This window comes from Schistocerca americana, chromosome 4, assembly GCF_021461395.2.
Source record: "Schistocerca americana isolate TAMUIC-IGC-003095 chromosome 4, iqSchAmer2.1, whole genome shotgun sequence".
Classification (NCBI taxonomy): Eukaryota; Metazoa; Arthropoda; class Insecta; order Orthoptera; family Acrididae; genus Schistocerca; species Schistocerca americana.
The window spans coordinates 93438447-93510535 of record NC_060122.1 but is presented as its reverse complement, the minus strand read 5'-3'; positions in this window follow the sequence as shown (position 1 = coordinate 93510535).

Below are 72089 nucleotides of genomic sequence, written 5' to 3'. Positions count from 1 at the left end.
AGTCTGTTTCACTTCTTCTTCAACGTCATCGGCCCAGGAAGCTGACGACGTGGACATGTGACGGTCACGTACTTCCGGAACGGGTGTTGTGGATTCTGCAACATGAGTGGCAGGGGGACCGCCTTCATCATTCGTTGACAACGGCGAGGACACGTCCCTGGCTGGGAGAGTGGGCGTCACAGGAGGGGCGCCTGTTGCTGCCACCTCGCGTGACTGGACGCAATGTGGGAGATCACCGTCAGACATCAGGTCGACATCTCGTGGGGCCATCTGAGAAAGGGCGTCATCGGAAGGCGTTCGTCGTCGTTTCCTGTGTTTGCGAGGCGACCGCTGTTTTCTGATGTGGCCTTCTGAATCAGAATGTGGTCGCCCGTCGTCTGACGTCGAACCAGTCTGGACAAAGGCAGACGTCGGCACGACACCGAGGTCGACGTCCATGGTTCCAACAGGAACATCGGTTTCGGTCTGCAAACCGGACGGTCCTGAAGCGAGCACTGGAGGCGACGCCGTGCTTGTGTCCTCGGCACGTTGTGCTACGGCGGGTGGCGTTGACGATGCTGCTGGCGCAATCGAGATTGGTACGACGGGGTCCTGTGCAACCTTGGCGTAGGTGATGGGTAAGGACGTGACCGTCGAAGCCTGGGTCTCTTCACGTAACGGCGTCTGTATTAAACGGCGGTGTAAGCATTCGGAACGTACATGTCCCTCCTGGCCACATCCTGCGCACGTTCGTGGCTGTCCATCATACATGACGATGGCTCTCACACCGCCAATCAGCAGGTACGATGGGACATGTTTCGTCAGCTCAATTTTTATTTGCCGGACGCCATTTAATACAGGGTAGGTCGTAAATGTTTGCCACTTCTCCGCGACGTGACCCAAGACGGTGCCATATGGTTGGAAAGCGGCAATGACCACATCCTGAGGCACCTCGAACGGGAGCTCAAACACCCGCAATGTCCGGAGACCGAATCCAGCATGGGCGACCGTCACAGCACCCATATGTCCATCAGAGTGTTTAAATTTCAGTCCGGTGGCATGACGGTGAATTATGTCATTGCAAATTTCCTCCGTCGACATCTTGATGTAGACAACACTTCCAGTGATGGAAAAATGTATGCCGATTACGTCCTGGGGGTTCAAACGTAGATCCTCACGTAGGAACTGTTCGACTTCGAAAGCTCTGGGTCGTGGATGTTCGGCCTGAAACGTTACTTTGATCGTTGCACGGCGGTACGAGTGCGCCATGGTGTACGTTAGTACTGGACTCTATAGACACAAACACCGCGACGCAGAAGTAAACACCGCCGAGAGCGGAGCGTCACACGGCGCGCGGAGCAGCTCCGCACGCTAGCACGGCTGAGAGCCGACTGTGTTTTTGAACCAAGGACCTTCCGTTCCGCAGCTGCCCACGTTACCACGAGACCATGGCGCTCCTGCGATCCTACTGTCCTTGATATTCTTTATGTTACCATGAACTACTCAGTTTGTATATTTTGCTTATTTTTTCACAGTTCCACATAACTTCTTCCTGTTTTCTCAATTGATCTGTGTTCAGTTTTTCAAGGCCTATCCACTGTGCCAACTTATAACTAAATTTGAGGGGGGTGCGATGGGGAGGTTCCCTTGTGAGCACTATGGGACTCAACTGCTGAGGTCATTAGTCCCCTAGAACTTAGAACTAGTTAAACCTAACTAACCTAAGGACATCACAAACATCCATGCCCGAGGCAGGATTCGAACCTGCGACCGTAGCGGTCTTGCAGCGCCTTTAACCGCACGGCCACTTCCGCCGGCCTTTCAGGTCATCCTGGTTTCATCAACCCCATGTCTCACCGTGGTTTAAAGAAGACAAATGAAATGTTGTCATTAAAGTGTGTAAGACGAGTATATTTCTATTGTCTATTGTCAAACAACAATTTATAAAAGATGTTTAGATTTTATTAATAAGGTTAAGTAGGAATAATTAATATTCATCATGTTGGAAATAATTGTGGTACCAGGGAATGTCTGTACCAAAGTATTGTTGGCAGGAGAGATCGCACATTGATATAATTTTAAAAAGGGCGGGAGAGACCGCGTATGGATACATTTTAAGAAAAGAGAGGGAAAGACTGCGCAATGATACATGTAATAGCAGCAGGGATTGTCTGCACCAGAAAGCATTGTGGGCAGCAGAGACCGCACTTTAGCGTTCGTAGGAAGTCAGTAGTAAGCGAGGTGTGAAGCGAGTCGGTAGCAGGTCTGAAGCGAGAGGTTGAGAGGAGCAGTGTACCTGCCAGCCACCAGCTATGATTTGCAAGAGATTATAAACGGATGTACAGGGGCATCAGCTAACTATTATCATAAGAGGAACTAATATTATTGAATTTTTTGTTTGAGAAACTCAAGACTACTGAAGTTATCTTTGCGCAATGCTAGTTGTAAGATTATTGTAAAAAGTAAGTCCCATTTGAACGTTTGTAAAATTATTTCATTCAGAATATAATTAATTTTTGCTAGCAGAACTGCATTACTAATTATAATCCATCCCAGAAACCATCAAAAAACTTTCCAAAATTTTATTGTTGTCAAAAAAAAGTTTAACTATGAATTACCTAACTTCAGTCAAATTAATTAAAGAATTACGTCAGCTTTGCTATTAGAGAATAACGTCAGCTTTGGTAATAAATACAGTCACTTATTATGATAGCCCACTAGCAGATAATAGAGTATAGTGAAACAGAGTAAGTATATTCATGTCGCAGTAAAAAAAGTAAGGAACAGTTTTGGGTTATTGCAGGTAACGACTGAAGGCCACGACGACGACACATTCTATGTTTCGTCGAAATAATCAGAAAATCCCTTTTAATAAGCAGCATTTAAATTTGTATGCGAAGATTGGGAAAGAGAATTAATTTCAAACGGAAGATATCATTTGTTATTATTAAGCAAGAGATAGAAATCCTAAGGGAAGGTTTCATAGGTTATTGTAGACGGGAAGGGTTGCGTAACAAAAGAGATATAGAGGAGAAGGGAAGGTTTCAAGTGTATACTCAGTATGGTCTCCTATCAATAATGTGTATACTCAATACTGCCCAGCAGGCCAGTACAAGACAAACATTTCATAAATGTACTCAAATAGTACTATACTGATAAAAAAGGACGTTTGTATGAAGTGGCTGAAACAGTACTACATTTACAGTAAAAGTTTAATGACTAAGTAACATAAGAAACGTGCCTGCATAAAATATTAACGCTACGACGATAAACAACAGAACCTATCCTGTGGAATGGCTCAGCACTGTGTCACTGCACTGTATGAAACGCAGAGATAGCTGACGTAGCTTGCCAAACATGCGTGAGCTGCCATCTATCCAATTCCCGTCTTACTTACCAAGAAATAGCCATACTGAGTCACAGGTCTTACAGAGTACAGTTACCTTCTACTGAAATAAACAATAAACTAAGTACTGTCATTCATTAAACTCAAATGTTTGTTTTCGTTGCTTGGGTTACGAACACGGCAGATATCTCATTAGCAGTCACAGAAAAATAAACAAAACAAAATTAGAACAAATGTTATGACGTGATTTCGGGTGCTGAGGCCGACGTGGATTTGTGAGCGACCACCACCATTAACTGCCATTGCTTGACTTCCATGTCGTTTCCATACAGAGATGAATCTGCGGTTTTGTGTATTAAAAAAATTGGCCAAGTGCGAGTAGCATTCGCGCATTGATGGTTCCTTACAAACGTAATTATGTATATAAGCAGTTCATTCATTCGAGAAATCGAGAATCTCGACGATTTTTGCCTGTTATCGACATTGACACTGGCGAGGAATCGGTCCCAGACTTTCGAGAACGTCGTAATTCCAAGCTAGAAATCGGTTATCAGATAACAAATGAGATGTTTTTTCGTGTGATATAACTACAAATTAACAATCTGCCGTTTTTTTCCTTTACTTCTACTATGAAACCTTTCTTCTTGCCAAATTTCATGATCCTACGTCAAGCTTTTATTGAGAGACTTTGCGCGTGTCAAAACATGTGACATAAATTGCCGTATCTTTTGACTGCATTTACTTTGAAGACTGACATTTTTACAGTACCAAAGAACTGTAGACCTTACTATGTGACATAAATCTCTGAGAAATTACCTAAGGGTATGTAGTCAGGGAGAAGTCTAAAAGTGTAAATATCCACACAGGCATAGATACTCGTATTGGTTCAAATGGCTCTGAGCACTATGGGACTTAACATCTACGGTCATCAGTCCCCTAGAACTTAGAACTACTTAAACCTAACTAACCTAAGGACATCACACAACACCCACTCATCACGAGGCAGAGAAAGTCCCTGACCCCGCCGGGAATCGAACCCGGGAACCCGGGCGCGGGAAGCGAGAACGCTACCGCACGACCACGAGCTGCGGACACATACTCGTATTCCGCTAGTCCTACCATCAGGCGAGTACTATCGTCGTCCGAGTCATGGAGCACAGGAATAATCAAAGGAAATTTGTTACTATAGTGATTTTATCTTATTTTGTAGTTATTCGTGTATGTTATGAGATGGACACCGCCCGGGCTTCCTTAATGTTTGTAGTAGCAGCTGTATTTTTCATTGGTTGGATACATGTGTGATGTTTGGAGTAGTGGCTGTATTTATGATTGGGTATGTACATGTATTTGAGACTTCCGCCCGAAAATGAGTGGTAATACTGGAAACTGCAATCGCAGAAAAAAAAATTACAACCGTAAATGGAAGAAACGATGTTTAGTAATGGAAATAACGAAAAACGAGAGATGCTACAATTATAAGTAATAAAGACGTGAGTTTTGAAGATAGCAATGATTTATTTAATTTGGCGGAGAAGAATATTTTAAGGAAAAAACATTTGAATCAGTGGCAGCAAATATTAAACTGTCTGTAAAGATTGTGGATAATTAATGTGGAAACCGGCCACGTAAGAATTTAATTCTAATTTTAATTTAAGAGGAAAAGTGGTCATTAATTTTGTAGCCCGTCTGTGGCAGGGTAATAAGGATTATTAACTTAATCGCCCGACATGAGACGCGGTATGTGCGTGAGAAATTTTTAAAGTAAATGTGTAGCTTAAATACTTTTCAAGTTCCCCACTTCAAGAAGTGTTGATACCATTATTCTCTGCACGTCAGAACTGCAAACTACAGATCGAGTAAACTTGAGGACTGGACTTAATTGCGGTGGGGGGGGGGGGGGGGGGAGGTGCGCTTCTGTTTGGGAAGTTGGTACTGGAGTTAAGATTATTAATTAGGAGTATTGTGCTATTACTTCGCAAAGGGATCAGAGTTACGAACTATATTAAATGCGTCACAGTCACTCTGTACAAGCATGGCGAAGAAACTGTTCTCATACTGTTGAGGAGTACTATACCTACTTTCAGATAATCATCACACTGAACGATACAGCTATGATTTTTAAACTGCACTGACTGAGGGAACGTGCCATTTGCGTCCTTGCAGCAGTATGCAGAGAGATCTTGAGATTTTCAGTGCCACATAATATTAAAAACAAGCTGTTGCCTCCTAGTAGGTTCTGCTGGTAGTGCAATAGACTGAAAGTTGGCTCGTACACTAAACTATGAACGTAAACATTCTATAGAGAATGAATACTGTGACGCTGCTTAAGCGTTTTGTCTCTTGGGTTTACCACTTCATGAGCTGCTATCATGTTCAAAACCTACAGCGTCTTTGGATGTTGTTGTTGTGGTCTTCAGTCCAAACAGCGATCTGACGCTATCCCGTGCAAGCTGAATAACTAATGCGTCACACATCCATCTGAACCTGCTTACTGTATTCATGCCTAGGTTGTCCTCCGTAATTTTTAGCCCGCACACTTCCCTCCATTACAAAAGTGACTATTCGTCAATGCCTCGGGCTGCATCCGATCAGTCGATCCCCTGTTAAAGTCATGCTGCTTAACTTGTGAAGCTCTTCGTCTTGAATAAACAACAGCGAATTTTCCTGAAACTGTGAACAACTGTTCTTGTTTTCACACCTACTTACTTCCGTCCCATTTTTAATGTATTAGATGTTTACAAATACCTGTATTTGAAAAACAATTTTCTTGCTGTTGCCAGTCTGTTTTTCAAATAATATCTACTTTCGATATCGTCAGCTATTTAGCTGCGCAAGTAGTAAAACTCATCTTTTAGTATCTTTTAGTATCTCATTCTCTAGTCTAATTTCCCCAGACTCGGGTGATTACACAAAGGTGACAAAAGTCATTCGATACTTTCCGATATCGTTCAGATGGTTCAAATAGCTCTTAGCACTATGGGACCTAACATCTGAGGTCATCAGTCCCCTATAACTTAGAACTACTTAAACGTAACTAACATAAGGACATCACACACATCCATGCCCGAGGCAGGATTCGAACCTGCGACTGCAGCGGCCACGTGGTTCCAGACTGAAGCGCCTAGAACCGCTCGGCCACGGCTGCCGGCTCCGATATCGTGTCCGGTCTCCTTCTGCACAGCTGCTTGATATGACATAGACTTAACACGTCATTGGAACCCCCTACGGAAATATTTAGTCACGCTGCCTACATATCAGCCCATTATTGCGAAAGTTTTGCCGTTGCTGGAGTTTTCGCACGAAATGACCTCTCGATTAATGCTATCAATGTTCAAGTCGTGCGCTCCGGGTGGCCAAATCTTTTGCTCGAATTCTCCAGAATGTTCTTCCAGCCAATTGCATCCCGGTAATACGGCGCGCTGTCGTCCATAAAAATTCCATCATTGTTTTGAAATGTAAAGTCAGTCAGTGGCTGCAAATGGTCTGGAACTAACCGAACATGACCATTCTCAGTGAATGGTTGGTTCAGTTGGTCCCGAGACCTAATCCTTTGCAAGTAAACACAGCCCACACCATTATGGAACCAGCTTGCATAGTGTACCGTTGAAAACATATGTCCAAGACTTTGTGGGGCCTACACCACGCTCTAACCCTTACATCAGCTCTTACCAACTGAAATCGGCCATGCCACGGTTTTCCGGTCGCCTAGGTCCATCGATATCGCGAGGAGCCCAGGAGAGGCGCTGCGGGTGATGTGCTGTTAGCAAAGACACTCGTATCGATCGTCCGCTGATACAGCCCATTAACGCCAGATTTCGTCGCACTGTCGTAACGGATGCGTTCGTCGTACGCCCGACATTGATGTCTGCATTTATTTCACGCAATATTGTTTGTCTGTTAGTTCCACTACGCAAACGTCGCCCCTCTCGGTCGTTGCGTTGTCCGTGGTGGGAGATAGTGCCTGAAATTTGCTATTCTTGACACTGTCGATCTCGGAAAATGGAATTCCTTAACGATTTCCGAAATGGAACGTCCCATGTGTCTAGCTACAGCTACCATTCGGCGTTCAAATTCTGTTGATCTCCATAGTGCGGACTCAATGATGATGGATACCTTTTCACACGAATCACCTGAGTAGAAATGACTGCTCCGGCTGTGCCCTGCCCTTTTATATTTTGTGTACGTGGTACTATCGCTATCTGTATATGTGCAAACCGCTGTCCCATGAATTTTGTCACGTCAGAGTATAATTCGACTACATTCCACTGCCACTGCTTCACTATTATTTATTTTATTTCTACATGAGATTTTGTTTAATATCCTGACGACCGTCGCTTAGCGTTGTCGTTTGAGTTGACAAAGGCGAATAGTTTCTGAAACAAGGATTTAAAGGAGTTGGCTGGAAACGTTTACAAATAACCACGCAATACACCTTGTGTACAAAATTTGTTTGGGTCATGTCACAATTTTGGCGCATACTGTGGTTTTCCTTATCGCTTGTGCTAATCAGACCTTATAAAGTATGACTGAAATTTGCGTTGCAACACGCTGGTACTGCCACCTGCAGAATGAATCCAGGTACTGTCCAGCAGCTGATAGTAGACTTGACTGGACGAAGACAAAACATCCCAGAATCAAGATAGTGTATGGGCAAGCCAGAGGGGTTACGAGTCTATGGATCATATAAGTGAGAGAACAGTTGCTGTCATTGAGTGAATTGTCGTCGCATACTAATTGCAATCTTCTGTAGCTCTAAGCAAATAAATGTTTACTTCCCAATTCGGAGAAGGTATTGAACGCCATAGGAATTTATGGAAAAATCGACAACGACACAAAGCCATAACAGGCTACAAAGCCTAACACGGTGCGAAAGAAGAAGAAAAATTGGCTCATAAAATTGTTTTTAAGTATTTCAAGTAACTGACGATCAGTGACATGGACGGAGAACACCGGGCTAACTACTTACTGCAGTGCCATTGGCATCCTCTCGTAGCAAAATTCTGGTGCAGGGTCTGATACACCTATCTTGATTCCTTTTGAACTGGATGACATTTGTTGAATGTACTTTTAATGTCTAACATAAAAGTTCTGCGTCATTCGCAAGCCAACATTACAGGGCAAATCCTACTCTAGTGGCTTAGACGGGAACTGCAAACCGAGCTAACAAAATTTTGCAGGTGGCTCGGGGATACTTCCCGAGTGTTTTGCTATACGGGACCTTGTATCTTTAGTTACACAGTAATAATTTAACTGTGATGTTTGCGGTTTGTTGCTCTTGTTTCTGTGAAAGCATTAATAACATATATATCCAGTACACGGAAGAGTGCATTAGTCTTGCTACCAAGCGTGATGAAGTATCTAAGCGGCATGAAGCATGTCAGATGTTGAGTGATCACGGTGAAGGACGTGGAGATCGTGCGTATTCGTATGAGACAGCATTGTCAGCACCTGAAATGAGACCTCATTGTGGGTCTCCGTTTAGAGCGCTGATCTAATCTTGCGATGTACAGATTTGTGGGATTTCTGGGTTATTCGGATGTGGTAGTGGCTGAACATTGGTTGGCATGGAAATGAGAGGACAACGGTTCTCGCTGTCAAGGTTCCAGTTGACCATCACAAGGGAGGATTTCCGTATTGTGCATAAAGCACATTGTAACCTTGTAACCCCTTCACATCTGCGCCTCCCATCCGACGCCATTATTAGTGGACTCCCTGAAACACTCTCTCTTGTCCCGCACCGTTGGTTGAAGACTAGAAGCAGCCAGGCTATGGAATTGCCTCTCCCATGCGTACACTGCTGCTAACACAACGCAATGCGCTGCGTTTCGAGTGGTGTCACGATAGGGAAGGATGGACTGCTGATGAATCCTATCGCATTGTGTTCGCTGACGAATGGCGTTTCTGCGCTATCCCAGATGACCACTGTCGGCCAGTACGGCGGCGTCCTGGGGACAGGTCCCATTCTTCCAGTGTTGCGGAGAGGCACAGCGGTGTTGGTCAGAGATGGCAGTGATCAGGAAATTCTGAAGGCACAGTTGTATATTACGGACATCAAACTGCCTCACATTCTATGATTCATAAGACAATATCGTGACGTCATTTTTCAGTAGGAAAATGCTCTTTTATCCATGGCACACGCCTCTATGAAATGTTTATGTGATGTTGAAACATTCCCGTGTCCTTCAAGATCCCCAGATACGTCTGTGATAGAAAATGTTCAAATGTGTGTGAAATCCTATGGGACTCAGCTGCTAATGTCATCAGTCCCTAAGCTTACACACTACTTAACCTAAATTATCCTAAGGACTAACACACACAATAATGCCCGAGGGAGGACTCGACTGCAGCGCCGCGATAGAACATGTGTTTATCCATCTCGGACATCTTCTCCGTACTAGTGCCAGAATATCAAGGATCAGCTACAGCTATTGCTAGCCAGCTCGCTTCGAGAGAGGATAGAACGGCTTTATGACATCCTTTCCAACCGAATCGTGTTTTAAATGATCCGAATACCATCATATACCCTCTCAACTCCTGAAGTTTCATTTCGTTTCCTCCGCCCCCTCTGCCTACTTGCATTATTTATGTATTTATAATTTTATTGCCAGGCTGTGTAAGTCTTTCTACTTGTTTTAGTTACCCTTTGTTCTTCGGCGGTCGTGTTGCTACAACCATCTCATGGTCACATACGAGCCTATCGTGAAAGAAGTCTGGTGTATTTGCTGCCACCAGATCGAATACATTTACATCATGAGGTAGTTCCAGGTAGTTTACGGAGTAAGCGTTTAGTATTGTTTTGCAGGAGGTCTTGTTCCATTCAACACATACAAAACTTTAATTCTCCCAAATGATTGTTCGACGCTTTAAGTCGTCTCCGATGAACACGGCGTGTTTGAGAACATACCTGCTTCCGAACTGAGGCTTTTCTTTAAAGTTTTGTCTTACATCTGGGTGAGTCTAGTAGACGCCAGAAAGATCTGTTTGAAAGTTTATGCCCACTCTCGATGCCAAGTCTTGCAGAAAGGGCATCACTTGCATATTTTCTCCAAAGATACCACTTCTCTCAAAAGGTTCAAATGGCTCTGAGCACTATGGGACTTGCCATTGAGGTCATCAGTTCCATAGAACTTAGAACCACTTAAACCTAACTAACCTAAGGACATCACACACATCCATGCCCGAGGCAGGATTCGAACCTGCGACCGGAGCAGTCGCGCGGTTCCGGATTGAAGAGCTTAGAACCGCTCGGCCACAGCGGTCGGCCCACTTCTCACAGTTTCGGTTTTTCAGTACGTATTGTTATGTGAGTTGCACTACATTTTAGGAGTGCTTTGGATTGTAATAGTCTGTTGTGAATGCTTCAGCTAATACCTACAATTTCAGTAATGTCTACACGACGTCACCCCGTGGAGTCCCAAATTCCGGGTGTGGATCATCATTTGTTGAAGAACTTGATTGGACACTTTCCAGTGGGGATACTAGCAGTGGCAAACATTTCGATATTTCAGAAATTAACATAATAGATCGTGCAATGATGGAAAATACCGCTTCAGCTGTATGATAAATCTTTATTAATCATACAACCGGTTTCTCGGCGTTAGAGCCACAGCTCCAGGGACATATATCTGTTTTAAAATTTATTTGGAACTCTGTCGGTTGGTCTCCTCCCGCGGCAGTTTGAAATTCACGCCATCGAGGAACCTTGCGTAGTTCCTCTGTATTCTACGGAATGTTTCACAACCTATCTGCTCAATGGCACTTGGCGGCTTCCGCGGTGGCCGCGAGGTACGGTACACGCCTGAGCCGGCTCCCAGTTCCTGATGGCCCGGTGTGTACGAGCAGTGCTTTAGATAGGGACACGACAGCAACAAAGCACAGTTGGTGTTGGCCAGGATTGTGGGTTTCGGTCACTCGGCTGCAGTCTGGTGAAAAGCTCTGCGGTCTGGTGTTACTGGACACGTCGTTGTATGTAGATTCCCAACTTTATTGCTCGCAGTTTCTGATTATTGTGTTGCTCTCAGTCAAGGTAGCGGTCTGCGGAATTTGTAGTCAGCAGTGGTGGTTATTCTGTGGTCTGCCGCTCTCTGCTGTATGTAGTAGCTTCACCGGCGTCGTTAAGGTGGATAACAGCTCCTTGAGGGGAACGACAGGGCGACGGACGAAAACATTGCTCAAATTCATGATTTTTGTCTCCGTACTGGAATGTAGCAGACAAATGGGGTTTGCTGCAATGAATAAAGCACACACTGAAGCTTTTATTGATATTTTTTATTGAAAAATTTTATTGCAGGGTGACAATCATTGAACTGTATGAAAAAACCAAAATTAGTTACAAACTACGGCGTGTACGCACTTTATTCAAATATAAACGTCAATACCGGTATTTAGATTTACGTTATGTCATGTTCGATGTGCCTGCCAACATTGGTGATGACGTGGCGCAGACGAATAGCGGAATTCCGCATGACGCGCTGAAGTGTCGGAACATCGACACTGTCGATGACCTCCTGAAGGGCTGTTTTCAACTCAGTAATGGTTTTGGGGTTTTTTGTACGCCTTGTCTTTAATATAGCCCGAAAAAGAGTCGTGTGTGTTCAGACACGGAGAATATCGCGGCCAATCGAGGCCCATGCCACTAGCATCTAAGTACCCCAGAGCCAGAATGCGGTCGCCAAAGCACTTCTCTAAGACATCAAACATTTCCCTTTATTTATTTATTGTTCCGTGGGACCAAATTAAGGAGAAGTCTCCATGGTCACCGAAGGAGTCAATACATGAAATTATAACACGATAGTAGAAACAGATAAAATGAAATATAAGTGACATATTCAGGTGACAATTAGTAAGTTTAAAGAAAGAAAATCAACAATGTAACACTGGAATTTGCTTAATTTTTGAGCTCTTCTAGGAGCTCCTCGACAGAATAGAATAAGTGAGCCATGAGGAAACTCTTCAGATTGGACTAAAAAGTGTTTGGGCTACTGCTAAGATTTTTGAGTTCTTGTGGTAGCTTGTTGGAAATGGATGCAGCAGAATACTGCACTTCTTTCTGCACAAAAGTCAAGGAAGTGCATTCCACATGCAGATTTGATTTCTGCATAGTGTTAACTGAGTGAAAGCTGCTAACTCTTGGGAATAAGCTAATATTGCAAACAACAAACGACATTAAAGAAAATATATACTGTGAGGGCAATGTCGGAATTCCCAGACTATTGAACAGGGGTCGACAAGAGGTTCTCGAACTTACACCACACATAGCTCGAGCAGCCCGTTTTTGAGCCCAAAATACCCTTTTTGAATTACAAGAATTACCCCAAAAAATAGTACCATATGACATAAGCGTATGAAAAAATGCGAGGTAGTCTACTCTTCGTGTTGAGCTGTCACTTATTTCAGATACTGTTCTAATGGTAAATAAAGCAGCATTTAGTTTCTGATCAAGATCCTGAACATCGGCTTTCCACAACAGCTTACTATCTATACGGGCGCCTAGGAACTTGAACTGTTCCGTCTCGCTTATAATATGCCCATTCTGTCTGATCAAAATATCGGTTCTTGTTGAATTGTGAGTTAGAAACTGTAAAAACTGAGTCTTACTGTGATTTAGCATCAAATTATTGTCCACAAGCCACGAACTCATTACATGAACTACATTATATGATACTGTTTCAGTGTTACACACAAGATCCTTCACTACCAAGCTGGTGTCATCAGCAAACAGAAATATTTTTGAATCACCTATAATACTAAAAGGCACAACATTTATATAAATAAGAAACAGCAGTGGCCCCAGCACCGAACCTTGGGGAACGCCCCACTTAACAGTGCCCCATTGGGACCGAACATCACTACCACTCCCAATATTGCGAAGAATTACAATATTCTTTCTGTTCTTAAGGTAAGAGGCGAACCAATCGTAAGCTACTCGCCTTACTCCATAATGGTCCAACTTCTGCAGTAATATTTTGTGGTCAACACAGTCAAAAGCCTTCGTTTAATCAAAGAAAACACATAGCGTTCGCAACCTTTTATCTAATCCGTCCAAAACCTCACAAAGAAAAGAGAATATAGCGTTTTCAGTTGTTAAACCATTTCTAAAACCAAACTGTACATTTGACAGCAATTTTTGTGAATTTAAATGCTCCAGTAACCTTGTATATACAACTACCTCGATAACTTTAGCAAACACCGATGGTATAGAAATAGGTCTATAATTGTTAACATTACCTCTGTCTCCCTTTTTAGAAAGTGGCTTCACTAACGAGCACTTTAATCGGTCAGGAAACCGACCACTCCTAAAGGAAAAGTTACAGATATGGCTAATTACTGGGCTAACGTACATAGAACAATACTTCAGTATTCTGCGACATACTCCGTCATATCCATGATGGTTCTTGGTCCTTAGCGATTTAATTATTAACTCAGTCTCCTTCTTGTCAGTATCATGGAGGAGCATTTCAGGTAACAGTCTCGGATCATTTTCTTCTACGAGCCCTATATGATTCCTTGTTGCGACTAGGTTTCTATTTAGTTCACCTGCTATATTCAGAAAGTGATTATTAAATGCTGTACATATATGCAACTTATCAGTAACACGGACATTCCCACTACGCACAGATTCTATATCCTCGACCTGTCTCTGCAGACCAGCCACTTCCTTTATGACTGACCGTATGGTTTTAATTTTATCCTGAGACTTAGCTATTCTATATGCATACCACATACTTTTTGCCTTACTAATAACTTTTTAAGCACCTTACAACACTGATTGTAATGGGCTGCTGCATTTAGACTTTGACTATTTCTAACGTTTTGATATAATTCCACTTTGTTCTACAGGATATTCTTATCCTTCTAGTTAGCCACCCATCGTCCCGTTTGAGCTAGTATCCTGTTTTCAACGTTCTAACGGAAAGCAACTTTCAAAGAGCACGAGAAAAGTCTTGAGGAAAGCATTATATTTATCGTCTACTGTACCAGCACTATAAACATCTTGTCACTCTAGTTCCTTGATAAGGTTTACAATGGTCTCTACAGCAACTGGATCGGCTTTCCTAACCTTGATACCTATATTTAACATGTGTTGCAGCACAAAAATCTTTTAGAGTTAAAATTTGTGCATCATGATCTGAAAGGCCATTCACCTTTTTGCCAGCAGAATGCCCTTCTAGTGATGAGGACTGAACAAAAATGTTGTATATGGTTGCTCTACTGTTCCCTTGCATTCTCGTTGGCAAGAATACGGTTTACATAAGATTATATGAGTTAAGGAGGTCTACGAAAATCCTTTTCTTTGCACAATTACTTATACAATTAATACTGGAGTCACCACATATAACTAACTTTTTGTATTTCCTGTAAAGTGTACCAAGAACTTCCTCTAGCTTTAGCAAAAATGTTGTGAAATCGGAGTCTGGGGATCTATAAATAACAACAGTTAGAAGTTTAGCTCCACTAAATTTAACCACACCTGCACAACATTCAAACACCTTTTCAGTGCAGTACTTTTAAACTTCAATTGACTGAAATGGGATACCGTTTTTCACCTACATGGCAACTCCCCCACACTGCAAAGGGCTCCTAGAAAAGCTGCCATCAACCTGTATCCTGGTAAAGGAAGCCTCTGAATTATCTCCTTATTTAAGAAGTGTTGAGATATACCTATAAGTTAAGAGTCAACATCTTTTAGCAGTTCACTAACTTTACCTCTAATACCTTGTATATTTTGATGAAATATACTAATTCCCTCATTAATCGGATACCTAAGCTTTGTAGGAAGTGGTTTCTTTGTTAGATAGACTTCCCTTAAGCAGGAATACATATCAGCTGACTTCAATCTAAAAAAGGTGCAGCTCTAACACCCACCAGTACAGGAATTTTCCCATGAGTGATCCCACTAACCCCACCTATGCTGTCACCTATAAGCTTTGCCAACCTCCCCTTCCCATACCTGTTGAGGTGCAGGCCATGTCTAGCGAAACCCGTCCTGCTGATAGACTCCACCGACACCACTGAAATGTGACCCATGCTTTCTGTCGTCGGCGCACCCCCCAGTCTCATGTTATTACGCCTGACGGCTGTATTAAGATGAGGCCGATCGTGACGCTGAAACAGTTCCATGAAATGCACATTCGTGTTGCCAGTCTGAGTGGCTATCTTTTCCACGTCACCATCTATGTCATACTCCCCATCCCTGTCAATACTATTACCAGCCCCACTCACAATCAGTACCTGAACTTCTTTAGTAAAATCCCTACATATCCCCCTTATTTTAACAGTCACCTGAGCCAATCCTGCATTAGGCTTCACAATGCTGGTGACCTGGTACTAACTCCCCAACGCTTCCTGCAACAGCTGGCCTACACCTCTACCATGAGAACTACCTAACAGCAGAACCTTCTTCTTTCTCTTAGATTTTGCAACTGTCCTAGCCACCGTAATTGCTGAGGTCTGCTGCATTCTTCCTACATCTACAGCTACTAGAGATTCCTCTCCACTAGACTCTGACAGTTGGTCACATCTATTGCAACCACCAATAGTAAAACTATCTTAGCCCGCATCTCGTGGTCGTGCTGTAGCGTTCTCGCTTCCCACGCCAGGGTTCCCGGGTTTGATTCCCGGCGGGGTCAGAGATTTTCTCTGCCTCGTGATGGCTGGTTGTTGTGTGCTGTCCTTAGGTTAGTTAGGTTTAAGTAGTTCTAAGGTCTAGGGGACTGATGACCATAGATGTTAAGTCCCATAGTGCTCAGAGCCATTTGAACCATTTTGAAAACTATCTGAAAATCTCCTTCTCCTAGCAGATCTCTTGCCAACAGCCAGCTCCCATTCCCCAACCCCCTTCTCCTTCCCCATCCTATCTAGCTCCTCCTGTGCGTTTTTAACTGCATCTGAAGGGCACAGATCTTACGCTCCTGCTCCTCTATCAACTTACCCTTGCTACATAACCTGCAGTTCCAGGAGACGATCTCACCAGAATGCCCACTGGCTTCCTCACTGCATTCCCCCGAGTGAAAATACTTCGAACTAGTCTCACACCGCAATCCACTACTCACGACCCTACGGCAAAGCCCACACTTCTCACTCATGGTAAAATTTTACAGTTATTGAAACAAGAAAACTACTTTATCTAAATTCCGCTACTGCAATAGGAAGATGATAAAAAAACTGACTACAATAATCACAAACTTGCTCTACAAGGGAAGTAACTGCTATTATTGACAGTATTAATCAACAAAAAATGAGAATATAACAAAAGACTAACAGAGAAAGAAAATCAAACGTCTAATGACACATTAACGAAACTGAAAGCTGTTTCCAAAAATTTCTTCTGAAATTATTTCACCAGAAAACACCACAAACACCCGTTGAAGACTACTAAAGTTCCTAAATAAACCACTATACACAAACAGTTAATTAGTACTTAGCTGGTGTTGCCGTGCGGTTCTAGGCGCTTCAGTCTGGAACCGCGTGATCGCTACGGTCGCAGGTTCGAATCCTGCCTCTGGCATGGATGTGTGTGATGTCCTTAGGTTGGTTAGGTTTAAGTAGTTCTAAGTTCTAGAGGACTGATGACCACAGATGTTGTTCCATAGTGCTCATAGCCATTTGAACTATTTAGTACTTAGCTTTCAATGCGCCGCTACAGCTGCAACTGGTCAGCGCGGAATGTAAACACAGGCAAGAGGTTAAGTTGCTCGATACGAAACACAAATATCAGGTCACAACACAACAAAGGCAGAGGTGAATGAGGAAACCACTAATAAATCACTTATATAGTAAACATTATCACAAAAACCGCTAAATTATGTATCTGAAACCGAAAAAAAAGGAAAACTGAGAGAGCAATCTCACACACAGTCACGCGCTTATGACGTCACACCAAAGATGAAAGGGTCGAGCTCCGTCTTGCATAAACCACATCTTGTCGATATCAGGGTCACTTTGGACAATGGGGATGAAATCATCTTCTAAAACCTTCATGTACCGTTCGGCAGTCACCGTGCCATCAAGGAATATCACACCGATTATTCCGTGACTGAACACTGCACACCACACAGTCAGCCGTCGAGGGCGAACAGACTTCTCAGTCGTGAAACGCGGATTCTCAGTCCCCCACATGCGCCAATTCTGCTTATTTTCACGTGCAAATGGCCAACTACAACAAAGCGAGTGCGCACGCTTATATTCATTCCCATCATGCCCCGCGGTCAACGGCGCAGTTTGAACGTCCCAACGCAAATCGTTCAGAAGTTATCACAGTTTTGTTAAACATGTTCAATAATTGTCATTCTGTGTCTGCACTGTGTGATCGGGATTCTCCCGAGGCAGCTCTGAAAGGAAGTAGATCGCCGGGTGTCGCTGTAACTCCGGTTGTGGTTAACTGAAACATGAAATTAATTTATCACTCAGAGCCTTAGGGTTGTAACTTTAGTTTATCGTAGGGATTCCCAAAAACCTTCTGGCGAAATTATAGATTTTTGGAAAAATGGCCATTTTTGGACGCGTCTTTTTTGACCAAAAAAATACTAAATATCAACATACAAAAATCGGCTACGATGGACTGTAGAGAATTCACTTTGCTTCAAGAGAAAAACGTGTTAAAGTGTTACAATTACTTATAATATAAAAAAGGTACAAAGCTTGAAACTTACGGGATATAATCGATGCCTGGTCCATAATAACTATCACCGCTGCTAGCGGATGGCCTTTCTGCTACTTTAACTTGATAAGCCCTCATTTTCATCCCCAAAGCCCTTTACGTTACTGAGCACATCGCCGCTGGCATATCTGTCTTCGCAGAATCGGCGCATTTCATCGCCGATTTCAATTCGAAGAGAATCTGCCACGCACATTAATGCAGTATGGCCTACTTTCAAAAGACAAACGGCCAAAATTGAAGAAATGTTGACAATTTCACTTCGTCTGGATGTTATTTTTAGAGCGTATCTCCAAACGAGGCTGTTGAAACTTTGGTTCACTTTTTGAGTAAAACTACCCAACAGCGCTCCAGCAAATCAAGTTTACTCAAATCGGCATAAATAGCGAGCGTGAACCCGGAACCGGTTTTCTAACGCCGAGAGGTGCAATGCACGTTCGGTTTCAAACGCTCACAGAATCGTTACTTTTTAGAATTCGCGCATAACGGTTTGGGGAATAATTCTTCAATGTATATATATTCGAATACCGAAAAAAATTCTAGTTTTTTCGACCGTGACCCTGTTGTTCCGCCTTAAAACGGTGAAAGACGACTCGAAATTTTTTAATTCAAATTATAAGAAGGAAACTCCGATACAGCAAGCCGTCTACATCTACATCTACATCTACATGATTACTCTGCAATTCACATTTAAGTGTTTGGCAGAGGGTTCATCGAACCACAATCATACTATCCCTCTACCATTCCACTCCTGAATAGCGCGCGGGAAAAACGAACACCTAAACCTTTCTGTTCGTGCTCTGATTTCTCTTATTTTATTTTGATGATCATTCCTACCTATGTAGGCTGGGCTCAACAATATATTTTCGCATTCGGAAGAGAAAGTTGGTGACCGAAATTTCGTAAGTAGATCTCGCCGCCACGAAAAACGTCTTTGCTTTAATGAATTCCATCCCAACTCGCGTATCACATCTGCCACACTCTCTCCCCTATTACGTGATAATACAAAACGAATTGCCCTTTTATGCACCCTTTCGATTTCCTCCGTCAGTCCCACCTGGTAAGGATCCCATACCACGCAGCAATATTCTAACAGAGGACGAACGAGTGTAGTGTAAGCTGTCTCTTTAGTGGACTTGTTGCATCTTCTAAGTGTCCTGCCAATGAAACGCAACCTTTGGTTCGCCTTCCCCACAATATTATCTACGTGGTTTTTCCAACTGAAGTTGTAGGTAATTTTAACACCCAGGTACTTAGTTGAATTGACAACCTTGAGAATTGTAGTATTTATCGAGTAATCGAATTCCACCGGATTTCTTTTGGAACTCATGTGGATCACCTCACACTTTTCGTTATTTAGCGTCAACTGCCACCTGTCACACCATACAGCAATCTTTTCTAAATCGCTTTGCAACTGATACTGGTCTTCGGATGACCTTACTAGACGGCAAATTACAGCATCATCTGCGAACAACCTAAGAGAACTGCTCAGATTGTCACCCAAGTCATTTATATAGATCACGAACAGCAGAGGTCCCAGGACGCTTCCATGTGGAACACCTGATATCACTTCAGTTTTACTAGATGATTTGCCGTCTATTACTACGAACTGCGACCTTCCTGACAGGAAATCACGAATCCAGTCGCACAACTGAGACGACACCCCGTAGGCCCGCAGCTTGATTAGAAGTCGCTTGTGAGGAACGGTGTCAAAAGCCCTCCGGAAATCCAGAAATGCGGAATCAACTTGAGATCCCCATTCGATAGTGGCCATTACTTCGTGCGAATAAAGAGCTAGCTGCGTTGCACAAGAACGATGTTTTCTGAAACCATGCAGATTACGTATCAATAGATCGTTCCCTTCGAGGTGATTCATAATGTTTGAATACAATATATGCTCCAAAACCCTACTGCAAACCGACGTCAATGATATAAGTCTGAAGTTCGATGGATTAGTCCTACTACCCTTCTTACACACTGGTGCGACCTGCGCAATTTTCCTATCTGTAGGTACAGATCTATCGGTGAGTGAGCGGTTGTATATGATTGCTAAGTAGGGAGCTATTGTATCAGCGTAATCTGAAAGGAACCTCAAGAAGTTATCTGGTGCTTGCGTGGTGGATTTCTGTAAGAACTGACTACAACAGCAACGTTGCTTGTTTAAGTCTATTGTTTACAAAGGAGTTTTATAAAGCGTACATGCCGTCGTAGAGTATCGAAAACTTCCTTTACTGAGTTTGCAGTCACCTGTCAAGTGTGGTACTCGTAGATTTTCTCTGTCTTCTTGTTGTCATCGAATTTATCAAGAACGGAAGAGCTGATGGGCTGCCACCATGGCATCGTTTCCAAAACGGTGAAACCTGAAGCGTGGAACATTGACGCGTTCCTGTGGGGTCATCGCATGGTCAGACTTTTCCTGGCTGTGCAGCGCATTGTGAAATCAGTTGTCTCGTTTGTAATTAGTACTGGTCTTGTTGAGTTGATTTTAAAGGTTTTTATAGTGTTGTTTTTTCGCCTTCTGTGTCGGTTGTTAGTATGGAGCACGTTTGTGTGAAATAGGAAGTCGCTTGTGTAGAATAGTGAAGTGGTGCACCACAGTAGTCAGTTACGTCAGTTAAGGGTGCTTGACCGTAACTACTAATCTGGGTACGGTCGGACTGTCTCATTAGTTCTGCACAGCACCATAGGGTCAGTTATGTTAAGGCCTGTCCGTGTTTGCTTTTGCCTGAGCGGCCAAGCCCAGTTAGGTTTTTCGTAATCTGTAGCTGATTTTGCGATTCTGTGGCCTTTCTGGACAGCCCATGTACAATAACTTATTTGTATCTGAGCAGACTAGATATGGGCTTGGCCAGCCTTAAGCCTTTTTGAAGTGTACTATGTTTCAAAAGTTTTGGGCGGCCTCTGTGGCCGAGCTGTTCTAGGCGCTTCAGTCCGGAACCGCGCTGTTGCTACGGTCGCAGGTTCGAATCCTGCCTCGGGCATGGACGTGTGTGATGTCCTTAGGTTAGTTGGGTTTAAGTAGTTCTAAGTCTAGGGGACTGATGACCTCAGATGTTATGTCCCATAGTGCTTAGAGCCATTTGAACCATTTTTTAAAAGTTTTGTTGCTAAAACCTTAGCTCTGCTTTTCCTGCCATTTAAGTCGTTTGATTGATAAAATTATGATCTGGTACTGAAGTTGCCTGCCGCGCTTGAGTTCAGTCATACATAAACATATACTACTGTTAAGTTGTTGGATTCCTGGCGCTGTCACCGCACTACAGAGGTCGTAAGGGGCGTGCTCGTTCTGTTTAAAGGAGGGCAGGTTGAATAATATTTATATGTTTATTGAACTTTCGGTCTTTATGTTTATGTTAAAGGAACTTTAAGTTCTGTTGTCATCGTCGTCGACATTCGAGCCAGATATTTAGTCTGTGCTAAGCCATGTGCAGGACATTAGTAGTAACTGAGGTGGCAATTTTAATGTCCTATTGCAGTTTCGGCCAAGGTCAAGTCTCACAAGCCAGCCAAGAGGGGTGCTTTCCTGAAATTCAACCTAGATTCAGGATTCCGCCAGCAGGACAGCGGGGGCGCCTTCCATCTCCCCATCATCCTGCGGGTGTCGGACACGGGCCATCATGGAGAGCTTGATCTTTTTACAATTTGGGACTGCTTAAAGAAGTAAAGAGATTTCATTCGATTCAGCCTTGACTGTTAATACCTGGTCCTCCACTTCGATAAAATTAAGTTCAAAACGATAACCAGTGGATGATCCAACATTGTTTGTCCAATTGTGATAAAAATGTTCAAACGTGAAATTTTCGGTAGTCTAGTTTAAAATGGGACATGATACAGGAAATCAAAGGCGTAACGCCGTCGTGACAACATGAGGTCCGCAGTGGCCGCTTAGACGAACTCACTATTCAAAATTTACTTTAAGAGTTACAGACGAAAGAGAAATAGGAGGGGCATCGACTGCCGACGCGTTCTCAGTTACCGCCTAAAAATTCTCCCATTGAGAGACAGGAACAAGTTAACTCTGATCCTTTCAGAACCGTTTTCAAGTACATTATTCGTGTGAATTCCATTACTTACTCATCATGAACATCAATGATTTGATATCCACTAGTAGGTAAAGGTTACCTCGTCAGTGTTCCATATACTATGTTATTCAGATATTCACGTCCATCTTATGCCTGCACCTTTTTTCAAAGTAATCTATTAGCAATTTATTCACTCAGTCGTCCTCTCTCTTTTTGGTAACTACAAATTGTTACACCTAGGTACTTGTGTGAGTTGACAGATTGCACCTGAAACTCATTAATATTATAACCATAGTCTACTACGTTTTTTTCGTTTCGTAAAGCGTAGAATTTTACATATCTTAACATTTTAAACAATGTGCCAATAATTGCACCACTTTGAAATCTTATCAACATCTGACTGAATATTTTTGCAGCTTCTATCAGACAGGAATTGATTACAGATAACTGCAGCATCTGCCAAAAGTCTAACTGCAAGGTAGTCAGTAAACAACATGAAGAGAAAGGATCTAGACACACCTCCATGGCGCACTTGGGAAGTTACTTCCGGATCTGTCGATGTCTCTCCCTTGGAATACAATATATCACTTCTTTTACCTAAAACAGTCCAGTCGTCTGCCTGCATGTCTCACCTATCCCCATTACATTTTTATTCCAGCTATAATTATGTATTCGATCCTACTGTGTCGCCGGATCAATTAGTCTGTTTCCTTGCCCAACATTCCCTTTTCGCCTCCTCTCTCCGCCCCATAGTCAGAAATTCCTATCAGGCGTGTTTGCAGTGACTATTGACCTACCATCTGGTTTTGATTAGCTTTTGCATTAAAAGAGCCTGTTACATTCTGATAAGTTAATACTCAGAATACATACGGTCTGGAAACCTATGTGTCAGACAAAGTTTTCCAAATGTACTCCAGGAATTTTTCTCTCTTCTGTTTATTTCCTTTGCTGTCCACCCATTTACTGGCTTGTGCTGATGTAAATACATTCAAACCACCGTATAACGATTACGAATACAACGATAAACCCGGGTACAGCGATAATTTTATATGACCCCGGCTGATTTCGTATATGTGCTATGTTAATTACCCCTCAATAAACAATGAAGTAAATTTAGCACTTCCCTGTTATAAAGACGACAAAATATTGAGGAATTTGTTTCCCACTTCTAAGAAGCTCACTATAGTGGCAGGCACTGTTAATTTAGCTACTGGACTTTTGGCGCTTTATTTCCAGAAGCTTCGCTACATACTACAGTACTGTATTTACTCTAGCGGTAAAGAGAATAGCGTACAGTCGCTGGCGAGCTGTGCCGAGCGGCAAACGTCAAAGGGCTCCTTTGTTTGAACGAGTGTTTAGTTTGTCCATTGTTGAGATTCAGTAGCAGACAGAAGTGTTTTGTTGGGCTCAGACGCAGCTTATCTCCGCGATGTTTGTAATCTGTGAATGTTTTTAGTTGATGTAAACGCTTTGGACTTCGCTAAGATTTGAGCAATGGCAGGAACTCGGAAACAAATTAGGTTGGAGACAAAAATGGAGGTTTTCAAAGACATTGATAACGGAATGTAACATGTAGGCGTGGCGAGGAAATATGGACTTGCACAATCAGCATTAGCTACATTCCTTAAAATTGAAAAGAAATTGAAGAACGTTTTGTAGGTGACAAATTTAAGCCATCAAGAAAAAGAATGGAGACACCTGCGGCTGACAATGTGGACAGTCATACGCTGCGGTGGTTTAATGAGATGCGTGCGCAAATGTACCAATTAATGGTCCAATGGTATGTCAAAAAGCCTTATATTTCGCTAAGTTGCTTGTCGATTCTAATTTTAAGGCAAAGATTTAAGGACAAGCATGAGATCATTTTTAAAGCGATTTCAGGAGAAGAAAAATCAGCACCTATATGTGATGCAGAATTTTAGAGGAAAAACACCATGTATAAACTGTTGGAAAAATACAGTCCTGAAAACTTGTACAACGCAGATAAGACGGGATTGTTTTATCAACTGATGCCAGAGAAGACGATTGCCTTTACAGGAGAGAAGTGTAATGGAGTGAAGCAGCCTAAAGTACGCCTAACTGTTCTTCTCTGGAGCAACGCGTCAGGAAGACACAAATTGACACTACCGGTGATCGGACGATCAGCAAATACATGGTGCTTAAAAAATGCAAGAAGCTTACCAGGTAAGAAGGTACATACATTTTATTTTACCTTCCTTAATCCAGTACAGTATAGCTTCAGCTGTAATGTTCTGCTACAGTCGTATTGTAAAGGTGATTTCTTTTATTGCAGTTAATTACAAGGCAAATCGGAAAGCATGGATGACGTCTGCTCTTTTTAGCGAATGGCTGCTTTCGGTTAATAGAGAGATGTCAATGAAGATTAAGAAAATTGCATTGCTGGTGGATAAATTCTACAGCCTATTACAACATGCCAGCGTTGAAGAACGTTAAACTATGTTACCTTCCTCCCCCCCCCCCATCACCTACCCCCCCCCCCCTCAACTGTACATCGATTCCTCAGCCACTACATATGGGGATAATTAAGAACTTTAAGACAAAGTACCGTTCACGTTCAGTTCAAGACGTGATCAGAAACATTGAAAGAAAGGTGAGCAATCCCTACAGTTTTATTGTGAAGCAGGCTTGTGACATGATTGCTGGTTTCTGGAACAGTTTACAGCCGAATGTGATAGTGAACTGTTGGAAAAATGCAAGAATGTCCGAAAGTGAAGATGTTGGTGAGAATGTTGTGCTGGATGAAATAAAGCAGGATGATATTCAAAGTGATCTGGAAATTTATTCAGCAGTTACTGGTAAAACCACATATGCTTCAGCTGTTGAAAATTTATCAGTGGATGATGAGTCGTTGGTGGTATTTGAAGAATATACCGACGAATCTATTGTCGAGGAGAGAAAGGGTAATTGGCCTGTTGAAGATTCTGACGATGACAGTGATATGATAAGTGCGAAACTCCTTCCTCTGACTGAGCAGCATCTTCAATACCCAGTGTGTCAGGGCAGCAATTGATTGCGTTAGAGGAGACAATATTAACAAGAGAATCTTTAAGAAAAAAGAATCAACGGAAAAGTAGTGAATTTTTCTGTACACAAAAGTAATATTTTCTACAAGTACAGTATTAATAAATGAAGTGAACAAAATATGTTTCATTATTTGTCTTTTAATGTTATTTTTCATCAGAATAGTGCTATAGTAATGTATTTCTCAGCCACGAAAACATGACTCCTTGTTGCGAGTCACAATAACAAAAAACCAGTATAACAATAACCCTGGTACAGCAATTTACTTTCATGGGCCCATGAAATTCGTTATATCGAGGTTTGACTATATACAACTCGCCTACTATTTATATGAATTTTTCACTAACTTGGAATATTGTGTTTTCAATATTTGGGTTATTTATTATGTTAGTCTCAATACAACTGATTTTCAGTCTTACTTTACAACTTAATCCACCATTTCCTAGACTTCTTGTTGGAAGAAAGAGTGAAATACAATCAGCAGTAGATAGTTGGTTTACATATGTTTCATTAATACGAACTTCTTTTTTGTTACCGAGGATTAGCGACCTGAAACTTAGTTTCTGAGAATACTTTTGGTGGTGTAGTGCCTTTGCCTCCTCTTTCATTTTTGGATTTCCTATTGTGCTGATAAAGTATAATGGAGGTTCTAGTAATGACGTCTTTACTACTTAGTGTAGTAATGTAGACAAAATCATATTCAGAATTCCTAAAGGCTGTTACTGCAGATCTTCTTGCAGTTGTCATAGGCTTTCTCAAAATCAATTAATCGCAGCGAAAGCCTTAATATATGCTCTATTCTCTGTCTCTGATTTCTTTTCTAGAAACGTTGGGTTTGGTAGAGCTACCTTCTCCTTTTTCTCCATTAAAACAAAATTCTTGTTTTATTCGCGTGATGACAGTTTTAGTGGATATCTTCTACACTGCGGAAAAGACACTTGAATCTCTTAAGTCTTTCGAAACAGTCACATCCTGTACGACTTTTTTACTTTTGGAAAACATGGACTTTCTTTTCAGTTTCATTCCACCCCTAGCAAAACTACTTCCTGTATGTTTTCCTTTGGAAAATGCACTGAGGATAAAGATTTTGCGCTTCTCCGATATTTCTACCGATGTGAGACCTCTATTATGTCTGTTTGCATACCCGTGTCACATACGTAATTCGTGAAAAGTTTCGAACAAGACACTAGTTAGCAGTTTTGTTTGAAAAGTGTACCGGTTCTACTAATGACACAGAATGTGTTATGTCGTCAGATGACACATTTCCCCCTCAGTGAGAACAACTGATCACCCCCCTTCTGACAGTTCTGGACATTCGTGAAGACTTACTTCTTTCCAACATCGCTTCGCGTTGCTGCCTATAGCAATGTAGTTGAGGTATCTGGTTTGTGCTATTTACCCTCGTGTAGAGTTATTACAATATTTTCATGATCTTGTCGTATATTTGTCTTAGAATATAGCCCACTTTAAGTTTAGTATTATTTTATTGTGGTCTATTATGAGAGACAGCGAGCCAGAGATACGAGTACCAGACTTGGTAGCATTAATGCCGGGGAACAGAAACAGTGCACAATCAACTCAACTGAAATACTTTTAATGTGCTGCTACGGTACGATTACTGCTACAAAAGGGGCTGAAAATGGCGCCCATCAGTGTCCAGAAGAGTCTGAAAGCGCAGGATTGCATTCTGCACAGCAGAACGTATCATGTCCGTAGATATGATGGCTACCTCTCTTGATATGCTGCGCGTCAGATCAGCATATGTGTGAATGGTCCCCTGGTAAGCCCTGTCCTTCAGGTAGCCCCACAACCAGAAATCGCAGGAAGTGAGATCAGGTGATCGTGCTGGCCAGGGATTTGGAAACCATCGCTTGATAATTCTGTTGTTTCCAAATGTGTTTCGGAGAAGCAGATGAACTTTACAAGCGATGTTGGGTGGGGCCCCATCTTGCATGAAAACTGTTCAGTTCAATGCGTCTCTAGCCGGCCGGGGTGGCAGAGCGGTTATAGGCGCTACAGTCTGGAACCGCGTGACCATTACGGTAACAGTTTCGAACCCTGTCCCAGGCATGGATGTGTGTGATGTCCTTAGGTTGGTTAGGTTTAAGTAGTTTTAAGTTCTAGGGGACTGATGACCTCAGAAGTTAAGTCCCATTATGCTCAGAGCCATTTTTTTCAATGCGTCTCTCTCCTGTAGGGCGGGTATGACATGGAGGCGAAGCATATCGCAGTAACGCTGGTCAGTCATATTGCACGTCTTTTGTGCCTGAGCGCCGGTCTGTTCAAAAAAGAATGGGCCAATGATCAAAGTAGCCGTGAAGCTACATCATACAGTGACACTTTCGCTATACAGAGGAACTTCATGCACAGTGACTGGAGGTGAAGATCCCCACACTTGGCAGTTTTTTGTGTTCACCTCACCCGCCAGAGAAAAGTGAGCTTCTTCTGTCCATATGAAGGCCCAGGGCCAGCCCTCGTCAACTTCAATCCTCGCGAAGTCAACACGTCGTTGTGCGTCCAATAGTGCAAGCTGCCGAACAATATGGATCTTGTACGGATACCATTTGAGAATAGTTCAAAGCACCTTCCGTACAGTGGACCACGGGACTGCCTGATGATCAGGAATTGCGCGCAGCGTTGTCTGCCATAGGAACAACGATTTGATCAACCACATGTGGTACAAACGGTCGTCGAGTTCCCCAATTGATTAGAACTTCTTTATCATGCTCCACAGAGCAGGTGGAGAAAGAGGACCCTTCCGTAATCCTTTCAGCCAGCGATATTTTCGAAGTGCAGCTGCAGCATTACTGTTGTTTTGATAATAGAGCTTCACCAATAATGCGCTGCTCCTTTTGTCCTAGCTCTTGTTGACATGTCAAAAAGTGCACTGCGACTGGTCAAGTGGGCGAGATTATGAATCAGATGACTTATCATGGTACCTAGTGGCCATAGTTGGAACTGGACGGTGCTGCTGTGACACATGGCACGCCCAGGGTCCCGGGTTCGATTCCCTGCAGGGTCAGCGATTTTCTCTGCCTCGTGATGACTGGGTGTTGTGTGATGTCCTTAGGTTAGTTGGGTTTAAGTAGTTCTAAGTTCTAGGGGACTGATGACCATAGATGTTAAGTCCCATAGTGCTCAGAGCCATTTGAACCATTTTTTTTTTTGTGACACATGGGAATCATACACCACACACACACACACACACACACACACACACACACACACAAACACACACACGCACACACACACACATATATATATATATATATACATATATATATATATATATATATATATATATATATATATATATATATATATAATTCTCCCCATGTTTGGCCATCTCCTCCTCCACACTCTCTCACCTTATCTCCCCCCCCCTCTCTCTCTCTCTGCTCCATCTCCTCTCCACCATTCTGTTTGTCCAGATCCTCTATGCCCTCCCCTCCCTCTGTCCATTCCTTGGTCCCCCTCCTATTCTCTGTATCATCTCCCCCATCTCCCCATATGCCTGTCCATTTGTTCCTCCATTTCAAGCTAGCTCTCTACACCTTCCACTTTCCTCCTGCATGTCCACCATCCTCTAAACATTTTATGCTCCCCATCTCTCTACACATATCCTCCTCCACCCACATTACACCCACATCATGCTACCCCCCTCTGTGTGCCCATCACCACCGCCCCCATTTCTCTGTTCAACTCATCCTCCCCCTCTTTCACTATCCATCTCCTCCATCAACCTCTCTCAATGTTCATTTCCTCCCTCCCTCCTGTCTATGCTTACCCATACCCATCCACAATTGTGTCCCCTGCAAGGCATGCCAATGCCACAAGCACGTTTCCTCTCTTCTCTTCCTATTCATCTCCTCCTCCACACTATTTCTGCCTGTTCTATCCTTCTCTCTCTTTCCATCATCTCCACCCCCTCTCTCTGTCCATTACCTTCTTTCCTTCTCTACCCATCTTCTCCTCCGCCTTTTTTTCTGTCCATGGGCTCATAGCTTTGAAGGTGCATACTCTAGAGCACATGTTTACACAATAGTTTTTTCTTGTCTCAGTCCCTACTTCCTCCTCCTAAATATTGTAAAGCAAAGAGCTTGCAGTAGAAAATATTGAATTCGTAGTATGAAAGACGAAAATGTGCTGATAGCTATAAAGGTATGCACTTTAGAGCCCCTGTTTACGAGACTTCTTTTCCAACCAATGATCCTTTGGCATGTCACGGAATATTGATCATTCCTCCTGGGACAACTTGTATATATTTATTTCTTTTTTAAAATCGAGCTCTCCTGTATCTCGACTGAAATGTAGGAAGTGAGGCCGGAAAAAAAACTGTGTCCACGCGTTTCGTTCTTACCCGGACGCTACGCGCAGCACAGTGCTGTTAACGCGGCCCCCCGTGCCGCTCGCAGATAGCGATACGGATGGAGCGGCGGCGGCTCGTCGCGCCGTACTCCCCAGTTCACAGTTCGGTCACGACCGCCGCGGCGGCCCGCCCACCTGTATGCGAAATAAAAGCCCGGCCGATGCCCCCCTGGGGACGGCTCTGCGCGCGCCGCGAGCTAGCTGCCTGCCGGCTGGCGGCGGCGGCGGCGGCGGTGGACAGCGGAGCCGCGCCCGGCCGCTGTTTGCATTCAGAAATAACTGTTTGCCGGCCCGGGGATCGCCAAGTCCCAAGTAAACAGCGCGCTCCGAGCCCGGCCGCTGCCGCTGCGCGCCGCGAATCTTAATGACGTTTCGGGGACAGCGCCCGTCCTCTGCGGCGTGGTCGCCGCGGCCCCGCGAGGGCCTAACCGGGCGCCGCCGTCTGCAAACAGCGGTGCTCCTCTGCCGCGTTCATAACTCGTTACTGGGCTCACACACTTACGCCCACGTATTCGAAAATAAAAACCACGTAAACGGCAATAGCTAGACGAAATAGAATGTAGTAAACATTAACGTCGAATATTTTGTTGACATAGTAACTTGCAAAAGCTACCTCACACGAGTGAATGAAGCTTCAATTTGCGACCGTCGTCTGTTCATACACTAGCTGATAAAAAGGATCCAAATATCCCTATGTTCTGCGGAATAGATCGCACAATGTCCCAGTTATATTTTACAAAGAGTACTCTAGAACATTGACCCTATACCTAGCTTGCATTTGTCGTGAATTTCTCACCTGGCACAAAGTCCCAAGTGACTGCAAAAAGGTGCAGGTTACTTCAATATACAGGGTGTATCAAAAAGTACCATCCAATTTGGGAGGTCTACATTTCTGAAACTAATAAACATTCACATTGAAATTTTTTTAAATTGGTAAATGGGAAACTCAAAAAGGCTTTTTTATACCTTCTCATAGTTATTCAATATGCAACTCTTAAGATGCACAGCACATCTCAATGCCATATGTATTCAAATTGTTCCTGTAAGGTGTCGCCAGCACTCTGGTCGGCAAAGACCTAGTGTGAATATTGATAGCAGGAAATGAATCAAGTGCACCTGTCACAAGAGAGGCCAGAGACACACTGCCAAGCAACACGCCGCCAACACCCTCTCGACAGCAAATATTTAAGCAGCTGCCACTGAATGGAGGGCCTCAGTTATTAGTTCACTGCCGTGCGGGATTAGGCGAGCGGTGTAAGGCACTACAGTCATGGCCTGTGCAGCTGGTCCCGGCGGAGGTTCGAGTCCTCCCTCGAACATTGGTGCGGGTGTTTGTCCTTAAGATAATTTAGGTTAAGTAGTGTGTAAGCTTAGGGACTGATGCCCTTAGCAGTTAAGTCCCGTAAGATTTCACACACATTTGTACATTTTTGTTATTAGCTCACTGACTCACTCAGGCTACGGCAGTAGATAGCGGCCAGGTTAGTCACATATCAGGACCATCAGAGATTTTAATAGTATGATTACCTCTATTGACTGCAAGATTAGCTTGTACCACGAACATGGACTCCTCTCCAGTTAAGTACATATCCCCAGTTCATGTAAGTAAAGAACCGTATTATCCACATGTCCAGTATTGTTGTAGAAAGAGGATACTGGCCAACTACAGTAACATCCTCTTCCTTGCTTCCTAAGGTACAAAGACACTACAGTGGCAACTAGGATACTACAGTTCCCACATTGCAGCGAGCATGTCTTGAGTTACAGCTTCCACAGCTGCTGTTCTGCGACGTCTCAGTTCATTCATTGTTGTTGGTAACGGAGGCACATAAACAGAGTCTTTTGAAAACCCCCACAATAAGTTATCACATCAGTCACGTCCGATTACCTTGGAAGCCAGTAATGTAAGGCTGAATCATTTGGTCCAGTGCGACCGTTCCAGCGTTCAGTAATCCTTTGATTTAAAAAGACCTGCACTTCCAGAAGCCAATGTGACGGTGCCCCATCCTGTTGTTAAACAAAGTCATTGGAATCGGTCTCCGATTGTGGGAAAACGAAGCATGTCTAGTTATATGCTTCTTGTAGCAGTGTTCTCGACAATGAAAAATGGACCGTACACCTTTTCCCATGAAACTGCACAATACACATTAAATTTTCGAGATCCCCTCTTATGCTGTACAACATCACGTGGCTGTTCCATAACCCATATTCTCACATTATGACGATTCGCCTTTCCATTGAAATGGAATGTTGCCTCGTGACTAAATACACTCCTGGAAATTGAAATAAGAACACCGTGAATTCATTGTCCCAGGAAGGGGAAACTTTATTGACACATTCCTGGGGTCAGATACATCACATGATCACACTGACAGAACCACAGGCACATAGACACAGGCAACAGAGCATGCACAATGTCGGCACTAGTACAGTGTATATCCACCTTTCGCAGCAATGCAGGCTGCTATTCTCCCATGGACACGATCGTAGAGATGCTGGATGTAGTCCTGTGGAACGGCTTGCCATGCCATTTCCACCTGGCGCCTCAGTTGGACCAGCGTTCGTGCTGGACGTGCAGACCGCGTGAGACGACGCTTCATCCAGTCCCAAACATGCTCAATGGGGGACAGATCCGGAGATCTTGCTGGCCTGGGTAGTTGACTTACACCTTCTAGAGCACGTTGGGTGGCACGGGACACATGCGGACGTGCATTGTCCTGTTGGAACAGCAAGTACCCTTGCCGGTCTAGGAATGGTAGAACGATGGGTTCGATGACGGTTTGGATGTACCGTGCACTATTCAGTGTCCCCTCGACGATCACCAGTGGTGTACGGCCAGTGTAGGAGATCGCTCCCCACACCATGATGCCGGGTGTTGGCCCTGTGTGCCTCGGTCGTATGCAGTCCTGATTGTGGCGCTCACCTGCACGGCGCCAAACACGCATACGACCATCATTGGCACCAAGGCAGAAGCGACTCTCATCGCTGAAGACGACACGTCTCCATTCGTCCCTCCATTCACGCCTGTCGCGACACCACTGGAGGCGGGCTGCACGATGTTGGGGCGTGAGCGGAAGACGGCCTAACGGTGTGCGGGACCGTAGCCCAGCTTCATGGAGACGGTTGCGAATGGTCCTCGCCGATACCCCAGGAGCAACAGCGTCCCTAATTTGCTGGAAAGTGGCGGTGCGGTCCCCTACGGCACTGCGTAGGATCCTACGGTCTTGGCGTGCATCCGTGCGTCGCTGCGGTCCGGTCCCAGGTCGACGGGCACGTGCACCTTCCGCCGACCACTGGCGACAACATCGATGTACTGTGGAGACCTCACGCCCCACGTGTTGAGCAATTCGGTGGTACGTCCACCCGGCCTCCCGCATGCCCACTATACGCCCTCGCTCAAAGTCCGTCAACTGCACATACGGTTCACGTCCACGCTGTCGTGGCATGCTACCAGTGTTAAAGACTGCGATGGAGCTCCGCATGCCACGGCAAACTGGCTGACACTGACGGCGGCTGTGCACAAATGCTGCGCAGCTAGCGCCATTCGACGGCCAACACCGCGGTTCCTGGTGTGTCCGCTGTGCCGTGAGTGTGATCATTGCTTGTACAGCCCTCTCGCAGTGTCCGGAGCAAGTATGGTGGGTCTGACACACCGGTGTCAATGTGTTCTTTTTTCCATTTCCAGGAGTGTACTAAGCGTTGAATAAAACATCCTCCATCTTGCCAAGAACGAAATTACAGAACTCCACAAGTTGTTGTTTGTCACCTTTACCAAGACCTTGCAGTAGCTAAATTTTGTATGGTTTCATATGTAAACGTCGACGCAAAACACGCCAGACGGACACCGGGGACATGTTGAGCTGTCGGGCTGCACGACGAGCAGATTTCTGCGGATTCCTTGTCAAACTATAACGGATGCGTTCGACGTCTGCGGCAGACACTCGGGGATGGCCCGGGGATTTGCCTTTACATGAACAACCTGTTCCTTGGAATTGCCGGCCGCTGTGACCGAGCGGATCTAGGTGCTTCAGTCCGGAACCGTGCGACTGCTATGGTCGTAGGTTCGAATCCTGCCTCGGGCATGGATGTGTGTAATTTTCTTGGATTAGTTAGGTTTAAGTAGTTCTAAGTTCTAGGGGACTGATAACCTCAGATGTTAAGTCCCATAGTACTCAGGGCCATTTGAATCATTTTGAATCTTGGAATTGTTTATCTCACCGCCTAATGCTCTGCGTTGTAGGAGGATCCACACCATATCTAGCACGAAAGTCACGCTGAACAGTTATTACTGATCCGCACTGGGCAAAACGTAGAACACAAAACGGTTTCTGGCGTCCCAGCGCCATGTTTTTACTAGAACTGAAGTCGGCGCACACTGCTGCTACCTAGTGGGAACAATGTAGAACTCGAGAGTTTGCTCTTTCCAACAGTGCGTAGTTGAAGCACATGTCTCAAATAAGATAACAGTTATGATTTCTTTCAATCGGATGGATCTTTTGATTCACCCTGTATAAGAAGAGTAAAAGAACGGTCCAGCAAAATTACAGACCGATAACCATAACTTCTGTTTGCTGCAGAATCCTTGAACATTTTCTCAGTTCGAATATGATAAATTTTCTGGAGATTGAGACGCTTATGTCCACCAATCAGCATGGTTCTAGAAACCATCGCTCGTGCAAAACTTGGCTTGCCGTTTTCTCACTTGATATACTGCGAACTATGGATGAAGGGCAACAGGCAGATTCCATATTTCTAGATTTTTGGAAAGCGGTGCCCCATTACAGGCTTTTAAATAAGGTGTAAGTTCACAGATAAGTGAGTGGCTCGAGGACTTCTTATATAATAGATTGCTCTAAGCACTATGGGACTTAAGACCTGAGGTCATGAGTCCCCTCATACATAATAGAACCCAGCATGTGCTCATCACAGTCAAGGGTACTGTCAGGAGTGCCCCAGGGAAGTGTAGTGGGACCACTGTTGTTCACTATATATGTTACAACCAGGAATAACACAATAAGCTCGTCAGTCTGGTTTATTAAATCACAAATCACTTTTTAACAACTATGTTAGCCAAGCGTCTACCCAGGCTCACACTCAGAAGTAATGCATAATTAAAGTTGGGTTATACCAATGTCCAAATGTGCATAGTGGGGTGCACGTGCCGTAATTATTCCCAAGTCCAGTGAAGTTCAGTCACTCCAAGTGAAGTCGCTAGATTTCCGTCGAGCAGCCAGGTAACCTCGAGTGGTGCGGGGAGTCATCCACAAGCAGCTGGAACACGGCGTACTGCACTTCCCGATGAGAACTGTCGTTTGCGGCGGCGGCCGGGTTTATATAAGGCTTGCTAGTTAATGGAGCCGTCGGCTGGGGTCGCTGTTTTCCAGGGAAAACCAATCGCAATGTTTCCTGGCGTAGCCAATTGCTGTGTGCTGACAAACGCGCGCGCGCGAAGGCGGCCAGCGATGGTAGCCGCGAGCCGCCCGGAGAAGTGCGGCCAGCGATGTATTTCTCGGCCACGTAAGGGAGCGTGCGTGTGAAGACGGCCAGCGATGGAAGCAACGGGCCGCCCAGAGAAGTGCGGCCATGGATGTATTTGGCGGCCGCGCACTGGAGCGCGTTGTTCGGTGTTTCTTAGAAGTGGTGTATACCACAATATACATAAATGATTTGGCGGACAGGGTGCGCAGCAATCTGCGGTTGTTTGCTGATGATGCCGTAGTGTACTGTAAGGTGTCGAAGTTGAGTGACTGTGGGAAGATTCAAGACGACAGACAAAATTTCTAGTTGGCGTGATGAATGGTAGCTAGGCTTAAATGTGTAAAAATGTGAGTTAATGCAGATGAGTAGGAAGAACAAGCCTGTAATGTTCGGATACGGTATTACTAGTGTCCAGATTGCACAGTCAAGTCAAGTCAAATCAATTCTGGGCTTACCATTGCAAAATGATATGAGGTGGAACGGGCATGTCAAAACTGTCGTAGAGAAGGCAAATTGTCGACTTCGCTTTATTGGGAGAATTTTAGGAAACAATGAGTGGTTCACCTGTAAAGGAGACCGCATATAGGACGCTAGTGTGACCTATTCTTGAGTACTGCTCGAGTGTTTGGGATCCGTACCACTTCCGATTGAAGGAAGACATCGAAGCAATTCAGAGGCGAGCTGCTAGATTTGTTATCGGTGGGTTCGAACAACAAGTAAGTGCTACGGAGATGCTTCAGGAACTCAAATAGGAATCCCTGGAGGGAAGGTGAGGTTCTTTCCGAGAAACACTTTTGAGAAAATTTAGAGAACCAGCATCTGAAGTTGACTGCCGAACTGTTCTGCTGCCACCAACACATATTGCTCGTGAGGATCACGAATATAAGATTCGAGAAATTAGGGCTGATACGGAGGCATATAGAAAGTCGTTTTTCTCTCGCTCTATTTGGGAGTGAACAGGATAGGAAATGGCTAGTAGTGGTGCTGGTACCCTCCGCCACGCAGCATACCGTGGCTTGTGGAGTATCTATGTAGATGTAGATGCAGATGTAGAGAGGCAGACCACTGTAAAAAGATGCGTGGTGTATTCTGTTCTCCATAGAGAACCAGTAAAGACAGAATGTATCGATCAGGAGACAACGTGGACTAGTCACTGGATGTCACCCAAGTAACAAATCCATCACGGACACTTCAATATTCTAAATCTGCTCAAGTCAAATGATGATGATGTGACTGTGAAGTGGATACGCGGAAGAACAGCAACAGTGAAATACGACCAGGCAGACTCCATGTACGAACGGACGGGGACCATCGAGGTCTGCGGAGAGTGATTGTAAAAATCACACGAAATCGGCGGAAGGAATCAATAGCGAGTTCCAGAGCTCTACCACCAACTCTGCCAGCACAAAGAGCGTGCGTAGGAAGTTAAAAAGAATGGGCTGCAACGGACGATCAGCTCCTCGTAAGTCACAAATTTCTGTAGTCAGTGTTGTGCAGTGCTTGAGGTGGTGAAATGAGCGGCGCTACTGGAAACTGGATAATGAGAAACGAGTTATTTGGAGTGATGAATCACACTATGCCCTGTCGTAGTCCCGTGGAAGGATCTGGGTTTTGTCGAACTTCTCGAGAACGTTACCCGCCATCAAGTGTAGTGCGAACTATGAATTACGGAGGATATGATGTTATGGCAATGGGGTGTATTTCGTGAATTGTGTGTGGTCCAGTTACTGACATTAACAAAAGCTAAATGTGGGAGTATATCGCCACTTCATACTGCACTGTGTTCAGGAAACTGTTGGGTGATGGTGTGTGTTATAATTGATTGTATCAGCGTGACAATGCATTCTGTAATAAATAAGCATCTGTGGAGCAGTGTTTTGTGGATAACAATACTCCTGAAATAGAATGGCCGATCCGAGCGGAGCAACTTGAAAGGATCCTGTAACCACCCTTCATTAGTCCGGAAGCCCACTTTCACTAGCATTTCTCTTTCTTTTCCTTGTTTCTCTTTTCTCATAACTCTCATAGTGGTGTGATTGAATGAATGTGGCTGTGTGTCACGTTCCTAGACGGCGGCGTAGTCTGCTGCAGAAAGTCTGCGATACTCACACAGATTCAGCAGCAGTTGTACAGAATAGCCAACCCTTGTAGAGGTCAAGTACGCAAAGAGGCTTGCGCTACTTCTGAGAAATCTACCTGCGTCAGGTTGGTGGCGGAAATGGCACCTTTGGGTTTTCCGGGCCACGCGGAGCGTGGAAGAGGCTGGAGAAGAAAAGGGGAGGCAGTCTGCCGCCGGTACGGGAAGCGTCCACAGCTGTGCTCCATTCGAAGAAGGGTGAGTTAGACTGACCGCGTGGCGCATTGTTACTTGGCGAGAGGAGAGCTGTTAGCTTTTGGTCTCGATTTTCAAGTATGAAAGACTGTTTTGCCTTGTCGCAGCAAGGAATGCAAAACTTTGGCAGATTTTTCTTTTAGTAAATTTCTATAGCAGACTTGGATCCGCCGGAAGAGCGCCACACAAAGTTGTCGATAAGAAGAGAGCACTCGCTCCTGTATGAATGTCTGTTTGCCTTCAGCTGTGCCTGTATAAGCTTCTATTTTTCCAAATATTAATAGCTTTGCCTACTCGTAAATTTTCCTTGCTTTATGTATCTTTCGTCCGTGGGGAACCAACCACGTGGTTGAACATTAGAGTTTGTAGGGCTAACGTCATCACTAACTGTCCGATCTCATGTTTATTGTAAAGAATGTTAACTGTTCATAATTGCGTGATGTGATATTGTTGCAACTTGGCCAAGATACCTAGAAATTGGGTCTCCACAAACCACTTGGGCACGCAGGTGTACTGCGAAACGCCTACCATTTCACGAGTTATTGCGATCAGTTATCAGGCAACAGCAAAAATGGTTCAAATGGCTCTGAGCATTATGGGACTTAACTTCTGAGGTCATCAGTCCCCTAGAACTTAGAAGTACTTAAACCTAACTAACCTAAGGACATCACACACATCCATGCCAGAGGCAGGATTCGAACCTGCGACCGTAGCGGCCACCACGGCCGGCTCAGGCAACATTAGTTGTATGAATGATTCGCACAAATGATTTTAGGTGTAGATTATAACGGTGTTGTATCGATGGTTTTCTTTAATGTTTTAGGAATTAATGTTATCAGGAATTGTGTACATGCCTCACATCCATATCTTACGATTAAATTACTTTTTCCACAATTTTCTCTTATATTCCGAGGTTAAGTTTTTGCACCTAAGCCACTCACCTCGTAGCTTTCCCGTTATCACATCCAACGCGTTTCCTTACGCACAGGTCCAGTGATTAGTTTCCCCTTTTATTTTAAAACAAATGCTTTACATTAAGTCTTATTTTCTGGTGTGTTGCTGGGAGCTGATCTTATGCACAGTGTTCATACATTTTTTATTTTATTTTGAATGTTTGATTCTCGTGAACAGTGCACGGGCAATACTGTTAATTACATCACATCCCCTATGTACAATATCACAGTGTATGCATTTTTATGAGATTTTGGTCTGTGATCAAATTAATTTATTTTTAGACTTGGCCAAACCTTTGATTAGTTGTATGGTTAGAGTCGGTGGCGACCCTAATCTTAACAGGTTAGTTACAACCTTCGTGAGCAGATAGAACGTAGATACCCTGCCAGAACCCAGCATCTGACATCACTGCTTTCTCTGGTTTAGGGCTCTTAAAGGAAATGAACTGCCTTTTGTCCACAGACATTCAGAAACCTCATTGGAAGTGTTCCCATTAGAGTTAACGCAGTCATAAAGTTGAAGGGTGGGCAGAGACCGTGTTAATGTCCATTAATAGGTACCCGGATATATTTGATCAGACAGTAAGCAAGGAGAACGAAAACGACAAAGAGATTAACGATTACGTGAAGAGTGAACTTATTTTGGAAGTAGATTTTAACGGCCTGTTTCTGATGTCGAGCACCTGTTGTCACTGTGCAATTAGCCGTGGAGTCGACATTCCGACGCAGAGTGTCTCCGTTTCCCCGACACTGTGACGAAGTGGCGAACTGACCGCTAATTGTAGCTCGATAACAGACTCTAGCTGTTGTAGCCACTTTTGACGAGTCGGGAAGTGTTACCAGGCCTGTCTGTTTAGGGGAGCAACTGAAATTCACAAACACGACAATCGTTTCAACACCAATGAACAAACATGAAATTAAACCGATCAGGAGCCCTGTAACGCAACGACCGACCGTTGCAAGACACACTTTAGGAGTTCGATAGTGACCAGGAAATCGCTCCGCTTTGACTTAAGGGCTGAGAACCGCCATTCACCGACTCGACTGCAGTGTGCCACCGCCAATGGATGGTTAAGAATGTTGGCCATACGCGTTGGTGAAAAACTGGAGAAATCATTAAACAAACGTATGCCCAAGATCCCAAGACGATATCTTTGTTAAAGGACTAAATCTTCTGGCGATTCTTCCAATGAATCTCAGTGCGGCATCTGCCTTCCCTGCGATTGGTTTCGTATGGTCGATCCACTTTAAATCACTCCGTTCGCATAATCCTAGATATTTTATGAAAGCAACTGCTTCTTGCGATTGTCCTGCAATCAATTAATCACGTAGTAACATGTATTCTCGTCTGTGTACACGCAATACGTTACATTTATTTATGTCGTGGTTCTGTTACCACTCCCTCGACCAAGCGTCAATCGTCTGCGACTTCCCGGTATTCAACAGCATTATCTAAGAAAAGCCTTGAGGAAATTTCGATGTTGTCTGCTGTGTCATGTACACACTGAGGTGACACTAGTCATGCGCATATGCACACGGCGGTAGTATGGTGTACACCGGTTATAAAAGGGCTTGTACTCAGGTGATTAATATGAAAAGGTTTCCGACGTTATTACGGCTGCACGACGGAAACTAACAGAATTGGAATACCGAATGGTAGCTGGAACTGGACGCATGGGACATTCTACTTACAAGGGAACCTCCCCATTGCACCCCCCTCAGATCTAGTTATAAGTTGGCACAGTGGATAAGCCTTGAAAAACTGAACACAGATCAATCGAGAAAACAGGAAGAAGTTGTGTGGAAGTATGAAAAAAATAAGCAAAATATACAAACTGAGTAGTCCATGCGCAAGATACGCAACATCGAGGAAAGTGTAAGCTCATGAGCACCGTGGTCCCGTGGTTAGCGCAAGCAGCTGCAGAGCGAGAGGTCCTTGGTTCAAGTCTTCACTCGAGTGAAAAATTTACTTTCTCTATTTTCGCAAAGCTATGATCTGTCCGTTCGTTCATTGACGTCTCTGTTCACTGTAATATGTGTTTGTCTGTGTTTTGCGACCGCACCGTTAAACCGTGCGATTAGTAGACGAAAGGACGTGCCTCTCCAATGGGAACCGAAAACATTTGATCGCAAGGTCATAGGTCAACCGATTCCTCCACTGGAAAACACGTCTGATATATTCTATAGGAGACTAGTGACGGCATGTGCGTCACATGAGTGGAATATATTGTCGACCCACCTAACTTGTACACTTGGCGAATGGGTAAAAAGATTTTTCTACCTTGCCCTATTTAGGTTTGCTTGTGGATGTGATAATAACTCCCTAAAAAGTGATGAAAACATAGGAGTTTGCAACGGTTTCACAGTCGCACGGTTTTCCCTGTGCTCTGTCAAAACATATGTTTTTAACGTTTTCAAATTTTTCCGTGTGTAGACCGTCAAATCCTGCATATGTCCAAACAAATCTGAACATGTCCTGGAATTTTGGAGAGCGAAGTTGATTATATAAAAAATTAAACTTTTCATTCGAATGAAGAATTGAACCAAGGACCTCTCACTCCGCAGCTGCTCACGCCAACCACGGGACCAAGGCGCTCCTGAGCTCACATTATCCTTGATGTTGCCTATCTTGCACATGGACTACTCAGTTTGCATATTTTGCTTATTTTTTTTATAGTTCCACACAACTTCTTCCTGTTTTCTCGATTGATCTGTGTTCAGTTTTTCAAGGCCTATCCACTGTGCCAATTTATAACTAAATCTGAGGGGGGTGCGATGGGGAGGTTCCCTTGTTAGGAAATCGTTACGGAATTCAATATTCCGAAATCCACAGTGTCAATAGAGTGCCGGGAATGCCAGATTTATGGCGTTACATCTCACCCTGTAAGTAGGCTGTTTAGGTTTTTATGTTGGTAACGCCACGTAGCGCTCTGTATGAAAATTACTGACTGTGCTGTGTGAAGTCTGTGGCTGGGTGGCATTGTTGGAATAGTCGCTATTGTAGTGTTGGGCAGTTGGATGTGAACAGCACGTAGCGTTGCGCGGTTGGAGATGAGCCGCCAGCAGTGGTGGATGTGGGGAGAGATGGCGGAGTTTTGAGAGCGGATGATCTGGACGTGTGTCCATCAGAGACAGTAAATTTGTAAGACTGGATGTCATGAACTGATATATATATATATATATATATATATATATATATATATATATATATTTGTTAAGCATGCCTATCAGTAGTTAGTGCCTTCAGAAGTCAGAATCTTTTATTTAGCTGGCAGTATTGGCGCTCGCTGTGTTGCAATAGTTCGTTGCTTAGCAGATTGTCTTTGTTTTAATTTCAAATAACTACTTTTTTTACATTCTAAGGCATCATGATACTGGAAACATTGAACATATCGACGTCATTTGATGACCAAAGTCTTACTCCAACACAGTAATGACAAAAGACAATGTGTTTTACATACGTCATGTTTTCAGTGGTAATTAGCTGTTTCCTGTCATACCGTATGGTACGGTGGTTCACGTCTATTGACGGAAAATCTTTAAAAAGCAGGTTTTTCGTCAACGGATTTCTGTATTGCTGCACTGCCTGTATTGTACGTCCGCGTCCAGAGGCCGGCGGATACGGAGAAATGAAATTCCTGCGGGCACGCGTCGCCCGCAGATCTCTGCGATATTTAAGGGTCTGGCAGGCAGGCCCTGCTGCCTCGATCTCGTCAAAGGGCCGCCGAGGATTGCCTTCCCTGACAAACGCAGCGACCAAAGCAGCAATTTCCCGCTTTTATGAGCTCCGGTCCGATTGACTTTTGCGATCGAGTTTTAATTACTTGGGGACCTGCTCGAGGTACACAATGGCGCCGGCGCAGTAGCCCAGCTGACCTCTCCCCTTCTTTCCCTCTCTCTCTCTCTCTCTCTCTCTCTCTCTCTCTCTCTCTCTTTGTCACTGTCTGTCCTTTTCTCGTTTTCCCCCGCACAGCGCTACCACGGCGGCATTCCTCGCGTGCTCGCGCTCCCGCCGCTGTGACGTTGTTACGAGTACAAATAAAACACGGCCGACCACTCGTCCAGGGGCAGAGCTCACCCGCTACAGCGGCTTTTGACTCAACTACAAAGGGGCTCTCCGCTGCGGAAAAAAAATGTTGCCGGGTTTGGAGAGCGTCCTTCTTGCTGCTCCGTGCCGTGCGCGTTGCTTCTACATCCACAGCGCTGCCGGTTCGTGATTTCCAATTTTTAGTTTCCATTAAGTCCGCCCTCGTTACGTTGCGGAACGTGTGCAACCCAGAACTAGCGTTGTGGTCTGTAAAACAAGTCTGCGGTTGGTATGCAGCGCAGGAAATTCTGCTCTTTGAAAAAAAAATATTCGGTTTAAACATATTAGCTATTGGAATATAGAAAATAAACAGACACAGTGTTCGCAGCAATGTGCTGATGCTAGTGATTAACAGTGGGTTGGGGGTAGTAGCTGTTCCTAGAAATGATGTTCCAAGACAACTGTTTTAGACTGATGTATGTATTCAAAATGACAATATAAAACTTCTCGTTGTCTTCACATATAGCATTTGTCTTAACAATACCATCGTTAACAAAGTGAACAGTGATTTGAAAAGGGTACAACGCAAACAGAGAATTTCTATAAAAACCAAACAGCTTACTCAGTTGATATTTTAATGGTCAATTCAGATAGCTGGGGTGGTCTTCGTCTCAGCTCTGAGCAAATGAACTTAACTAGCAGCCAATACTCACTGCAGTCTTATCTCAAACTTCTTATTTTATATACCCTTGCTGGCCTTCATAATAAATCTTTCTTCATGTAACACATACCATCAGAAGTCAACTCAGCACTACCAAATACGTCCATCGCCCACCACACTTCAACCAAGAATGTATCAGACTGCGCACAGGCAAAGACTGTGCTACAACAAGACGAAAGATTGCCTAACAGTACTATAACTTGTTCCCTCTCTCCCTCTCTGATATGCACATCGATAACTAAACAAAAGTCAAAAAGACATGGCCACTTTACAACATTGTTCCACACCTTTTTTCTTGCATCCGTGATGTGATACATCTATTAGTGTATAGTATGGTGTGTAGAATCCGAATCAACCTTTCACAAAGTTATAGCACGAATGATTTTTAGATTTTAATGGTATTTATAGTTTATTTTCAGTATTTCGATGTTCACTGTTATTTTGTTTAGATGTCCATTTTTTTTTAATTTTTGTGGTTTTTTGTTACAGGGGTGCTAGCAGATATATAAATGGGCACTAGAAGGGATGTACCGACCGAGGTAGCACAATGTTTAGTACACGGAATTGGCATTCAGGAGGACGTCAGTCAAAACTTGCGTCTGGCCATCCAGATTTAAGTTTATCGTGATTTCCGTAAATCGCTGCGAGGTGGCTCTTACGAAAGGGCACTGTCGGTTTCCTTCCCCATCCCTGCACAATCCGAGCTTGTGCTCATAGGAACAAGAAAAATAAGTCCAACAAACATAGGCGTCGAAATGCGCACCTCCTCAGATAAGTCCAACAAACATAGGTCTGGAAACACATACTTTCTGAGATAAACACTCGTTTGCAGGAGGTGTTCAACATGGCGCCTATTCCTGAAAATGCACCCCTCTGCACTCCAATGTAAGCAACGACACACCGTTTCAAGTATACCCGGTTGTTGTAACTGCTAGCAAGCGCGCACTGGAGACGCAACCTGTAATGTCCACACATCATTGATTGGAGTGGCATAGACTAATTTCTTCAAATGTCCCTGTAACCAAACGTCTAGGGGATTGAAGTCTGGGGAACGAGCAGGCCAATGTTTCCCCAACCCCTCACGACCAATCAACGGTCGTGAAATGTCTGTGTCAATGAGAAAGTACACCCCAGTTAATCTTGTGGTAGCTTGTATGGCCCTATTAATCTATTGCCAAGTATGGCAGCATATACGTTGACTGTGAATTGGTGCTGAGGCCCTCTTTCCTGATTTGCTTGCGGATTTATATCTGTCCATACATGCTGGTTATGTCAGTTCACAACACCAAGCCTTGTGAATCCTCCATCATCAGTAAATATACTGTAAATAGTGGATCTACAACAACTTCTTAAAGAACCATTGACAGAGCTGCCATCTGCCATGATGACCCCTTGATCTTAGGGCCTGAACACACTATATGGACACAGCCATTGTTCATGAAGCATCACCAGACAAGAGAGTGACACACGCCTTTTGCTGTTGCTAATCATCCCACAATGGTTCCAGGGGTTTCTTCCACCAAACGTAGCACACGCTTCTCCATGTCAGCTTCGAATCCTTCCTCGGGCATGGATGTGTGTGATGTCCTTAGGTTAGTTAGGTTTAGGTAGTTCTATGTTCTAGGGGACTGATGGCCTCATATGTTAAGTCCCATAGTGCTCAGAGCCATTTGAACCATCCTCCATGTCAGGCATCCAGTCTGTGCAGGGCCTTTTACTGCCAGTTTTGCAAGGTGCAGGAGTACCTGTGCCCTCAGACGCTAAAAAAGTTTGCAAAACACCCTATTAGAGGGCTCTCAGGGCTATGGATATTTTTCAGCGTAAAGGGCACAGGCCTGCAGGCTACCTCCATTTCCTGAACAATAGCAGTGTGTAACAAGTGGTGGATTTGTATGTGTTTGTATGTGGATTTGTACGTACAAATAGCGCAATAACAATAAATACATTAGTGAATCCGCGTTTGGAACAGGGAAAAACACCATGATACATACCTAGAGTTCACAGTACTGTAGAATAAGGCTCACAATCATGACGAAAACTAATATAGCCTGCAATGTGACTCAAACCACACAACTGTCTGCAGAACACCTAACTGTGCATACAGTTCTGTAAGATATCATACTACCCTACTGACACATTTGATGGAACGCCAAGGCAACGATGGTGCTGACATCTGCTACCAAGTGCCACAAAGGCCACGTGTTTATCTCAGAAAATATGCATTTCTTGACACAAGTTTATTGGAATTATTTTTCTTGTTTTGTGAGTACTTCCAGTTCTCAAAGTATTCAGGACTTGATTTGAACTCACTGCATAGGTTATATGTTCAATAGTATTGAGCTCTAAATTCTGAATACATGTTTCTTGCTCGTTTTAGTTCTGTTAATGATCGCCAGTACTGGTTTTGATTCTGCCAAGTAAGTAGTAAGTGGGTATGTTGAATGCTTTTGGCATGTGTTTAATGCACAAACTTTCTTATCTTCAATTACATTAATTATATTATATTTATAAGGATTTTTGCTATGAAAATTTTTTATAAGGTAAGAAATCAAAGAATTCTCTCAAACTAATAACATTTATGTCCAGTTGAACCCCAATCTGTAATCCAGTCCATTCAACTAGCATACAGCCTGTTTCCACAGTATTTTCACCATTGTCAGTATATACAATATTGTTTGTCACAAAGTTTTTCCTGCCTTATCCAATATATCATATAATCTGACACTTGAATTTTATTTAGTAAATGGTCACTATAAAAAATCGTAGCTGTGTTACTTACGATGTAGAAATCCCTGAATCTCTACTTCATCTGAACAATATTGCCATCAGGAAAATTTGTATCTATATTATCTATATTATCTATATTATCTTACAAAATTGTTGTAAATCTGTAACATACTCAGTTTTACTCAAATTTGTCACTATCCAAATTTTCTGCATACTTAATTTAGACATTTCTTAAGGAAAGCTTATTTTCCTGGATTTTCTTTTATCATACCATGATCTAAATTAATACCTATTTTATCTTTTACATATTGCAGATAAATCTTATCAGGTTCAATCTTATGGGAGCTAGTTTCGAATTTCATTTTATAAACTGTTTCATGTAAGTTTTAAACAACATGTTGCTTTTATTTCTAAACTTCCACACTTCAGAGATTTCTAAAATTTGATATCCTTCTTCTACAGCTTTATTTACTTCATCAGTTGTCGAAGTTCCATTTAAACTTCTTTCATCATCATTGTGATTCCATTTATTTATACTTTCTCCTGCACATTTTACACATAAACGAAACAACAGTGTTTCATTTTTATCCATCTTCATCCCCACAGTTAAAACAGGGCGATATAGTTCTTTAGGGGCCACTACTTTACATTTTACAAGACCACACCATTATCTAGAATAACATCTTGGTTTATATATATTTTTCAATTGGCCTGCAGGATAATCGTAACATTATACAGTTGGATACAGATTACACATATGAATATATCTTACTTTCATTCTAACACTCCTTTGGCTCTTAATTTTATTGCATTTGTGTGGCCTCCATAAAAAGCACTCTTGGATTCAGTGGTTTGACAACTTCAGGTCACTGTTGTGCTTTCTTAATTTTCTGTTGAGTTAATCCAATTACATTCACACACCTCTAATAAATTACATACAGAATTTCACATTTCATGACTTCTTGTTGATTAAATAATTTTTTGTTGTGACTGGTAGCGGAAATTTTTCTACTTCTTGTTGATGGAACAGTCATGGAGTTCAACAGCATCCATTATGAATTAAGGGATATTCGAAACTAGAAAAGGAAAAACGTATTGCATAGATTAATTGTACGCTTGAAAATTTGTGTTTTGAGGAAGTGTATGAATTATAGTCAACAACAACTGAAACATATAGAAACAAAATTGTTGACTATAGTACAAAGAATTATCTGTATAATAACACAGAATGGGAAAATACATCAGAAAATTTCACATTGACTGAGAATTTTGTGAGAGAATTACAAGATAAATAAGACTGTGAATTCTTATTAATGCTGTACCAAGAGTTACCTGAAGATTTTAGGAAAATTCAAGTTAAAATTAATTGGTATAATTTATAAAAGACACTAAATTAATCTGAAGATTGTATGAGAGAATTTAAAGAGAAATTAGATTTTAAGGCAGTATCAAATCGGAAATTCCATGAGAGAATTCCAAGACAAATTAAATTGGGGTTATATCTAATCAACAAAAATTATCTGTCAGTGTTATTAGAAAATTTCAAGATAAAGTAGATGGTCTTACATACTGATAATACAAATGTTAACTGAAAAATTTTATAAGAGAATATCAGAATAAAGTAGTCTGGAAAAATATATCATATCATCAGAAACTATGTGAAAATTTTATGAGTGAATTGAGACAAATTGGATTGGGATTATATACCACGCATTCAAATTTTATCTCAAGGCTTTTTGCTAGAATTTCAAGATAAATTAAATTGGAAATACTTATCAGATGATCAAGAATTATCTGAAGATCTTATGAGAGAATTTTAAGGTAAATTAGACTGGTATCACTCATCATGTAATCAAAAATAATCTGAAGAGTTCGTTATAGATTTTCAGGATAACATTTTAAATAATCAACGTTTATCAGAATCCTATATACAAAGAGTAAGATTTCTTAAAACATTATCTACTTGTGAAGTAAATTGTGCTATTTGTTTAAGTGATCAGAATCTTTAATTTGTAAAAACAAAATGTACTCACAATTTTTACAAAGAATGTATTGATAAATGGTTAACAGATCATTCTTTTTGTGTAATGTGTCAAATTTTATTACAAGAATATAATTAATTCTAATGAAGAGTGGTTACATAATTAATCCATTGCTATTGGATGTAATCGTTTAAAATATTGAAATAATTGTGCCAACAAACAATTCCTAAGGTTTCTTTCATTCTCTGGTACAAATCTGCTGAATTAGGATTATGGATTATAAACTCTGTACAATTACCTTTTCAAATTTTTTCGTATATATTACAAATTATTTTCTTTAAACTGCTTGAGCTGTCTCAGCTTAACTTTCATGAATATCTTTCAGAATAACAACAGGATTGTTTGAAACAATAATGAAGTGCTTGTGATAATTCACAAAGAGAATAATTCATAGTTTAAAGGTAAGGATTTTGCTGTGATTTTGGAATATGTAAACCCACAAAAAGCGATTTGTGACCATACTAGAGAAAAAATGATAATGTTTATGAAAATTTTATGGTGAACGATTCATGCACCACAGTTTTCATCTTCATTTTTTTAAATAAATCAGGTTTATATTCATAGATCATGAAATAAAAATTGGAACAAGCTGGGAAATTCCTAGATTAGGTAACCAAATAAGTTTTACTATCAGTTACAAAACAGTCAATATAAAGTGCAAGCAACAACTGAAAATTTACAAGAACGAATTGAACATTTACAAATTGACAAATAAATGGCGATGCATGTGCTGAGGAAAAGAAGAGAAGAAATTCATTGCTTAGAAAGACAAGAAGTAGTGCTTGCAGAACAAATTATCGAAATGCAACGACATGCTGTTGTACCATCTGAAAATACTGATTTGAGAAATATTATTGTTATTCTATGATTACTTGATAATGAATTTGAGTGTGTCTACTATATGATTATGAGTCAAAGAACAAAGCTACAAACACGATTATATGCACTTGAAGAGAGACATTCAAGCTGCGAAGAAATAGTAAAAATAGAATTCATTCCAGACTAGATTAACTTGTATAATAAAATGAAAATATTAATTTTTACAGAAATTACGTTTCATCAAATATTTGTTATACTGAAGAACAACTTTTGCAAGATGTAAGAACTCTTTTATAAAATGACATCCTGACTGACCCAGCCTTTGTGTGAATTATCAGACACCAACCATTTAACATGAACTTGATCGTTTTTCTTTCTCGAAACTTTCTCAATTAGACATACATCTAGGTATTTCGCATTCTGTAGTTCATGCTCATAAAAATTTGCTTTTATTTTATCTCTATCAAGTGCTTTTATTACATGTGATTGGATTAGAATTAACAACATCTTCAGTTGCCTGTTAACAAATTAGCTGTGTACCCTATTGCGTAGATTCCTTTAAATTTGCTACTCCTAACTTCATCGATAATTTTATATTTATGTCCAGCATTAGATACAATGACAGATGACTTTCAAGTTTTCTTATTAACTATTATTGTCTTCATTTTTGTTGTTGAATGTCTTGTATTAGTGTCTTCATCAACCAATTTTTTACAAGCAGACTTCAGAATGCATCCAATCCATTTATAATTGTCTTGAAGAGCGATTATTTTCCACATCTTTTCTTTAAGTGTTGTATTAAATCTTATACAACAAATGAATTAACCCTCCCATTACCAAGCTATTTCAAACCTCTATTTCACGAAGTGGGGTATTTGGACAACCCAAAAGAGTTTTGTGTTTTATTGTGATATTTGTTCTCAGATTTCGTTATTTCCATTGAATGGGTTTATTTAGTATTGAAAAACAGCTTTTCAGGTTATTCGAAGTTTTAATCAGGTCACGGATACAAAGTACAAAAAATTTTTTATACCCTTCACTAAATTCAGTACTCAATGAACAGAAAATTAATAATCTATGCACCTCAACAGTCACTGCCGTAAAATAACACAAGATTTTTCAACTTTTCAGTCAAGTACATTTTTGTACTCCAATCACATCACAGTAACAGTTTCTTCTGTGTGTATATTACAAACTGGTTTCTTGCACGTTATACAACAGAATCTTGTTTTCTGATCTTCATATCTCTTGCAATCTTGACATAGTTGTGGCATTGGTAACTTGGAACACTGGGTCTGGATCACTGCTGTAGGAATTGCAATACCACAAGCTGTCAGTGCATCTTGTACATCTTTATGAAGACAGTTCATATTTTTGGCGCTTTCTTCCATGTTACCTTTGCTTAGTCCAAATGCCAGTTGAGTCGTGAAGAGTTTATGTCGGCTTTGGTTATTCTTCTGCCATTCAGGAAATCTTTGAGTGTACAGAATATATGCATTCAGTGCTGCAATATCTATCACTTCCATGAAGATTCTTAGTGTTCCTCTAACACAAATGTATTCTCTTGTCATTTTGTGCCCATTATCTGCAGCACCTTTGGTTTTGCTGTAGTGTAGTATGATTTCGGGTTTGTGTTCACTTTCTTCACCACTCACTTGTCTCTCATTATGCTGAGTAGAGAGTAGTACTATTGCCTTTCCCTTCTTTGGAACATAGGGTTGGAGTTGTTTGGGGGAAGAGACCAAACAGCCAGGTCATCGGTCTCATCGGATTAGGGAAGGATGGGGAAGGAAGTCAGCCATGCCCTTTCAAAGGAACGATCCCAGCATTTGCCTGGAGTGATTGAGGGAAATCACGGAAGACCTAGATCAGGATGGCCGGACGCGGGATTGAACCGTCGTCCTGCCGACTGCGAGTCCGGTGTGCTAACCATTGCGCCACCTCGCTCGGTTTTGGAACATAGGAAACTAGGGTCAAGTCATTTATGAAACCAAACATTGAAGAGTGAACTTCTCTCTTTCTGTCTGACAAGAATTTCTTCAAAATCTCTTTCTTATTGGAACACAAGGTACCAAACAATGTCGTGTTTCGTTTTAGTAGTTCAGCAGGCAATGGGAAACTGGTGAAAAAATTATCTGTTGCTACACCGTGACCGTTATTCAGATACAAAGCAACTCTCTGTCCTTGATTCACTTCCCGAGTATTGTCCACCATTCCTATGTAAATTTGGATCCGTAATAAGTAAGATGTCTTCACATCACCACAAACCCAAATACTTGCCAGGCTTGCTCTTCATATAAACCCTAAAAGGGCAGTTTCCTCGGTATGTTGCTAATCGTTCATCAATAGTCACGTATTCATATGGATAGAAGTTCTTGCACAAGCTGTCGAACACTACCCTGACGGCTTGTAGCTTGCCCTTGGATTCTTCAATTCTCTGTGCTCTTGTGTCTCTGTTGTCAAATCGCAAGACTTTCAGTATGGACAAACATCAGTCTCTTGACATGGCAGCAGAAAAGAATGGTTGCCGAAAGGCAACATTACCTCCCCACAGGTCGGAAGCACTTGTGCGATGTCTGTGAGTTCATCAACCTCCTATTAGAATTGCTAATACAGCGTACACTTCAGTTGCATTTATATCTCTCCATGTCGTTTTGTTCGAAGAATGATCTGCATTCCACAAAGAAATTACTCGTTTGGCTTCCCTGTTCGTTTCTTCTACACTCCTGGAAATTGAAATAAGAACACCGTGAATTCATAGTCCCAGGAAGGGGAAACTTTATTGACACATTCCTGGGTTCAGATACATCACATGATTACACTGGCAGAACCACAGGCACATAGACACAGGCAACAGAGCATGCACAATGTCGGCACTAGTACAGTGTATATCCACCTTTCGCAGCAATGCAGGCTGCTATTCTCCCATGGAGACGATCGTAGAGATGCTGGATGTAGTCCTGTGGAACGGCTTGCCATGCCATTTCCACCTGGCGCCTCAGTTGGACCAGCGTTCGTGCTGGACGTGCAGACCGCGTGAGACGACGCTTCATCCAGTCCCAAACATGCTCAATGGGGGACAGATCCGGAGATCTTGCTGGCCAGGGTAGTTGACTTACACCTTCTAGAGCACGTTGGGTGGCACGGGATACATGCGTACGTGCATTGTCCTGTTGGAACAGCAAGTTCCCTTGCCGGTCTAGGAATGGTAGAACGATGGGTTCGATGACGGTTTGGATGTACCGTGCACTATTCAGTGTCCCCTCGACGATCACCAGTGGTGTACGGCCAGTGTAGGAGATCGCTCCCCACACCATGATGCCGGGTGTTGGCCCTGTGTGCCTCGGTCGTATGCAGTCCTGATTGTGGCGCTCACCTGCACGGCGCCAAACACGCATACGACCATCATTGGCACCAAGGCAGAAGCGACTCTCATCGCTGAAGACGACACGTCTCTATTCGTCCCTCCATTCACGCCTGTCGCGACACCACTGGAGGCGGGCTGCACGATGTTGGGGCGTGAGCGGAAGACGGCCTAACGGTGTGCGGGACCGTAGCCCAGCTTCATGGAGACGGTTGCGAATGGTCCTCGCCGATACCCCAGGAGCAACAGTGTCCCTAATTTGCTGGGAAGTGGCGGTGCGGTCCCCTACGGCACTGCGTAGGATCCTACGGTCTTGGCGTGCATCCGTGCGTCGCTGCGGTCCGGTCCCAGGTCGACGGGCATGTGCACCTTCCGCCGACCACTGGCGACAACATCGATGTACTGTGGAGACGTCACGCCCCACGTGTTGAGCATTTCGGCGGTACGTCCACCCGGCCTCCCGCATGCCCACTATACGCCCTCGCTCAAAGTCCGTCAACTGCAGATACGGTTCACGTCCACGCTGTCGCGGCATGCTACCAGTGTTAAAGACTGCGATGGAGCTCCGTATGCCACGGCAAACTGGCTGACACTGACAGCGGCGGTGCACAAATGCTGCGCAGCTAGCGCCATTCGACGGCCAACACCGCGGTTCCTGGTGTGTCCGCTGTGCCGTGCGTGTGATCATTGCTTGTACAGCCCTCTCGCCGTGTCCGGAGCAAGTATGGTGGGTCTGACACACCGGTGTCAATGTGTTCTTTTTTCCATTTCCAGGAGTGTATAATGATGCTCACGATTTCTGGTGAGATAAATAATAAAAATGACTCTGTTGACTCTGTTATTGTTTTTCCATCGTTCAATGGGCCAGGAGTTACGTTCCAAATGTTGCTACGTCGACGCCGCCCACCTTCAAAAATGTTGCTATGTCGGCGCCGCCCACCTTTTGGTGCTTCACTAGAAAGGTGTAGTCCACATCTAGAAACAAACAAATCTCCAGTGTCTTTGTCTTCTTCTTCATCATCCTCTTCTTCTTCTTCTACTTGTTCACATGAGTGTGTAGTGTCTTCTGATATTTCATCATCAGCTTCATCTGATGCTATATGGTCTTTGTCAAGAGGTTCCATATATTCATTCAGTTCATTATGTCCCATTCTTTTTCATCGTCACTGACATCAGAATTGTATAGTATTTCCATGATCTCTAAGCTAGAAATTCCTTTGGAAATCCTTACTTGCAGATGAAATACTAACTCGTGTAATGTCAGCTCAACAGTGAACCTAAAATTCAACTCAACAATAGTAACCATCAACAATAACGAACTTGGGATCTATGGAGAAACTCAACAAAGGAGATGAATGACAGATATATTTCCCATAACCTTCTTTTTCTGTAAATAAGAAAATAAGACATTTCATACCAAGCGGGGTAGTCTCTCAATCCCACCAATAAATTACTTGAATAACAATGATCAAGCCAAAAAAATTAGACAGTCGTGAGTGTGAATTCAACGTCAATCATTTTAGTACAAAGTAATGAATCCGCAGGCATGTGGCCCTTCAGATAACATTGTTATAGGGAATAAAACAACCTGGGGTAGTCAGAATACCCCACTTCGTAATGTGAGGGTTGTTTAGGGTTGTTTAGCGAATATTTTTCCAGTGCATCATATGTACCTAAAGCATTTTCTTGACATTACCATTCTGCCATTTATGATCTCTCCACTTTGGTCATAGCCAGTCATCTGCTGCACAAATAGAATAATTCACCGACTACTTTTCGTGTCTCATCTCCTAATGTAATCCTATCACCTTCATCTGATTTAATTAGACTTCATAGCATTACCTTTGTTCTACTTTTACTGATGTTCATTCCATAACTTCTTGCCAAGACACTAACGGTTCCATTCAGTTGATCTTCCAAGACCTACGATGTCTCTTTTATAATCGATCGCTCCCTGTATTTTACCCCTGCTTCCGTCAGAATTTCAAGGAGTGTATTCCAGTCACCACTGTCAAATGCTTCCTCTAAATCTTCAATGCTGAATCTGTAGATTTGCCTTTCTTCAGTATATCTTCTAACATACGTCGTAGAGTGAGCATTCCCTCGCGTGATCCTACATTTCACCGGAATCCAGTCTGATGTTGGTTTAATTCTTCGTTTCTCAAAAAATGTTCAAATGTGTGTGAAATCTTAAGGGACTTAACTGATAAAGTCATCAGTCCCTAAGCTTACACACTACTTAACCTAAAGTATCCTAAGGACAAACACACACACCGATGCCCGAGAGAGGACTCGAACCTTCGCCAGGACCAGCCGCACAGTCCATCACTGCAGCGCAGAAGACCGCTCGGCTAATCCCTCGCGGCCTTCGTTTCTCCTGTAATAACTTCGTGTCAGTATACTGCTACCGCGACTCATTAAACTAACGGGTCGCTAATATTCACGCCTGTCAGTAGCTACTGTCTTTGGAATAGAATTTATTACGTACATCTCGAAATCTGAGGCTATTTTATCAGTCTCAAAAGCTATGAGCAGATTCGTCTCCCAAGGATTTCAATAATTCTCAGGGAATTTGATGCAACACAGGGTCCACGTTTTGACTTGACGTCTTTCAGTAGTCAGTCAGATTCTTTACATATTATCACATCTTTCAGTTCATCGCAACTTACTTCCTCTGATTTTTCTACAATATTAGCTTCAAGTTCTTTTCTCCTGTACAGCCCTCCACACACATTCTCCACATTTCGGACATCCTTCCTCTGCTTAATATTGGCTTGTCGAGTGCTTGATATTCATACAGATGGTCCTCTTTTCTCCATAGGTCTCTTTCATTTTCCCTAAGACAGCATCTATCTTTCTCCTCCGGGCATTCCTTCTTTATTATCTTGCCCTTTCTGTCGTTTTTAAACGTCTGTGCTTGCTTCTTCCTGCTTCGTTTGCTGCATTTTTATATTTTCTCTTTTCATCAAGTAAATTCCATATCTCGTGTGGTACATATGGACTTCTTCTGGGCTTTACATCCCCTCTTCGACCCTCGGTTACTTCCACAATTTCATCTCTCACACCTACCCATTCGTCTTTTATTGTATTCCTTAACCCGTTTCAGTCAATAAGTGTGTAATGGTTCCTTCTGTAATGGAACACGAATGCTTTGCCCTGACACTTTGCAAACTCTCGTCAGTCGTCAACAGTTCCCGGAATGTTGTCTAAGAATATATCCTGGCAGCGTACTGTTACGCATAAAATCAAGGAATATAAAGAAAGTGAATTAAAGCTTTATCAATCTGGGAAGTATACCCTTCTTCCCAGTACTGATTACCACTAAACTATCGTATTAACGCTCTAGTAACAACACACCTGCAACACTATGCAGTTCAGTGATTCCATTTTTAAGGTTACAAAAATATTTGTTGATGATAAATGTAACTTCATATTTTCCTTACATTTGTATGGAATGCTGACATCTACGACAACACTTGCTGTCTCTTTGGCTAGAATCAGTCTTATTTGACCACCTTACACAATTAATACATCACATTTACAGAGAGAGTAAGAAATATATTTTTTAGTTTTATATTGATGTTCTATTTAAGCTAATCATTCAAATAATGTATCTTTCAATAGTCTTCCGACCAAAATTGATTTTGTAACACTATTTTCATCATTACTGTATAGTATTGAGTCCAAAGATAAACAAAGATACTGTTTGTCAATCAGTTTCATAAATGAATCTCTGTTGGTATTGCTATACCTTACCGTAGTACCATGCATCTACTTAAGTTCGAATGTGTAGCTCTGTCGGCCACCGAATACATATAGTTTAATTTTTTGTCAGATGCCTTCTCCCAGCAACCTTTCATTGAAAATAGTTCTAACATTTTAAACTCTCTAAATACTCATCAGGATGGTACTGAACGTCTAAATAACTATAATAGAAATCAGTTATGTCAACATTGATACTCAGTCTTAAGTATATCTCGCGAATGCGAATTAACTTTTGCATCACTTATTCTGAATATTAGTCGAACACAAATGACCAGGCGCTGAGAAACTTAAGAAAAAAAGAGACTTTTTCACGTAATGAATACACCAAACGATAACTAAATTTGCGTTGCCGCTTAACTGCATGGCTATACTCTGCATTTTGTTCCTTTGTCAGAGTCAGCAATGTATTATTTACGTTATATTGATATTTAATATAAGCTGATAATGATAGTAATATTTCTTTCACTAGTCTTCAACTAAAATTGTTTTCGTACTATTCTACTGATCTTTTTTCGTTAATATGATTAGAATTATTCTCACGCAAAGGGAATCCACTTAGTAGTCACAGACTAAAGTTTCTCTGCAATATAGTATTTCCGAATACTTTGCTGTCGTACTCACTACAGAATCAGTGTTAAGCCTTTCTTATTAAGTGCTATTGGGAGTATTCGTCGTATATTTTCATTATGTTTCTTTTGTTTTTAACAATATCCTTCCACTACTTGCATATACATTCAGAATAGACCGTGAAATTAATTTTAATTTTTCTTTCAATATTTTTATGAGAAAAAATGATGAAGTCTAGAACTTTTGTTTTTTATATAAATAACACGTTCTTTATCTCTTAAAGTGGCAGTACAAACGATCTTCGACTGGCACGGATGTCCGTGTGCCCCAGAAGAATTACTCGGACTCAAAACAGCCACAGAAAGAAACACCACGCTGACATTTAACAATAGTAACCAAAAATCTCAGCCCCTTCCGGCGATGGTTTCTGACTAACGCTTTCTCCCGTGAATTGTTAAACATTTCAGAAGCTTGTAGCTGATTTTTCCTTTACGTGGTGAATAGCACAGTTCGTTGCTGGCCTTCATCGTTCCTTGATGTAACGAAAATATGCAATGGAATAAGGTGAAAATCTTTACAAAATTTTGGGCCAGCTTATGTGATGAACCTGTTTTATGATTCTGATGATTCTTAAACCTAGTGTCCCCCCCCCCCCCCCCAATGAAGCGTGGACCTTGCCATTGGTGGGGAGGCTTGCGTGCCTCAGCGATACAGACAGCCGTACCGTAGGTGCAACCAAAACATAGGGGTATCTGTTGAGAGGTCAGACAAACGCGTGGTTCCTGAAGAGGGGCAGCAGCCTTTTCAGTAGTTGCAGGGGCATGATTGACTGTTCTGGCCTTGTAACACTAACCAAAACGGCCTCGCTGTGCTGGTACTGCGAACGGCTGAAACCAAGGGAAAACTACAGCCGTAATTTTTCCCGAGGGCATGCAGCTTTACTGTATGGTTAAATGATGATGGCATCCTCTTGGGTAAAATATAACGGAGGTAAAATAGTCCCCCATTCGGATCTCCGGGCGTGGACTACTCAGGAGGACGCTCTTATCAGGAGAAAGAAAACTGACGTTCTATGGATCGGAGAGTGGAATGTCTGATCCCTTAATCTGGCAGGTAGGTAGTGAAAATCTAAAACGGAAAATGGATAGGTTAAAGTTAGATATAGTGGGAATTAGTGAAGTTCGGTGGCAGGAGGAACAAGACTTTTGGTCAGGCGAATACAGGGTTATAAATACAAAATCAAATAGGGGTAATGCAGGAGTAGGTTTAATAATGAATAAAAAAATAGGAGTGCGGGTAAGCTACTACAAACAGCATAGTCAACGCATTATTGTGGCCAAGATAGAAACGAAGCCCACGCGTACTACAGTAGTACAAGTTTATATGCGAACTAGCTCTGCAAATGACGAAGAAATTGAAGAAATGTATGATGAAATAAAAGAAATTATTCAGACAGTGAAGGGAGACGAAAATTTAACAGTCATGGGTGACTGGAATTCGGTAGTAGGAAAAGGGAGAGAAGGAAACATAGTAGGTGAATATGGAATGGGGTTAAGGAATGAAAGAGGAAGCCGCCTGGTAGAATTTTCCACAGAGCACAACTTAATCATAGCTAACAGTTGGTTCAAGAATCATAAAAGAAGGTTGTATACATGGAAGACGCCTGGAGATACTGACAGGTTTCAGATAGATTATGCAATGGTAAGTCAGAGATTTAGGAACCAGGTTTTAAATTGTAAGACATTTCCAGAGGCAGATGTTGACTCTGACCACAATCTATTGGTTGTGAACTGTAGATTAAAACTGAAGAAACTGCAATAAGGTGGGAATTTAAGGAGATGGGACCTGGATAAACTGTAAGAACCAGAGGTTGTACAGAGATTCAGGGAGAGCATAACGGAACAGTTGACAGGAATGGGGGAAAGAAATACAGTAGAAGAAGAATGGATAGCTTTGAGAGATGAAGTAGTGGAGGCAGCAGAGGATCTAGTAGGTAAAAAGACGAGGGCTAGTAGAAATCCTTGGGTAACAGAAGAAATATTGAATTTAATTGATGAAAGGAGAAAATTTAAAAATGCACTAAATGAAGCAGGCAAAAAGGAATACAATCGTCTCAAAAATGAGATCGACAGGAAGTTAAAAATGGCTAAGCAGGGATGGCTAGAGGAGAAATGTAAGGATGTAGGGGCTTATTTCACTAGGGGTAAGATAGATACTGCCTACAGGAAAATTAAAAAGACATTTGGAGATAAGAGAACCAATTGTATGAATATCAAGAGCTCAGATGGAAATCCAGTTCTAAGCAAAGAACGGAAAGCAGAAAGGTGGAAGGAGTAAATAGAGAGTCTATACAAGGGCGATGTACTTGAGGACAATATTATGGAAATGGAAGAGGTTGTTGATGAAGATGAAATGGGAGATACGATACTGCCTGAAGAATTTGACAGAGCACTGCAAGACCTGAGTCGAAACAAGGCCCCAGGAGTAGACAATATTCTATTAGAACTACTGACGGCCTAGGGGGAGCCAGTCCTAACAAAATTCTACCACCTGGTGGGCAAGATGTATGAGACAGGCGAAATACACTCAGGCTTCAAGAAGAATATAATAATTTCAATCCCAAAGAAGGCAGGTGCTGACAGATGCGAAAATTAATAAGCCACGGCTGCAAAATACTGACACGAATTCTTTACAGACGAATGGAAAAACTGGTAGAAGCCGACCTCGGGGAAGATCGGTTTGGATTCCGTAGAAATGTTGGAACACGTGAGGCAATACTGACCCTACGACTTATCTTAGACGCTAGATTAAGGAAAGGCAAACCTACGTTTCTAGCAATTGTAGACTTAGAGAAAGCTTTTGACAATGCTGACTGGAATACTCTCAGATTATGAAGGTGACAGGGGTAAAATACAGGGAGCGAAAGGCTATTTACAATTTGTACAGAAACCAGACGCCAGTTATAAGAGAAAAGGGACATGAAAGGGTAGCAGTGGTTGGGAAGGGAGTGAGATCGGTTTGTAGCCTTTCCCCGATGTTATTCAGTCTGTATATTGAGCAAGCAGTGAAGGAAACAAAAGACAAATTCGGAGTAGGTATTAAAATCCATGGAGAAGTAATAAAAACTTCGAGGTTTTCCGATGACATTGTAATACTGTCAGAGACAGCAAAGGACTTGGAAGAGCAGTTGAACGGAATGTATAGTGTCTTGAAAGGAGGATATCAGATGACCATCAATAAAAGCCAGACGAGGATAATGGAATGTAGTCGAATTAAGTCGGGTGATGCTGACAGAATTAGATTAAGAAATGAGACACTTATAGTAGTAAAGGAGCTTTGCTATTTGGAGATCAAAATAACTGATGATGGTCGAAGTAGAGAGTATATAATATGCAGACTGGCAATGGCAAGGAAAGCATTTCTGACGAAGAGAAATTTGTTACTATCGAGTATAAATTTAAGTGTGATGAAGTCGTTTCTGAAAGTATTTGTATGGAGTGTAGCCACGCATGGAAGTGAAATATGGATGATAAATAGTTTGGACAAGAAGAGAATAGAAGCTTTCGAAATGTGGTGCTACAGAAGAATGCTGAAGATCAGATGGGTAATACACATAACTAATGAGGAGGTACTGAATGGGATTGGGAAGAGGAGAAGTTTGTGGCACAACTTGACTAGAAGAAGGGATCGGTTGGTAGGACATGTTCTGAGGCATCAAGGGATCACGAATCTAGTATTGGAGGTCAGCGTGGAGGGTAAAAATCGTAGAGGGAGACCATGAGATGAATGCACTAAGCAGATTCAGAAGGATGTAGGTTGCAGTACGTACTGGGAGATGAAGAACCTTCACAGGATAGAGTAGCATGGAGAGCTGCATCAAACCAGTCTCAGGACTGAAGACTATTACAACAACAACAACAACAACAAAAGACCTAGCGTTATCAATGATTAAAATGTGTTCTGGCTGAAACTCTACCAATGGGTTGCCCTTTTATTCCTTTCTCCCAGTCCATTCTCTGTTACTATTTTTCCTTCTGATCCTTCCTCTATTACTGAATTGCGGTTCCCTGTGACAATCAAATTTTCATCGTCCACAGATGTCTGAAATATTTCTTTGTTCTCATCATACACTCTTGCAATCTGTTCACCATCTGTGGAGTAAGTCGACATGCAAATGTGTACCGGATTGGTTGGCGTCTGATATGTTTTTATTACCTACGATAATGGATCCCCTACGCTCTTCAAAGAAGCTTATTCATAATCATATTTTCTTATTCACTATTAGACCTACTCCTACATCACCACAATGTGACTTCGTGTTGATAAGCCTGTAATCGTCTGACAAGAAGTCTTGTACTTCCTGCCAAATGTTTAGCGTCGCTGCCTTCAGTGTGGAAGGAACCAGGTTCGATTCCCGGAACCTCGTTGGATTTTACAAGATAGAGTGGCCTAGAAAAGCGGTTCAATCAGCTTCGTGAAGCTGGATACGGAGCTGCTTGAATAAGGAAGCAGCAGCAACATCATAATACCTCTAATGGCAATAACGGCTGGAAGAACTGGGGTCATGGTGATCACATGCTCCACAGATCTCGTACTGTATTACAGGCAGCAGTCTGAGTGGTGTTCCTGTCTGCTTTATATAATTTTAAAATATCCATTTTCCTTTTCAAATTTTCTAACCTACTTTCCCAGTTAATATATTTAACATTACACAATACGACCCGCAGAACGACAGTTCAGTTTTTTTCCTGATGATAGCATCCTCCTTAACAGTGCACGCCAGGTGATTTGAATAGGAGACTATTTTAATTCCGAGATATTTTACCCAACATGATACCATCAATGGTAAGCCATACAGCAGAGTTGGAAGTCCTCAAGAAATTCAACGACTGTAGATTCCCCTTGCCCTCAGGCACTCACAGTATCAACAATCCATGCGAGCTGATTTCATAAGCCCAGATAAGTCAATCATCCGTACTGTTGCCCCTGAAACTACTCAAAAGCCTGTTGCCATAAAGATGCCGTGGGTGACAACCAAAGAGGTACTGCTATGAAATGAAATGAGCCCCAAGACCATACCTCCTTGTTGTCGGGCAATACGGAGGGCGACAGTCAAGTTGGTATCCCATTGTAGTTCGAGCTATCTCCAGACACGTCTTCGGCCCGGAATCTCATTGACAGGAGTAGAATTGGCTTCAGTGATGACTCCCGCTTCGACCAGAGCCCCACGACAGGCGAAGACGTGTCTCGATGGCCACCAAACTTACTATCGCCCGCCATACGGTTCGACAACCAGGAGTATTAGTCTGGAGTACCACTTCATTTCATAACAGGACCGCTTCAGATGTCGTCCACGTCACCCTTATAGGACAGCAGGAGGTCGACGATTTCTACATCCCGATTTGTTGCCCATCAAGGCAAGCCATCCTAGGCTAATATTTCAGCAAGATAAAGCCGACCCACAGACGGCAACTGTTTCTACTCCTTTTCCTCGCGCTCACCCGCCCCTGTCTTGTCACCAAGATCGCTGGACTTGTCCTCAGTTGGAAACGTTTGGAGAATATGGGCAGCGCCTTCCAACCATCTCGTGATCTTGACGATCTAATGCGCCAATCGAACAAAATTTGGCTCCGTACCCCTCAGTGGGGTATACAATAACTCTACCATTCAATGCCAAGCAACATAATTATTTGCATAAGGAACAGAGGAGAACCAACGGGCCATTGACGTTCTCAGTAGTTGAAACCATTTCTCGTGAATGAATCACCCAATTTTTCTGAAATTGTAATAATTTGTTTGTCTGTACGTGTAAATTACATGTACTGATTACAGTCCCATTCAGATAATTCTTTTGCTGTGCGTCTTTCCTTTTGTCTTAGAGTGTAGCTGCCTAAAACACAGTCACCACTTCAGTGTTACTCGGCGATTCATCTGAAAGGATAATGGCAGACGTTAACTCAAACAGAAACGCTCTGGATCAAAGGGCATCGTTTTGATCTTACGTGCAGTGTTTAACGCCATTGCTATGAGCGTAGATCTGTTTCAGAACTGTAAAGTCGGTGGGGTAGGAAAGAATTTATGAATACAGGATCCTTGCTAAAAACTCCATAATTCATTGCTGTTGTTGTTGTGGTCTTCAGTCCTGAGACTGGTTTGATGCAGCTCTCCATGCTACTCTATCCTGTGCAAGCTTCTTCATCTCCCAGTACGTACTGCAACCTACATCCTTCTGAATCTGCTTAGTGTATTCATCTCTTGGTCTCCCTCCACCATTTTTACCCTCCATGTTGCCCTCCAATACTAAATTGGTGATCCCTTGATGCCTCAGAACATTTCCTACCAACGGGATCCCTTCTTCTAGTCAAGTTGTGCCACAAACTCCTATTCCCCCCAATTCTGTTCATTACATCCTCATTAGTTATGTGATATACACATCTAATCTTCAGCATTCTTCTGTAGCACCACATTTCGAAAGCTTCTATTCTCTTCTTGTCCAAACTATTTATCGTCCATGTTTCACTTCCATACATGACTACACTCAATACAAATAATTTCAGAAACTACTTCCTGACACTTAAATCTATACTCGATGTTAACAAATTTCTCTTCTTCAGAAACGCTTTCCTTGCCTTTGCCAGTCTACATTTTATATCCTCTCTACTTCGACCATCATCAGTTATTTTGCTCCCCAAATAGCAAAACTCCTTTACTGCTTTAAGTTTCTCATTTCCTAATCTAATTCCCTCAGCATCACCCGACTTAATTCGACTACATTCCATTATCGTCGTTTTGCTTTTGTTGATGTTCATCTTATACCCTCCTTTCAAGACACTGTCCATTCCGTTCAACTGCTCTTCCAAGTCCTTTGCTATCTCTGACAGAATTACAATGTCATCGGCGAACCTCAAAGTTTTTATTTCTTCTCCATGAATTTTAATACCTACTCCGAATTTTTCTTTTGTTTCCTTTACTGCTTGCTCAATATACAGATTGAATAACATCGGGGAGAGGCTACAACCCTGTCTTACACCCTTCCCAACCACTGCTTCCCTTTCATGTCCCTCGACTCTTATAACTGCCATCTGCTTTCTGTACAAACTGTAAATAGCCTTTCGCTCCCTGTATTTTACCCCTGCCACCTTCAGAATTTGAAAAAGAGTATTCCTGTCAATGCTATCACATTTCAATACACAAACTACATGGTGGTTATAATTTTAAACTTTCACTTCTTGAGCCAATGTGAACGGAAAACTATTAATCATATGGGTACTCAACCTTATAGAAATGATGTTCAAACTGTATGCTGCAGGATTTTTGTTGTGAATAGTGTTAGTGTCATGATTTGCCATTGGGTGCTGGTAGAGGTGACACAAGCATCAGTTGCAGACAATCAACATGACTCTGGACTAGGTTCAGAGGGATTTACTCGTAAAGCTGTTTTTTCATAACAATAGCAATAATGGTGCTTCTCTTCGCGAGAATGAATGCATTAAAGGTATTCTGAGGGGTCGTCTTTTCGCAACGGGGCTGGAGAACACGATTCGGAAGTTCGAATTAACTGGCGGTTTTAAAATTGCTCCTGGGAGAGGCTAACGGCCAACTGTGCCATAAAATATTGAAGAAGTTAATGCTGCCATGGTTGAGAATGTTGGACGTAATGAGCGACCTTCATGCAGTGCACAATCTGTGTCACGACAGCTGAATATTCCACTTTCCGCCGTTAGAAAAGTGCTGCGAACAATTGTCAAATGATATCCGTACAGGCACGCAACCCTTCGAGGGAAACTTGCTCCTGCGTTTCTTGCAGGGTTGAAATAGATGACATGGGGCCATGGAACATTTTGTCGAGCGACGAAACACACTTTATTCGTTAATCTCATTAGGATGTCCTTACAAATGTTTCCGTAGAGTTCCATTGTCCTGCCATTGCTCACTCATTTCTCATGGGAGACCGTCTTGTAGCGAAAGTGTAATAAGGTATTTGACTGTTTTCCGGAAATCCGTCTTAAACGGTTAATTACGTCAGTTTATGCTCACAATGTGCTTTTTTTCGCTCTTGAATTTTAGTATTATTTGAAAACGAAAATGAATTTCAAATAATTTGAAACCCCCCTAAAACGCTCCATTCGAATCACACACTGAAGCGCCAAGGAAACTAGTATAGACATGAGTATTCGAATACAGAGATATGTAAACAGGCAGGGTAAGGCGTTACGGTCGGCAACGCCTATATGAGTTAAGAGTCTTTCGCAGGTGTTAGATAGGTTACAGCTGCTGCAATGGCAGGTTATCAAGGTTTAAGTGAGTTAGAACGTGGAGTTACAGTCGCCGCACAAGCGATGGGACACGGGATTTTCGAGGTAGAGAAAAAGTGGGGATTATCCCGTACGACCATTTCAAGAGTGTACCGTCAGTATCAGTCCCCTAGAACGTAGAACTACTTAAACCGATCCAAGCTAAGGACATCACACACATCCATGCCCGAGGCATAGTAATCCCCTCCCCCCCGCCCTCCCATCGCTGCGGCCAGAAAAAGATCCTGCAAGAACGGGACCAATGGCAACTGAAGAGAATCGTTCAACGTGACAAAAGTGTAACCCTTCCGCAAACTGCTGCAGATTTCAATGCTGAGCCATCAACAAGTGAAGCTGCGCCATTCAACGACACATCATCGATATGGGCTTTCGCAGCCGAAGGCCCACTCGTGTACCCTTGATGACTGCACGACACAGAACCTTACACTCCGCGTGGGCCCATCGACACTGACATTGGTGTGTTCATGACTGGAAACACGTTGCCTGGTCGGACGAGTCTCGTTTCAAATTTGTCGAGCGGATGGACGTGTGCAACCTTATGAATCCATGGACCCTGCATGTCAGCAGCGGACTGCTCAAGTTTATGGAGGCTCTGTAATGGTGTGGGGCACGTGCAGTTGGAGTTATTAGGGACCCCTAAAACATCTAGTTACAATTCTGACAGGTGATACGTACATAAGCATCGTCTTTGATCACTTCCATCCATTCATGTCCATTGTCCATTCCGACGGACTTGGGCAATTCCAGCAGGACATCACAACACCCCACACGTCCAGAATTGCTACAGAGTGGCTCCACGGACACTCTTCTTAGTTTAAACATTTCTTCTGGCCACCAAATTCCCCAGGCATGAACATTATTGAGTATGGAATGCCTTGCAAAGCGCTGTTCACAAGGCATCTCCACGCCTCCTACTCTTACCGATTTAGGGGCAGTCCTGCAGGATTCATGGTCTCAGTTCCCTCCAGCACTACTTCAGACACTAGTCGAGTCCAGGCCACGTCGTGTTGCGGGACTTCTGCGTGCTCGCAGGGTGTACCAGTTTCTCTGGCTCTTCAGTACATGATGCCTCTAGCGTCACTGGTTAGCTCAGTGCTCCTACTGTCATATAGTGGCGCCTTGTTTCGGATTTCACGTTCCTGAAAATGGGTTACAAGTGGTGTGTAGTACCACATTGTACAAATATATCTATTAAAATACACGAAATGTTGTGTATTCCGAAGGAAGAAGCGTGAAACGTGGTTGCACTGTACTGACAAAATGCCACGACATCGATGCAAAAATTCCCTATCTTACGACTGTCTCTCCTTCTAAAGTTAGCGTTAATTTACACCCGATATAGTTTTTCCCACCGGTACAAGGAAGAACAGTGCCATTCAATGAAATTAAACTCGCAGTGAAAATTGGGAGACCTGAGTGTCGCTACATCCAATATTAACACACATTTTTGATAGCTGAGATGGTAGAGCGGTTGACTGCAAGGGTTTGTGCGCAGTTATTCGTAGGTTGCTGGCCCAAATGTGGTCAAACGAAATATTTTAACTTATTTATAAATGACGCAACATTCCCTAATACGACAAACGAATAACATATACGAAACTTCACAACAGCGATCAGAAATATAATACTGTTAACTTGTTTTTACCGGTTACATACGCTTACATCTGCAATGACTGTTCATACACGCCACCCTCAAGAAGATTTCCAGTTAACTTGTTACCTTATTGGAAACAGTCCTTTTTCTTCTTCGTATTGTCCAACTACGATCCTTACTACTTAAAGTATCTTCATTTCCCATAAAGACGATTTCTTCAGACACTGACATTAGTTTGCACTCGCCATCGCAGCCCTCACGCTTGTTTTACCTGCATGTTGTACACGGTTTAAGCTTTTTCACATAAGAAACCTCATCGCCCTACATCTCGCTGTACTGTGGGCGTGTGGTGATACCTTCACCACTAGGAATGCTTCCCTCACGCTTGTTTTACCTGCGTGTTGTACACGGTTTAAGTTTTTTCACATAAAAAACCTCATCGCCCTACATCTCGCTATACTGTGGGCGTGTGGTGATACCTTCACCACTAGGAATGCTTCCTCCTCCCCCCCCCCCCCCCCCAACACACACACAATACCCATATTAAATGCATCTATCCTCATTCGCCCATTTTTCCGATTAGAATTAATGCGAAGCTGTATATAATACATCCCACCATGGAAACAACTACCACAATGAGTTCTTATTAATGCTGTTATCCTGTTTCGTGTAAGACATATAAAATTTTACGACATTCCCAAGACTCGAACTTCCGAGAGCTTCCGACCTCATCAGGATCCGAAACTGAAACCTTCTGATTCGTGGTCAGACTCGATATCCGGTGCGCCACAGAAACGACGCACACTGTAGTACCTCTACTGATTTTCTTATCTACAAGGAAATCAACACTAAGGGTTGTCAAGAATTTTATTATGCTTTGGGTCGTAATTGATGACTGCAGTGACAATGAACGCTAGTACGTCGTTTCACAGGTTAAGCTCATGTTTGTTGCTGAAAGTGTGTTTCACGTGAATCTCATAGATGATGATCTAGATATGAGATACGGACCCATTTTCAGTGAGTTTAATGATTCTGCAGGAAGCAGGGAAAAATGCCCACCTTTGCACACATTGCCGCTCTAAATGGGTAGAGCATAAACGCATCAACGTAAAACTTCGGTCACCGCCCCTGTAACACACGTCTAACATCGTCCTTACTCCTGGTGTGTGACGTCACCAGAGCTTCAGCCAAATAACGGAAATATTGCGTTCAGTTTACCAAAGCTTGAAATACAATGATTCTTAGGCATTAATTAGATAAAAATAACTTATTTTGTGACAATATTGAGCGAAAATGCTGAGAACAACAAAAATAAGAACCATATTTTGGGTATACCAATGAATTTGATTGGGTTTTTGAGTATCAATATATGTCATATAAATGGCCGTATCTTTTGACTACATTGACTTAGAAGCTTAACATTTTTACGCCACCATGAACATACACCTAAATATGTGACATTAATTTCGATTTGATACGTCTACCTGTTCCTGAGAAAAAGGGGACAGACAAACTGACAACTAACAGCGAAAATATTTTTTTCGTACGAAATATTTATGAATTTACACTTTTCAGACTTTTTTTAGTAATGTATTATTCTATGCCAACAGGAACTACTCTATAGACTTTGGTGTGTAAGTATCACGACTCTATCTTTCGACTGCTTTGATTTAGAAGCTTACATGTCTTACCTCGTCAAGGGACGTAAGACCTTAGTATGAGACATAAATTTGAGCTTGGCATGTCAACCTTTTCCTGAGAAAAAGGGGTCTTAACAGACGGTCGGAGAAACAGACAGTCAGATGAGGAGTGACAATATATTTTTTCGTGTGATATAATTACAAATTAACAAATTTTCGGATTTGTTCCTTTAATTGTTCTGTGAAATCTTCAGTGCAGCAATATTTAATGGTTCTAGGTCGATTGGAAGTACCCTACAGGTCTTGATAAGTGAGTTTGTGACTCTCAAAATACGTTACATAAATGGCCGTATCTTAGAAGCTTTAATTTATTACACCACAAAAGCAGTATAGACCATAATATGCGACACAGATGTTCTCTTAATGTGACAGTCTGTTCCTGAGAAAAAGGGGTCCAAACACAGACATTCAGACAGAAATTAAAAATATTTTGGTGTTGTATATTTACAGTTTGGGCAATGGCCTTGCCGCAGTAGATACACCGGTTCCCGTGAGATCACCGAAGTTAAGCGCTGGCGGGCGTGGTCGGCACTTGGATGGGTGACCATCCAGGCCGCCATGCGCTGTTGCCAGTTTTCGGGGTGCACTCAGCCTCGTGATGCCAATTGAGGAGCTACTCGACCGAATAGTAGCGGCTACGGTCAAGAATACCATCATAACGACAGGGAGAGCGGTGTGCTGACCCCATGCCCCTTCTATCCGCATCCTCCACTATGGATGACATGGCGGTCGGATGGTCCCGGTAGGCCACTCGTGGCCTGAAGACGGAGTGATTTTTTTATATTTACTGTTTAACAATTTTGGGATTTTTTCATTTACTTGTATAGTGAAACCATGCTTCTTGTCAAATTACATGATTCTACTTCAACGAGAAGTCTCCTATATGTTTTGATCAGTGAGATACAATGCGTCAAAATATGTGAAATAAATCGCCGTGTTTTTCGTTTCCATTAACGTGAAAGCTTCAACTGTTTACCACATGAAGGGAACTTAGCCCTTAGTATGTGATACAAATTTTAAAGTGATACGTCTATCCGTATCGATGAAATTTAATTTTCCGCAGTCGGACAGACAGACAGACAGACAGGCTGACAGACAAACGGACAACAAAGTGAATGTATAAGGGTTCCATTTTTACCGATTCGCAAAAACGCCAAATATCCGATGATCGCGGGATAAATCAGAGGAACAATTTGAGTCAGGATTCTGCTATCCACGGAGATTTGACCCGCGTATTGCTACGTGGGCTGTTGCGGCAACAGTGACCTCTATACCTCACGGGCACCTGGCGCTGTGACCAGAGGCTCATACGTCATGGAGGTGGCCGCACAACACGACTACTCCCCACCACTAGCCGCCTGCAAGTGGGACTTCGTGCCAGCCCGAAAACCGCCGGCCCTTCGTCACCTGCTGGCCCCAGGGAATCTGCCGCACTGACCTGTCTCTAGTATGCAACCCAATTTTTGTCGATCGCGCTTTCCATCCACACGAACGACACAATACTCTTTCTCTGTTAAGTCCCAGGGTAAGGACGACATAGCAAGTGCCACGAGACTGATGATAGCCTTGTCTTCCCTACCGAGCAGTAACTTTACCTTGGAACTCTTCTATTTGTTCAGTGTTTGCACAGAAAAACAACAATATGGGAACTGTGAATCCGACTTGATGCAAAACACTTTGTTACTTGTTTGCTTATTTATTCCCCAAGGTAGTTTTGGCGACAAATATCGCCATCATCAGTGGATTCTTTAAATCTGAAACATGCAGAAGAAAGCATTGTTATACAAACACTGTAACGTGGACACTTTCATATTACCTTATTTATTGTACATTACTGCATGTTCTTAAGAACTGTTGTCACTGTTTGCCGCCTATTTTCTGTGCTTTTTCTTTTTCCGTTTTTTCTCAGGGTCGTCTGCAACTGTGTGAGCAGCTGTTAGTAAACAAATATTAAAAGGTGAACTTAAGTATGACAGCGTTATACACTTGGGCTTGCGGTAGTGTTGTGTATACAGTTTTGGTGTGTACTTGGCTGTTACTCAGTTTGTCGTGTTCTCACGTTCGTTGGACGATATGTAACTAATTCTATACACAGAAAAACAAAACTTTCGCACTTTGTTTACGATCCAAAACATTATACCTTCTTGCTCTTCCTTATTTATGTCTCTGTGCGTGATGGGGAAGTGGTTCTTTTGCGTGTGTGTGCTTTCTATTCAGTGTCCTGGGTCAGAGAGGTAAAGAGTGTGTTTTTACAAAGTGCTGTATTTTCGTTTATTATGGTTTTCCGCTGTAGCCTTTTGTATGCAGTAACTTTCTTCTACTGTTGGTTGTCACTATAGATTTTGGCTGTGTTTCAGAACGTGTAAATCGCTTTCGATATTAGTGGGGTTATGGTTTTTGTTGATAAGGTGTTCTGCGGATGTTGAATGTGTGTTGTCACTCATTAGAGCTCTTATATGTTCTGTGAAGAAGCAGAAAGCACACACACACACACACACACACACACACACACACACACACACGCACACTCACAAGGACCACTTTCCCTTCACACCCAGAGAACTCCCGCTACAGTTTTCATAGCGTTCTCGCAACATGCGATACATATCTCGCGACACACGCAAACAGCAAGAAGGCGTAATGTTTTGGATTATAAACAAAGTGCGAAAGTTTAGTTTTTCTGTGTATAGAATTAGCTACATACCGTCCAACGAACGTAAATGCACGACAAACTAAGTAGCCCAGTAGACACCAAAACTGGTCCTCAATACTAGGGCAACCCAAAGTGTGTAACACTGTTATACGTAAGTTCACCTTTAAGTATTTGTTTACTAACAGCCCCTCACACAGTTGCAAATGAGATCATGTACGCTGAGAAAAACGGGAAAAGGAAAAGCACAGAAAATTGGTCGCAACCAGCGACAACAATTCTTACAAACATGCCATAACCTACAGTAAATAAGGTAATACGAAAGTAACCACAGAAAACAATATTACAAAAACGAACAGTAAAAATGTAAGAATTTGTTACGGTGTTTGTACGCTACTGGCCATTAGAATTGCTACACCACGAAGATGATGTGCTACAGACGCGAAATATAGCCGACAGGTAGTAGATGCTGTGATATGCAAATGATTAGCTTCTCAGAGCATTCACACAAGGTTGGTGCCGGTGGCGACACTAACAACGTGCTGACATGAGGAAAGTTTCCAACCGATTTCTCATACACAAACAGCAGTAGACCGGCGTTGCCTAGAGAAACGATGTTGTGATGCCTCGTATAAGGAGGGGAAATGCGTGCCATCACGTTTCTGACTTTGATAAAGGTCGGATTGTAGCCTATCGCGATTGTGATCTACATCTACATCTACATTGATACTCCGCAAGCCACCCAACGGTGTGTGGCGGAGGGCACTTTACGTGCCACTGTCATTACCTCCCTTTCCTGTTCCAGTCGCGTATGGTTCGCGGGAAGAACGACTGTCTGAAAGCCTCCGTGCGCGCTCTAATCTCTCTAATTTTACATTCGTGATCTCCTCGGGAAGTATAAGTAGGGGGAAGCAATATATTCGATACCTCATCCAGAAACGCACCCTCTCGAAACCTGGCGAGCAAGCTACACCGCGATGCAGAGCGCCTCTCTTGCAGAGTCTGCCACTTGAGTTTATTAAACATCTCCGTAACGCTATCACGGTTACCAAATAACCCAGTGACGAAACGCGCCGCTCTTCTTTGGATCTTCTCTATCTCCTCCGTCAACCCGACCTGGTACGGATCCCACACTGATGAGCAATACTCAAGTATAGGTCGAACGAGTGTTTTGTAAGCCACCTCCTTTGTTGATGGACTACATTTTCTAAGCACTCTCCCAATGAATCTCAACCTGGTACCCGCCTTACCAACAATTAGTTTTATATGATCATTCCACTTCAAATCGTTCCGTACGCATACTCCCAGATATTTTACAGAAGTAACTGCTACCAGTGTTTGTTCCGCTATCATATAATCATACAATAAAGGATCCTTCTTTCTATGTATTCGCAATACATGATGTATTGTATTGCGACGTTGCTGCTCGCGTTGGTCGAGATCCAATGACTGTTAGCAGAATATGGAATCGGTAGGTTCAGGAGGGTAATACTGAACGCCGTGCTGGATCCCAACGGTCTCGTATCACTAGCAGTCGAGATGACAGGCATCTTATCCGCATGACTGTAACGGATCGTGTATCCACGTCTCGATCCCCCAGTCAACAGATGGGGACGTTTGCA